At 37.9% G+C, this 72089-nt stretch overlaps 1 protein-coding gene across 1 annotated transcript; it reads right to left on the reverse strand.

Moving 5' to 3' along the window:
• Nucleotides 1-7014: 7014 nt before the first annotated feature.
• LOC149141304 (uncharacterized) lies at nt 7015-14938 on the reverse strand. The gene is made up of 2 exons (XM_089451209.1): nt 14456-14938; nt 7015-7125 (listed from the first exon to the last, which is right to left on the reverse strand). Exons 1-2 carry the CDS (start codon nt 14936-14938, stop codon nt 7015-7017), a joined length of 594 nt encoding a protein of 197 aa, XP_089307335.1.
• Between the last annotated feature and the right edge of the window lie 57151 nt (nt 14939-72089).

Below are 72089 nucleotides of genomic sequence, written 5' to 3' on the forward strand. Positions count from 1 at the left end.
TGATAATGCACAAAAGTGTGCATACTTGGTAATTCTGTCAACTACCACCATGATGACACTCTTTCCCTCAGACTTGGGTAAACCTGTGATAAAATCCATTGAAAGCTCCTCCCAACATTGGCTTGGAATGGATAAAGGTTGTAATAAACCTGGGGTCTTAATTGTTTCAACTTTATTTTGTTGGCAAACCAAACATTCTGCCACAAACTTTTGAATATCTGATTTAAGGCCATCCCAAAAAAATTCCTTCTTAACCCAGTGGTAAGTTTTTAAAAATCCTGAGTGCCCTCCTAAGGGAGAAGTGTGAAATTCCATAAGAATCTTTTGTTTGAGCTGCGAATTCTTACCGAGGTATAAGCGATCTTTGTACCATAACGAATCATTTTGCCAGCTAAATGTATCAGATGTATTGGAATCTTGTTGTAACTTTCGAATAAGTTCCCACACTTCTTCATAATTCTTTCATTCTTCCCTTGCTTCGTTTATCCAATCTGGTTGGATAATAGAAATGGCGCACAACAATGCTTCCACATCCTCGTCCTTTCTTGAGAGTGCATCTGCCACCACATTTTGCTTCTCTTTTTTGTAGATGATTTCAAAGTCATAACCCAACATCTTTGTGACCCACTTTTGTTGCTCTTCAAAGGATAATCTTTGTTCTAAAAAGTATTTAAGGCTATCATGATCCGTTTTTACCTTGAAGTGTCTTCCCATTAGGTAGGGTCGTCATTTCTTAAGTGCATGTGGTATTGCCAACATTTCCTTCTCATAAATAGCTTTGTGTAAAAACTTTCCCTTGATTGGATGACTTTCAAAAGCAATGGGTCTTTCATTTTGCATTAAAATAGCACCAATTCCATTTCCTGAAGCATCACATTCCACAATAAAGGTTTTTGTGAAGTCTAATGTAGCTAAGATCGGTGCTTGGCACATTGCCTCTTTAAGATGTTTGAAGGCCTTTGTTGCTTCTGGAGTCCATGAAAATGCATCTTTATTCAATAATGTTGTTAAAGGTGCTGCTATTCTCCCATAATTCTTAACAAACTTGCGATAATACCCTGTCAACCTAATAAATCCTCACAGATGCTTTATGGATGTGGGGATTTTCCATTCCTTAATGGCTTTAATTTTGCTAGGGTCTACCTTAACTCCTTCATGAGATACAATATGAACCAGATATTCCACCTCTTGTACTCCAAAGAAACATTTGGATCTTTTTGCATATAATTGTTTCTCCTCCAATAGTTGTAGCACCCTGTCAACATGTTCAACATGATCCTTCCAAGACTTGCTATAGATTAGTATATGATCAAAAAATACTCACACAAATTTTCTAAGGGTGGGTTTGAAAATGGAATTCATCAAACCTTGAAATGTAGAAGGTGCATTGGTAAGGCCAAAAGGCATGACCAAAAATTCATAATGACCCTCATGAGTTCTAAATGTTGTTTTCAGAATGTCTTCAATCTTCATTCTGATTTGATGATATCCTGAACGAAGATCCAACTTGGTGAAGTAAATTTATCCATGCAATTCATCCAGTAATTCATCAATGATAGGAATGGGAAACTTATCTTTAATAGTGAGCTTGTTGAGCTCCCTATAATCTGGACACATGCGCCATGATCCATCCTTCTTGTGCACCAGTACTACTGGAGCAGAGAAAGAACTTTGACTAGGTTTAATTATACCAGCCTCTAGCATTTCTGCAACCATACGCTCAATTTCACTCTTTTGGGCATAGGGATATCTGTACGGCCTGATGTTTGGAGGAACACTTCCTGGAATCAGATGAATAGCATGATCATGATCACGAATAGGTGGGAGACCTTTGGGAGTCTCAAATACCTTGGAATGATTGTCCAAGACTTTTTGGAGATCTGGAGAAATAGATGATTTCGATGTGGAAACATCTAGTGAACATAATTGTGCAATTACACCTCTTTGTTCCCTTTTTAGAAGCTTTGTCATACCTTTAGAGCTGATTATATTTCCCGGTTTAACTGCAATACCCCTTAATTCAACTTCCTTTCCTCTCGCAGAAAATTTCATGAAATGTTCTTGAAAATTAAAAGCTATTGTACCCAAGGATTGTAGCCATTGGACTCCTAGTACAACATCAGCACCTCCCATTGGAATGGAAAGCATTGGGCTAGTCAATACATATTCTCCCATGGATAGCTTGATATTATGGCACTTTCCAGAGCAATTTATCGTTCCTCCATTTGCAACCATCACTTGACACTCTGGTGCTACATATAGGAAGCAATTCAATTCTTTTGCTACCTTACAATGAATAAAATTGTGGGTACTTCCTGAATCAATCAACACTATTACCTTTTTCTTCATGATTTGTCCTTCTATCTTGATGGTTTGAGGAGTGGTAATTCCAGCCAATGCATTACAAGAAATGGTCGGACTCATTTCTTCTTTATCTAGGCTTTGTTCCTGGAGTATATCCTCTTCCTTTGACCTTTCTTGCTCATTTTCTTCTTCCTCTTCACAATCTATGTAGAATAATTTCTTCTCCGCACACTTATGACCTTTAGTGTATTTGCTATCACAACTGTAACAAAGCCCTTTTGCTCTTTTTTCTTCCAATTGTTGTGGTGTCAACCTTATAGGTTGTGGAAGGCTAGGGGTAACAACACTTCCATCTTTATAGTTGTGACTGGTATGCTTCCTAGTTGCCATAATTTTGCTTTCCATTTTTCTTGCTAACCTGAATGCCTTCTCTAATGAATCAGGTTCCCAAAGGCGAACATCATGTTGGATATTATCCTTTAAAGTCCCTATGAACACATCAATCCTATGCTCCTCTGGAATATTTTTTACGCTTATGTCCAATTTTTGGAACTCCTCAATGTGCTCCATTATTGAACCCTTTTGTTTGAGACTTATCAATTGGCTAAAAAAAGTGTTGTTTTTTGTATCCTCATAATGTGTTGTCAATTCTTCCGTAAAAATTGCCCAAGTGATAATTTGTTTACGAGAGAAAAGTCATTGATACCATACAAACTGATTTGGTTCCAAATATAAAGTTGCAATATGTACCTTTTGTGTGTTTTGCACATTATTGAGATCGAAAAATTGCTCCATCTGTAATATCCATGTTGCAGGAGCCTTGCCATCAAACTTCCTCATATCGATTTTTGGAATATGGTGGGTCTTCGATCCAACATTAGAGTCTATGGAATCATGATTAACATTTCTTTTGTCCTCATCATGAGTTTCCTTTACTACCCTTTCACCATTAATGACCATTTCTTGTAGCAACTTATTCATATTTATCTTCAATTCTTCCATCTTATCATCCATGCCATCCATTTTAGCTTCCATGCCTTCCATCTTAGCTTCTACGTCTTTCTTTAAACAATCCATCTTAGCTTCTACATCTTTCTTTAAACCATCCATCTTAGATTTTGTTTCTTTTTGTGCAAGTGACACTTGTTGCACTTGGTCTCGTAATTTTGATATATCATGTTGCATTTCTTCCTCTTCTTCATGAGTCATGCTAGAGCTTTCAAGTTGCTTACTAGGTGTTTGCATTTTCTTTCCTCGGGGCATCAATTACTGATAATAATTCTTTACTATTCCCTTTGAATTCCTTCAAACTAATTTTTCAAACCAAACTTATGCAAAAGTTTAAAAAAAAACTGCACACCTTTTTTCACTTTGTAGGAGCTTGACATTGAATTTGATGTATCTCTGTAATTTCAGACCATCCAGTTTTGAAATTGTGACCTGTAGTGGCCCTCTGTGTCCTCTTTCCAATGCCACCAGCCTGATCCAAATTGGATTCTCCAGGAAAGAGTTATGCACAATCTCCCAAGATGACCTGATTATAGACCTTTCCAAAAGAACGAACTTGTATGAAGTGCCACGTGTCACTGTTTCAACCTTTGCCACTGAAAAATATACACAAGAAACTACTGTCCGTCCTCTTTCTGTACCTTCTTACAAAATTTCAATTTGATGCTCAGAGAGAAAGTTATGACGATTTTACCCAAGTCACATGTTTGGAATGTAATTCAGGAGTCTACAAAAAGACCAACTTCCTCAGATCATATCTCCACAAATATGGCACAAAAAGATCTGAAATTTGGACCCAAGGTTCATTGCAATTTCGTCTCAAATGGGTTTTTTTTCGCTTCTGAAACGTCACAGAAAAAAGTTATAGCGAAAATGCCACGATAACCTATTTGGAGCAGCAAAACCATAGAATCCAAAGCTCTGATACCAAATGTTATGAAACAAACTCACAAAAAGATAGAAATGAGAGATCAACGCCTTAGAATTCAGCCTCTTCGAGGGGGCAACCTCCTTTACATTACACAAATGAACAATTCTTGGATTATTCAAATGAGAAAACCTCATTTCTATATATAGGAGTCACAATATAACCCAGCTGACCTAATAATAATAATATAAAGCCACAAAAATAACAATAGAGGGAATCTATGGGGCACAGTAATAAAAATATGGGGACAATAGGGGCACAACAATATTAATAAGGGATACAACTACAATAGTAATGGGGTAATCACTAGTATTATAGGGACCTAACACTTTTCTTCAAAAGTTTCTTGTATGTGGTCGTTCTCTTCCAACATCTAGAAACATTATGGTTATCCAAACCACAAAAGGAACATGCAATTCTTTTCCCATTCTTATATGGAAATTTATCATGCTTTGCATAATCAAAAGGAATATGGTTAGAACCAGATTTATAACTTTCTCTTTCACCTTTATTTCCTTCATGAGGAGGTGAATTGAATGAAGAAGTAGCTCCCTTTGGAACACCATCAACCTCTTCAATGGTTTCAAAGTTTCCACAACTTTTTGGTTCCAGTGTATGCTGATATACACTTTCTTTCTGCAAAGTATGCTTCACACTATTGCATTCCCCAAGAATACAATCTTTACGCTCTTGAGGTAGAAGACTTGCAATGAAACTCCTTCTTGGAGTTGTTTCAATGGTCTTCATGGAAGCTTTGGAACTTTCTCCATAAGCTTTTCCATAGCCAAGACCCAAATACTTAGGCCTTTCCTCAACTATTATTGGCTCAACAATACCCTATGCATGTTTTCCCAAGCCTCTTCCTTCATAGCCCATCTTGGACATTAACTTGGAACCCATGCCTCTAGTATGGTTTTCAAAAGAACTAATATAAACATTCTTAAAGGAAATTGAAGACAAACTGGAATTGTTTACCTCTTATTCAAGTTGATGCTTGACCAAGGCTTCTTTTGCAACAAAGAGTTGTGTCTCCAACTCATGCATCCTTTCCAGGTCCATATTTTCAATATGAAGTTGTGTCTCCATTTCCTGCAATTTTTCAGAAAGCAACTGCTTCTCTTCCTTCATGGAATTCAACTGCTCTCTAAGTATGATAATCTACCTTCCATCCTCATACATTTCTCTCACCATATCCATCATAGTGAACAAGCCTTGCTTCATGTCTTCATCAAAGACTCTTGTGAAGAAAGAAGAATTTGAGGACTCACTTGTAGAAGTTGTCATTATCAAAATGAACAAAAGAATTCAAACAAGATTAATAAAGATCTTATTCAAGCAACCTTTTGCAACAAACCTCTTGTGCTTCAAGGATTGCTTTGAGGTCCTTTGGGATAAGAAGAATGCATTCAACCCTTCTTCCTTCTTGTCCTCTCCTGGACTTAGCTAATAGTAGCTTTCCCTTCACTTCTACAAACTCAAGCAACAGTCAGTTTACAAACAGTCAAATAGTTAAATTCTTTCTACTATTTGAACACCTTTCAAGTCAAACAAGCATTCTGATCTGATACCACTTGCATCATGACCACCTGCTCTGGTATAACTTAAGCTCTAATATAACCTTCTTTGAAGGTGGGGTTAATCAACCTTTCGCTCTGATACCACGTGATCTGAAATGGGGCACTAAAGGCTTCTTGTCATCTTACAAGAACCTGCACCACTCCAAAGCTTATTACTTTCCAAGATCTAGCTTATGATTAACCAATTGCGGAATTAAAAGTGCTTGAAATAGGTGTATGCTTGTGTTTTCCTTTAAACTGTCTAATTCCTTAAGTTCTGTTGCTTATGATGATATTTAAATACATGTAATACTAAATAATGCAGCAAATAAACAAACACATAAGACAACAATATAATATGGAGTTCACCCTAATATCTTGGGCTACGTTTCCTTGAGCTCTAGTCAATTCAACTAGGCTCTTTGGGATTATGGCTAAATTCTTTTACAAGCTCCACGCTCAACTCCACTGGTTTACAATTGAACCTATGGGTTTAGAATGTCATCTTATCCCATTGGATGTCCATACTCAACAGATAGATCTAGGCTTCTCTGGACTAGATTCCTTCAATCAGCGCTCTGAGCTATCTTGAGCTCTAGCTTGCACCAACTCCCTCAGAATTCTCTTACTGTCTCTGGAACTCCTTCTTTTGTCTTCAGCATAGATCAGACACAAGCAACAATGGGATCATTTGATCTCTTTGCTGTTCTCTCGGCTCTAGCTCTCACTCTGGCTCTCAGCTCTGGCTCTAACTCTAGCTCTCAGCTCTGGCTCTGGCTCTTGGCTCTCACTCTGGCTCTGGCTTTTGGCTCTCACTCTAGCCCTGGCTCTAGTTCTGGCTCTCGCTCTGGCTCTGCGCAGCTATCTTGAGCTCTCTAGCTCTATGACCTTGTGGCTCTCAGCTCTACCAACTCTGCGAAGGGGGAGAGAGTACTATGTGATTCTGTCTCTGCCCCCAGCTGTGAGCTCCCTGAAGGGAGACTAGCTTCTCTGTTGCTACATTTGTGTGAGCCCCCACTGTCAATCGTGCTCTCTGGCTTTTGTGAGGCATCCTTCCAACTCTGCGGTTTCCATCCGTTCGTCTTTGTGCCATCATTCCTCTGCGGCTTCCTTTGCTCCCTGTGGCTCTGCATCTAGCCCTCTAGCTCTATGGATCTGTGACTCTGCATCTGGCCATCTGGCTCTGTGGCTCTGTGGCTCTCTGCGTATAATGCATTCCTACATCATTGTTACAAAATTCCCGCTTACAGCGTGGCATAATGATTTTATAACATGGACCAATACAAAGGAATCGGCAGGCACAGGCAACCCAGTCGTTTGGCCTTCCTCCTGCCATAATCTTGAAAACATCAGCATAACGGAAATATATAGGAAAACGCACGCAAAACACATTATTTTCCTTTTAGCCAAACTTCAAATAATATGCAATTGCATCTATAAACTCATCGGGTCTACCATTATATTGCAAATCACAATCGCATAGGCATATGGCCAAAAAACCCAATACATGGGAAATACACAGAAATCCCATAAATCCGGATTTCAAAAGTTATGAAATCGCACTTATAAACTCTATCGGGTTCGAGCTCTAATCGCATATCGCAATTTCTGCAGACATGTGTCAACGACCCTTTATGTGGTTGTGATCGTCGATCACTGATATCGGCGCATCGCATATCGCAATCGCAACAACCCAATGGACTGTGCCAGTCAATATATATATCGCCGATCCGATATATCGCCGATGCAGATTTCTAATCTCGCTTTATTGCAATCGCAAGTCACACTATCGGCATCACATGACCCCTTTGCATTGTGGTTCCCCGATCACCGATCTCCGATCAATCGGCACTTTCGCTTATCGGCGCCATCGCATGTCGGTGAGTCACATGGTCACGGTTCTTTTAAACACTCCACTTGACTTTCTCTAATGCGACAATAATTCTCCTTTATAACATATATGAGATATGATGAAGGAATGTGATGCGATGAACTTTAAGGGGATTTTATGTTTAAAAACACATTTTCCCTTAAGTCCCATTTATAAGAAATTGCCTCCTTTTCCAAGGATAATGGGCAAAATTCTTATTACAATAACTTCTTCATCCAAAGTCCATTTTAGCCCATTCAAATTGCATTAGATTCAGATTGAAGAGATCTATGCAATGGGACTATTTCCAAGAGCATCCTTTGACTTTAATTTTCCTCTATGAGGAACATTTTTAGACTTTTTCTTATACATGAATTTTCATCTTACAAATTGTCTTCCTTTAGGAAGAGGTACAATATCCCAAGTATCATTCACCATTAAGAAATGTTATTATTTATTCATTATTGTGTCATAATCTAGATGGAAAAAATCCTCTTCAAATTTTTTTGTATCACGAATCTCTGAAAGAGAGAAAGCCCATTAAAATAATGAATATCTATGATGTTGATATGTGGAATCACCAAAGATCATCGATCACTTCTCATGTTGTATGGAATAATCTAGGAAGTGGTTGTGTTGGTGCAAGTTCATGCTTAATGGACCCAACTAAACTTTAAATGAGTAGGTAGAGATGGATTTTTGTCCTCACTATCATCATATATAGAAGAAACAATAATAGAATCACTAAGTGTTAGGCCAAGGAGCGATGTTTGAATATTGATACACTTGCATTAATGGGAAAAAAAAATCTATAATATCAAACAATGAACTTTGGGATTGATATTCCAAAGTTGGTTCCTATTCTGACAGTTCAAATTTCCTTTTATTTACATATTTACAATTCATTCACCTAACCCCTTAATCTGAAGGGGTATTTTTGAGTCCAAGCATCATTCTAAATCTTCAAAATTTTATTTCCCAAGTTCCTTGCTGAAGATGTTTGTAATTTGCTCATTTATGGAATAATGTTGTAGATGAATAGTCTTGGCCTCTACATGATATTGAATCAAATAATACTTTGTGTTCATATGTTTGGTTTAATCATGGAATTTAGGATTCTTGTCCAACTTAATTTTAGAATTATTATCAATCAGAAGGGGAGTATAGTTCATTTGTTTCTCCTACAAATCTTCAAGAATTTTCCTGAGCCACACAAACTTCTTTGTTTCCCCTGCAACTGCCACATATTCTACCTCTATTATAGAATTCGTTGGAACTGACTGTTTGTGTGACCTCCAGGAGACAACTCTGGATCCAAGATTAATAATATAGCATAAGTAGACACTCCATTTCCCTTGTCTCCTTGAAAGCATGAATCAAAATATCTAATCAAACTAAAATAATCCACTTGTGAATATTTGATCGCAAATTATTGAGTTATTTTCATGTACTTTAGAACTCATTTTACAGTAGACCAATGTCCTTCACAAGGATTTCACATAAAATTGGAAAGGATTCCAACAAAAATCAAATACATGGTCTGGTAGTGGTAAGGTAGATATGACATCCCACAATATGTTTATACCTAGTTGCATCCTCAAATTCATTCCCTTCTTTAGATATGAGCTTCAGGTTTTGTTCTAATGGAATGGATAAAGGATTGCATTCAACCATGCCAAACTTGTTCAATAATTCTCCAATGTACTTGTTTTGAGAAAGGGATGTATACCTTGGATGTTTGGCAACTTCAATGCCTAAGTATCATTGAAGGTGTTCCAAATTTTTCACCTCAAATTTTCTCAACTCTTTCTTTATGGATGCAATATAGTTTTCATTGTTCCATGTTACCAAAATATCATATATAGATACCACAAGATAGACTATATTTTTTCCAATTTTCTTGACAAATAGAGTCACATCATCATACGTGTGCATTTCCTCTTTCCACTCGTCATGCGAAGTAGCTTCTTTAAAAGAAGTTGGTTCAAAAATACTAGAAAAATTCAATTCATAATCATATAAAACATCCATATCATCAAAAAAATAAAAATTATCTACATCACCTCCATCATGTCAAGTGGAAATTATGGTTCATGTCTTTCTGACCTCATCAAGATGATCTATTGAAAAGTGGGGAAGAAATGGGATGAATCTCCCATAAAAACCCTAAGTCCCCAAGAGCAACCCCTTGAGCCCTAAGAATATTTATATTGGTCATAAGGAAAATTCAATTGGACTAAAGTGAAATATTATTATTGTTAATTTGACAACAAATCATTTGGAAATTATATTTAATTATGAGCGACCTCACCTTTAAATTTCCCTCCAAAAGGTTTCAAGTCCACTTGAATTCTCTTGGCTACCATTCAAACTTGGAAAAGGCTATAAAAGAAGATCAATTCTTCTCTCCATTAGTTGTATGTATTCTATGTATCGAAGACTTATCTATGGCATTTGGTTCACATTATTTATGTATCATAACTCCTTTTTTTGGCTCAACAGATGACTCGTATTCAATCTCCAAGGATTTGCATCCTTTATGGCAGCTTGCATTATTAGTAATATGTTTCAATGGTTTTTTTTCTATGTGGAATCACTTTGACTCTTGGGATCGCACTTACAGTCTTCACTTATACTCTCATCCTTATTATACTCTCATATCAATTGTTGACTCATGTTCTTTTTAATGATTCATCACAGAGCAATGAAATCATTGAGACATATTATATCCACATGATGGGAAACAAAATATTTGAGGCTCGATCACATAAAGTTTGTGTCACGTATTTTTCTTATGGTTCAAATTACTAGTTCATTGACTATCTCCTAGCATTTGGATTGGTTCGTTGGAAATAGTTTGGAATTGGTCATAGTTAATCATCAAACTCTTGTATCCCACACTACAACCCTATGGCTCTATTTATGTGATCATCATGACTCTCGCTCACACTAATCATGTGGCTTTATTACTATGGTTTGGCTCATTACAGAGCTTTTGTGGTTAGATATAACTATATTATGGGTCATTTCTCTTCACTGTAAGTCATATCTCATTATTGTGGATTGTACCTCATTTCCATGGTTCATATTTCATTGCTATGGGTCATATCCTTTTACTGTGAGTCATATTTCTTCATTATAGGTTGTATCTCTTCACAACGAGTCTTATCTCCTCATTGTAGATTATATCTTATCGCTATGGTTTGTTCTCATCCCTATGGCATCGTGATGGCTTACATAACTTACAGAATATCATTATGATGAGACAACAATTTTATATATAATAGTAAAACAATTATTTATGCTACTATGAATAGAGCATATCTGGTGACTTAGAAATTATGTGTGGTCTTGGATATGGAACAAAACTTAATATATATGTGGCATTGTTTATATAACTTGGCATAAGGTTATTCGTCACAATATAGTGAAGGAAGCAACCCTAATACATATAACCAGTTAAGATTTTGCTAACATGCCAGTGTCTTTGCTCTAATATAAAGGTAGTGATATTTGTGATGATAGTATTTATTATGATATAGTGATGACAAATGTTGTTTATGATACAGTGATGAAAGTATTTTTTATATAGTGATGACAATATTACTTATGATACAATGATGACATTCTTGCTCATGATACAATAATAAATATGTACGGTAGTGCCTCTATGATAGTGGCTAGACTATAACAATTTTGTGTAAACAGTGAAAGAAACCCTTAATATGTTAGTAGCTTGGTGTATAACTATAATCTTCATTACAATTACCTTATTGACAATATGACAGTAATGATAGTCAAAGTATTGTCTAGACAGTGTACCCTAGATGATAGTATGTGACATAAATCTACATGGGAAAGGCCCCTAATGTATTAGTAACTTAGTATGAAAGATACAGTGATCTGATCTTGTAAGAAATAATGGTAGTGCTCTTACTCCATGAAGAATGATAACATTGAAAAATTTTGATGCTATTTATGATGCTACTCTTTATAGTGATGTGATATCAGTTCTCTCTCTCAGACTAATATCACTAAGTTGATAAGTGAAGTTATGAATTGTCTTGGGTTGGTCATGGGAAGCTTGATGTAATTGATGAAGATTTTTATGGATGTACTTTGTATCTCAGATGAACAATTGATGAATATGTAATAGAAAAAGAAGAATTGAATTTCAAGTTTTTTTTAGAATATTTTTCGGTGTAAATCACATTAGAATACATTTGTCGACGTGTATCGAACCAACGAGTGTGGTTCATCATCAGGACAAGTTGAAGAACTAGATCATGGTTGCTTGTTAAATAGTGACAGCAGGTGGTCCAATGGCTATATTTGACTAGGAAACGGCTATATTGGACTGAGCAACTAGACTGGACAAACAGCTATATTTGACTAAGAAACGGATAAATTTGACTGGCCAACCGGACTGGACCAAGGGATAGGGACAGGGACTAATATCATAATATTATTTAATTATAATAATATTATTATTAGATAAATAACTATTATATTTAGTTATTAATAATTTATTAATAGTGTTATTATTAATATTAATGTTAATATACATATTATCAATCATATTTTTATGTTCTTAATATTATTAATGTCTGAAATAATAATCTTATGAATGTTATGTATGAATATTTATTTTAATACTTTAATGTTAACCATGTTTATTGTTTATGTAAATTGTTAACTATATTTATGTTAATATGTTAATAGTAAAAATATTAATAAATCAAGGGATTATTAATAATTTAATCTTATAGACATAGATAGTATGGATTTATTATTACTATTAATATTCATATTAATAAATATAATTATAATAATATTATTATAAAAATAATAATTAATATTTTATAAATTATATTATTATTATTGTTGTTGTTGTTATTATTATTTAATAATAAAATTATTATTATTATTATTATTATTTAATTGTTTGTATAACCTAGTATTGGATCTTTCTTTTTTTTCTTTTTTCTTTTTTTGTCTTTTTTCTTCTTCTTTTTTCCCAGTGGTTCACGGGTACCCTTGGTCACGGGGTAGCCGCTACGTCCACGATAGAACTGGATAGATTTAATATCACACCCCTCGGCCTATTTACTGACCTGACCCCAAGAGCTTTCGAGAATTGACCCCGTGACCTGTCGATTGGCAAGGCACTGATTTGACCGATTGAGCTAACTCTTGGGGCTTACCTAGTATTGGATCTTATTAATAAAACTATTAAATTAAATATAAACTTAAATCATTAAGCTATAAACCTAAAACTATCTAATTAAATATAAAATGTAAATCAATAAAATCTATAATAAACATTTTTTATTAAAAGGATAATTTATCAAGTTAGTTGAATAAGGTCCTTCTAATAAATTTAAGGAAAGGAAATAAGTGGTAAAATTTCCTAAAATAACTAAAACCAATGAGGAACTAATGAGAAAGAAAATAGTTTGTTTTAAAAAACAGTTCTCACCTTAAAAATTCCATCATCAATATTTAGGAATAGAAACTTTATAAAAGGAATTTTATTCCTTGTACAAACAATATGTTCTTACTATTAATCGAGAAGGGGTGAAAGAGACCAGGCAACCATAAATATTAAAAACATAAAAATCAAAGAGACAATAAAAAAGGAAACACCAATGATCCAGAAGACAAGGGGGAAAAACAACTAGGAAGAGAGGGCAGGGATCCAACAACTGCTAATTTTCCAGTTGTCATCTCTATTGAGATTGCTCGGCCTTTTTCAATCTCAATGGCTTCCCTAAATTTCTGGTGATGAAACTTTGCAACCTTAGCAATAACATGGGCCTCCTCAATACATACATGATGTTTAGTCTTCTTAGCATGCTCTGCTAGGGCAGAAGATCGGGTCCTCCCATGTTTTAAGTCAGCTGAGTGCTCATTAATCCTCTAATTAATAGAACGACCAGTGTCACCAATGTAGGGGGTCCCACAGGAACATGGAATAACATAGACACCTTTCATGTCCTTGGGGTCGACCAGATCCTTTACCAATTGAAGGGTGCTACAGATGGTGTTAAGGGGTCTAAAGGTCGAAGGAACATTATGCTTCCTAAGAATCCTTGCAATCTTATTAGTGGTCCCTTGGATGAAAGGGAGATGGACCCCTGAGACTCGATCTTTAGGGTTTTTCTTGACCAGTGAATTCTTGTTGGCTTTAAGGAAATATTTCTAACCGAGGTGCCTACTGTAACTGTTATTAACAAAGACATTAAAGAGATGGACCTTCTCATTATCAAGGTTCTTTTCAACAGATATTCTCAGCACATAAGTAGCAAGCGTGTTGAGAATGCCCAACTTTTGAGCAGGGAAATGATGGGAGCTGGCATGAAGATGCTGCTCAGTATGTGTTTTCTTCCGAAACACTTGGTGGGAGAAGGAACCGTCATTATTCTTAGAAATAAGAACATCGAGGAAAGGAAGGAATCCATTAACTTCCTATTCCATAGTGAACTTAATGGCAGGGGATTGATTATTGAGATGCTTGAAGAAAAGATCCAACTCATCTTGGCCATGAGACCAGATGACACCCGTGCCATCAATAAATCTCTTCCAAAGCATGGGAAAGAGACGAGTTGAGGCTAAAGCCTTGGATTCAAAAAATTCCATAAAAAGATTAGCAACAACTGGGGACAGGGGGGAGCCCATGGCAACACCACAGGTATGTTCATAGAACTTGTCTTCAAAGCTGAAAAATGTAGAAGTGAGACAGATCTCAACTAGCCGAGCAGTATTAAGGTCCATGAGTCGGTTGATAACCTCAATGGCCTCCTTTATAGGAATGCAAGTGTAAAGGGAGACCACATTGAAACTCACAAGAATGTCCCCAGACTCAAGCTTTATGCCCTTAAGCTCTTCAACAAAGCATACAGAATCTTTGACAAAAGACTCTGTGAGGCCAACCAAGGGTCTAAGCTTCAAGGCAAGGTATTTAGCAAGAAGGTAAGTAGGACCATCGATGGTATTGACAATGGGCCTCAGGGGAGCCCCCTCCTTGTGTATCTTTGGAAGCCCGTAGATCCTTGGAGTAATGGGGATACTCTCAATTAGTTTATGGCAAAAGGAACCCACAAAGTTACTAGACTTGATAGCAAGAGCCATTATTCTTGAGATCGTTTTCAGGGGATTCTTGGAAAGCTTTTTATAGCTTCCACTATTACAAAGACGATCCAACATCTTCTGGCAATAATCCTCTTTGTTGAGGATGAAGGCAGCCCCTCCTTTGTCAGCTTTTATAACCATGATATCCTTATTCTGGTTTAAGGATTTGAGGGCATCAAATTCATCCTTGCTAATGTTGTTGTTGGGGGGCTTTGCCTTCCTGAGGACAACGGCGCAATCTTGTCTTATAGTGTCCTTAATATTATCAGGTAAGCCCCTAATGCCAAACTCTACTTCACAAATAATGTCTTCTACTGGGATCTTCTTAGGGGCTAGGGAAAAATTTAAACCTTTACCTAGAAGATTAAAGACGGAAGGGGGAAAGGAGAAACTAGAAAGATTGACAACGTTATTATTACGCAAGGGAGGGGGAGTATTATTGTTATTATTATTACCATTATATTTCTTATAAATAATACGATTATTATTTGTTGAATCACATTCATAATTAATTATATAACCATTATTCTTATTCTTATTCCTATAATCATTAGTATGTTTCAAACTACTAATGCTAATAATATTTGATAAACCATAATCATAATCATTTTTAATACCCATATTATTATTATTATTATGATTATTATTATTATTATTACATAAAACTATTTCAATGTTAATAGGATCACCTACATATAGCTTTTCAATACAAGAATTATTACTTTTCTTATTATTATATTTATTAAGGCCCTCATAGTCATTAAAACCCTCATAGTCTTTGTTGAGGATAGAGCTCAACATACCTGCGCAAATATCATTATCAGGACCACGTAATAGGCTGCAAGAGTTCGGACCCGATTTAGGCGAGGACAGCTTATCATGAAGATTGACCGAGGACGAGATGACCCGGTTGCTGGACTCAGCGATGAGGACAAGCGGACCAGAAGAGAGGGGTCCACGATGAGGCGACGGCGACAGGACTGAGGAGGAACTCAGCGGGACAGAAACCACGAAATCTTCTGAGCGATAATAACTGGGCTCGTTAAAAGAATGCACGTCCGAAGGGAGGAGAGAGGACTGCAACACGACGACGGTTGAGTTGGACTGTGTATGAGGGACAGGGCCACCGACTGAAGGAAAGTCAAGGCCGTCGGAAGGGTGGCTAGACCCCAAAATGATGTGGATCGGATGGAGGCCACCTTAGGGGCAGGCCTCTTCATCAGACTTTGAAGACTCGATTGGATTCGCATGCAGGTGGGTTGAGCCGAAAAGACTAAAAACCCAGGTCTGGAGGGCAGACCGTTGATTAGTCGAAAGCTGACTATGGGAGACTTTATCCACAGATGCGAAAGGGTCGTTAAACGTAGAAGATTTTTGGGCCAATTTCTAAAACTTTGAAACCTGTTTTTTCCTCTAGAGATCTTCCATACGTAGGCATTTCAGTGTTGAACACGCATCAATTTTGGCCCAAAGGGAGGTAGAAATCAAGCCCAAAAGTTCCAAATGCAAAGCCAGAAGATTTCGAGAGAGAAAATATAGGGTTCTTCTAACTCTGCTAATCTCAGATCTCAGCAATGCTAAACTGGCCTTCAGAAAGACCCCGTGGTTCTGAGGAGTGTGGAGGCAATTATTAATCTGGGCAAAATATGGGATGATGGAGGAATCTCTACATCTTTTAAGAAATGCTAGATCTGACTTCAACTTTGAAACCTGCAAGTATGCCCGTTCAAAATGATGAACCTTAGTTGCAGTGGCTCTTCCATGCACAGATTCAATTGTTGAATTTAGGCTTTTGTGATCCATATCAAGTTTTTTGAGAATATTTTTCGGCGTAAATCACATTAGAATACATTTGTTGACATGTTTCGAACCAACGAGTGCGGTTCATCATCAGGATAAGTTGAAGAACCAGATCATGCCTGCTTGTTAAATAGTGAGAGTAGGTCTTCCAACGACTATATTTGACTAGGAAATGGCTATATTGGACTAGGCAACTAGACTAGACAAACGGCTATATTTGACTAAGAAACGGCTAAATTTGACTAGCCAACTAGACTGGACCAAGGATAGGGACAGGGACTAATATCATAATATTATTCAATTATAATAATAATATTATTAGATAAATAATTATTATATTTAGTTATTAATAATGTTATTATTAATATTAATGTTAATATACATATTATAAATCATATTTTTATGTTCTGAATATTATTAATGTTTGAAATAATAATCTTATGAATGCTATTTATGAATATTTATTTTAATACAGTTTTTATGTTAACCATGTTTATTATTTATGTAAAATGTTAACTATATTTATGTTAATATGTTAATAGTAAAAATATTAATAAAACAAGGGATTATTTATATTAATAATCTTATAGACTGTAACAACATTTTAGGTAAAAAACACATAAAATAAAATCTCGTCGACGCGTTTTGAACCAACAAGTGTGGTTCATCTTCAAGACAAGATGAGGAATCAGATCTAGGCAATGGAATAAATAGATAATGAGAGCAGCTAACTAGCCCTTAGAAAATAGCATCTAGCTTGACTAAAAAATAGACGTAGATAGTATGGATTTATTATTACTATTAATATTCATATTAATAAATATAATTATAATAATATTATAAAAATAATAATTAATATTTTATAAATTATATTATTATTATTATTATTATTATTATTATTATTATTATTATTATTATTTAATTGTTGGATAACCTAGTAATGGATCTTATTAATAAAGCTATTAAATTAAATATAAACTTAAATCATTAAGCTATAAACCTAAAACTATCTAATTAAATATAAAATGTAAATCAATAATAATCTATAATAAACATTTTTTATTAAAAGGATAATTTATTAAGTTAGTTGAATAAGCTACTTATAATAAATTTAAGGAAAGGAATAAGCGGTAAATTTCCTAGAATAACTAAAACCAATGAGGAACTAATGAGAAAGAAAATAGTTTGTTTTAAAAAACAATTCTCATCTTAAAAATTCCATCATCAATATTTAGGAATAGAAACTTTATAAAAGGAATTGTATTCCTTGTACAAACAATTTGTTCTTATTATTAATCAAGAAGGGGTGAAGAGACCAGGCGACCATAACTATTAAAAACATAAAAATCAAAGAGACGATAAAAAAGGAAACACCAACAATCCAGAAGACAAGGGGGAAAAACGACTAGGAAGAGAGGGTAGGGATCTAGCAACTGCTAATTTTCTAGTTATCATCTCTATTGAGATTGCTTGGCTCTTTTTCAATCTCAATGGCTTCCCTAAATTTCCAGCGATGAAACTACTACGCAATCTTAGCAATAACATGGGCCTCCTCAATACATACATGATGTTTAGTCTTCTCAGCATGCTCTGCTAGGGTGGAAGATCATGTCCTTCCATGTTTTAAGTCAGCTGAGTGCTCATTAATCCTCTAATTAATATAACGACCAGTCTCACCAATGTAGATGGTCCCACAGGAACAAGGAATAAAATAGACACCTTTCATGTCCTTGGGTTCGACCGGATCCTTTACCAATTGGAGGGAGCTACGGATGGTGTTAAGGGTCTAAAGGTCGAAGGAAAATTATGCTTCCTAAGAATCCTTGCAATCTTATCAGTGGTCCCTTGGATGAAAGGGAGATGAACCCATGAGACTCAATCTTTAGGGTTTTTCTTGACGAATGAATTCATGTTGTCTTTAAGGAAAGATTTCTTACCGAGGTGCCTACTATAACCGTTATTTATAAAGACATTAAGGAGATGGGCCTTCTCCTTAATTTCTTTATTAATAATGACTATAGTAGGCACCTTGGTCAGAAAGCTTTCCTTAAATCCAACAAGAATTCACTGGTCAAGAAAAAACCTAAAGATCGAGTCTCAGGGGTTCATCTCCCTTTCATCCAAGGGACCACTGATAAGATTGCAAGGATTCTTAGGAAGCATAATGTTCCTTCTACATTTAGACCCCTTAACACCATTCGTAGCTCCCTCCATTCGGTAAAGGATTCGGTCGACCCCAAGGACATGAAAGGTGTCTATGTTATTCCCTGTTCCTGTGGGACCCCCTACATTGGTGAGATTGGTCGTTCTATTAATTAGAGGATTAATGAGCACTCAAATGACTTAAAACATGGGAGGACCCGATCTTCTGCCATATCAGAGCATGTTGAGAAGACTAAACATCATGTATGTATTGAGGAGGCCCGTGTTATTGCTAAGGTTGCGTAGTTTCATCACCGGAAATTTAGGGAAGCCATTGAGATTGAAAAAAGGCCGAGCAATCTCAATAGAGATGACGGCTGGAAAATTAGCAGTTGTTGGATCCCTGCCCTCTCTTCCTAGTCATTTTCCCCCTCGTCTTCTAGATCATTGGTGTTTCCTTTTTTATCGTCTCTTTGATTTTTATGTTTTTAATATTTATGGTCGCCTGGTCTCTTTCACCCCTTCTCGATTAATAATAAGAACAAATTGTTTGTACAAGGAATAAAAATCCTTTTATAAATTTTCTATTCCTAAATATTGATGATGGAATTTTTAAGATGAGAACTATTTTTTAAAACAAACTATTTTCTTTCTCATTAGTTCCTCATTGGTTTTAGTTATTCTAGGAAATTTACCGCTTATTCCATTCCTTAAATTTATTAGAAGGACCTTATTCAACTAACTTAATAAGTTATCCTTTTAATAAAAAATGTTTTATTATAGATTATTATTGATTTAAATTTTATATTTAATTAGATAGTTTTAAGTTTATAGCTTAATGATTTAAGTTTATATTTAATTTAATAGTTTTATTAATAGGTTATACAAACAATTAAATAATAATAATAATAATAATTTTATTATTAAATAATAACAATAACAATAATAATAATAATAATAATATAAATTATAAAATAGTAATTACTATTTTTATAATAATAATGATATTATTATTATTATTATTATTAGTATTAGTATTAGCAATAATAAATCCATACTATCTATGTCTATAATATTATTAATATTTATAATCCCTTGATTTATTAATATTTTTACTATTAACATAAATATAGTTAACATTTTACATAAATAATAAACATGGTTAACATAAATGTATTAAAATAAATATTCATAAATAGCATTCATAAGATTATTATTTCAGAGACTAATAATATTTAGAACATAAAAATATGATTGATAATATGTATATTAACATTAATATTAATAATAACACTATTAATACATTATTAATAGCTAAATATAATAATTATTTATCTAATAATAATATTATTATAATTAAATAATATTATGATATTAGTCCCTGTCCCTATCCCTTGGTCCAGTCCAATTGGCCAGTCAAATTTAGTTGTTTCTTAGTCAAATATAGTCGTTTGTCCAGTCTAGTTGCCTAGTCCAATATAGTTGTTTCCTGGTCAAATATAGCTGTTGGAAGACCTGCTCTCATTATTTAACAAGCAACCATGACTTGGTTCTTCAACTTGTCCTGATCATGAACCACACTCATTGGTTCGAAACGTGTCGACAAATGTATTCTAACGTGATTTACGCCGAAAAACTTCTCAAAAAAACTTGATATGGGTCACAGAAGCCTAAATTCAACAATTGAATTTTAGCTTTTCCCCCTTTTGGTGTTTTTCCCTTGTCTCTGGCCAAATCCTAGTGCCTCTATTGTCCATGTCTTTCTTCTGTTGTACCTTACTATTCCGCTACATTGATGAGGTTATTGTTATTTCTACAAAATTGATAATCATGTTATGATGTTATGGGGTGAATGTAATATGTACATGATGAAAATTTTGTAAATGCAATTATCTAAAGAAAATAACAATCAAGCCCTAATAAAATTAACATGGTATTAAAGTTGGGCTAAAGAAAAGTCATTAAAGATCACCCCCATGAAGACACCTATGATGGATCAAGAAAAGTGAAAGGGATGAAGATGGAAGAGACCTAAAAGAAGCTAGGGTTTGTAGGAAACCCAAGGAATTCATTTTGTTCTTACAATCTATGGTTTGGGAGAATCCCTAGGAGTGGCCTTCATATGAACCAGGCATGATTTAGAGAAACCCTAGGTGAAGGGTATGTTGCAGATCCTATGGTCGTCATATGCATTGATGATTAGTCTTGGATTTTGATGAAAGAAGATAAAGGATATAGGTCGTATTCATACGGATGCATCTCTTTTAAGGATGATATTGATATATAGGGATGCCTCCTGGATAAGAGGGAGACAGGATCAAGAGGGAGCAAATAGCTTCCTATAATCCCCATTAAAGATAAGTATATTCAAGGTTTATGATACTTTATTTATGACATTTCTCTCGACTACATTTGTCATTTTATACTATTGATTCTTCGTGCATGAGTATTTTATTGTTTCACTAACTTCTTGAATGAGGATGTGATCCATCTTGAGGATTATCAAGATGTAGAGTAGCACAAGAAGAGCAAGCTCCTAGAAGGAGTTGGTGCAGGAAAATTTAGAGGGAACTAGAGTAGGATAATGCAGGAACCACTCCTACATCTAGAAAAGAAAGACATTCCTACCTCATCACCAAGTACACTTTCATTATGATTATTTACCTTAACATTATTACTCTTACTCTTGTTCTAGCATCTACAAGCACTTCAAAAGGATGTGAGGACCAAGCCCTCTATGTAGAGATTGAGAACGAAGCAAATCCATTCCATGATTAGAGTGGAACTTGAAAATGGGAAAGAGCTCAAGACCTTAAAGGAAGGGTTGTAGTCTCCTTGGTTGATAACTATGATTGAAGAAGCTTCCTATTTAAAGGGAGTATATTGAATTGCATCAGTTTGATATGACACTAAGAGCTATATGTACTTCATGTAAGGACCATTCTTCATGACTACGATGTAGTAGTGTTTGATGCTTTTGTGATATGGTTCAAACTATTATGAGAAGTGTGCTCTCAAATAATGAAAGTTATGGTGAGATCTCGACTTTCGTTTCTTGATGTGATATTGTCGAATGTATGTAAAGTAAGCTTCCTCCATGATGTATATAATAAAGAAGCATACTTGGAGTGATCTTAAGGCTTTCAGGCACATGATATTAGATTCAAGAGTGTAGATGGAATAAATTCCCATATGGACTCAAGAAGCCCTCTAGTCTTGGAATACTCAAACTAATGGTCATTTGATGCATACACCAACCTCTATTTAGGTTGCAAACATGATAGGACCATACCATCTAAGTATTCATTGCTAGAGGGAGTTTACCACAGAGCCCTGGTGATCAACTACTTGATATTAGAAGTGTAACAGAGATTTGACATGGATTTCCTTGAAAAGGGGGGTATGCTTGGCATGATGGATTACATTGAAGTAGTTGAGAGAACCTCCTCTTCAGATACAAATTTGATGGATTTCCATGATGAGTTGATAGTTATATGAATTCTTGATTTGCATTATGTACTTTGATCCATATAGAGTTGGATATGTATGCTAGTATGTTGCATATGTTGATAATTTGTGATCTAAAACCCACTGTTAAATACTTGAGTCTATATGAATATGTTGAGCACATATGAGTGTTTTCTACCATGATTTCCTAGATAAGACATGTACTGAAATTTGTTTCTTTCAGTGGCAATATGCATTAATGCTAGCATGATTGGCTCCAAGTCAGTATGATTGAGAAATCTCTTTGAAATTGTTTGAACATATGTTGGGAACAACTATGATATTGTATGACATATTGCAGGATGTGATATACATAGAATCATGTGTTCCATGACAGGTCCAAGCACATTGAGATCAAATATCACAATATTTGGGATATTGTGCATAGAGGAGATATGAGACTCCAGTAATTTTTTATTGATTAACAAGAAGACAGTTGGATTCTTGGGTTGCAAAGCTTATGGTTGACCTGATTCCAGGTTGATCAAGAACATTGAGTGTGTTCTTCCCCCATATTAATCTCCCAAGGTGAGGAATAGAGTAGTAAGGGATCCTAGGGTTGATGGAACTCTGGACAATAGGATAGTTGTGATCCTTACCTCATAGTAAGTAGTATATTGCCTATTGTCTAGCAATATGATAGTTGAGATCCTTACCAAATCGTAAGTAGCATCCTACCTATTGTAATCTTTGGGATTTCATAGAGTAAACCTCAGTTGTTATCCTGCCCACAAGTTGGGCTTATTGGGATCGGTCCTCCCCATCTAACCAGTGGGTTGAGGTGACTTGAGATAGGGTGTGATCCTTACCTGGCCAGGTAAGTTGATCTCACTCAAGCCTTGGGATGTAAGTGTTGTACCACTTGACTCTTGAGGGTCTCAATGAAGGATCAACAAAAAATAGGATAGAGTGTGATCCTTGCCCTTGTAATAAGTAGATCTCGCCTATTATCCTTAGATATAGGGTGGTAGTCTAAGCTCTCCTATGGTGATTCTTCTTCTTTAGATAGAGACATCATTGTTCAACTGATGATAAAAGGAAAAAAGTTGAGTCAAGATTTTATGAGATGGATATCTTGTTAATGTAGCTAAGATGAAAGTCATGAGATTTGACTTGAAGACTAGTAGGGTTTCAGGATTGATCTCCCCTACGTTTGGTTGTGCATTATTATTCTTCTATGAGAGAAGACAAGATGTTATGATGATGCAACTTCTTGCTTTATTATATTGAGATATTTCATCCAAGAAGAGACTTATGATGTAAATTGAAATTGATCCCTAGCTAAGAGGGAGTGTTGAAAAGTGGGGCAACTATGGGGTGAATTTCCCACAAGAACCATAAGTCCCCAAGAGAAATCCCTTGAGCCCAGAGAAGATTTATATTGGTCATAAGGAAAATTCAATTGGACTATAGTGAAATAATATTATTGTTAATTTGATGACACAAAAATCATTTGGAACTTATATTTAATTATGAGCATTCTCACATTTAAATTTCCCTCCAAAATGCTTTAAGTCAGATTGAAGTCCCTTGGCTACCATTCGAACTTGGAAAAGGATATAACAAAAGATCAATTCTTCTTTCTGTTGGGTGTATGTATTCTATGTATCGAAGAATTCTCTGTGGCATTTAGTTCACATTATTTCTACAACCTACGCTACACAGGTTGTTGCCGAAAGGGCTAGCAGTTAGGGCTTTGTTGGTTGGTGTGAATAACTTTGAACCTAGTTCAGGCCCCCTTAAGCCAACAAATGGTTCTGTTTTCAGGACCAAGATATATCTAAGAGATGTGTGATAAATGGTTTCCTACAAAGAAAGAGATTGAGAAGTGGATTGACCGAAAAGTGCACACATTTGCGGCTCAAGAGAATAGGAGCCCTAAATTATCCAAGGAGCAGTGGTTGCAGAGATATTTATACACAGACAAGACCAAAGCGTTCTTTTGTTTCTTCCCCAACAAACTACACGAGTGGTTGTCTAGATTGGCCGATAGTCAAGGGACATGGAGGCTTGACGACCCTATAGTGTGCACCCCAGAACTGGTGCGACGTCTGGAAGCATTATAAAGAAATATCATGCGAGTTGTGGATCATTGGATTGATCGCACACTTGGAAGTTTTGTGACTAAATTCGCGGTTGATCGAACTATCATCTATAGAGAAGTAGAACGTAGGCTCTTCAAGGAACCGCGAGGTAAGTATCTGAAATCATTGAAAATATGGACTAAAATGTTGTCATGTGAAAAGAGGGTTAGCAATTACCTTGATGTTTGTAGCTATGCAAAGTAGTAAATTCTTTAGAAGAAATGAAGGAACGAACTCTAAATACAGTCCGATGATAGAATCCCCATCGAGTGATGTTGAAGGGACAGTGTTGACCACACTGTGAAGTGCAATATAGTTGATTAAGAAGGGTATCCCAAGGATACCTCATCCATCCACTCCGCCTCCACCTCCACCTCCACCTCATACGCCGACACCTTCACCTCCACCTCCACCTCCACTTCCACCATTCAACATGGTGAACGCGATGAAGATGTTGGTTTTTAAAGGGATAGGGAGCGAAGACCCCGACCAATTTTGGTTTGTTGCAATAGTTGTATGGACAGCACAATAGATTATAGATGATAACATCAAGAAAGCGTAGCTGGTCACACCCTTACAAGATTGAGCATTAACAGGGTTCATCAAGTACTGCAGTGACAACCCCACCACGACGTTGGAAGAAACCCAGCAAACTCTAAACAAGGAGTTTAGGAAGCCTAAGTCAGAGGTGCAGTCGGTGACTGAGTTTAAAGAAATTCGACAAAAGATAGATGAGTCACCCTAGGATTTCGATCAAAGGTTGAAACGCCTGATCAAGCATACCAATATGGTGATTACAGATTTTCAGCATCGAGACTGGTATATCGCAATGCTCTTACCACACTTAAGATTGTCATTGTCACAACAAAAGATAGCAATGCAAGTAAAAACCTTAGAAATCGCAATGAGGTTGGAATCCTCGACCATACAGGATACAAACCTTAGAGTGCAATAGATTCACTCACAGTTGGAAAGCCTGCACTTGGAGTTGCAGAGCCTGAAGAAAGGAAAGGAAGCCCAGCCTGAGGTGCGCACTGAAGTCTGGTGCTTGAAATGCAAGGGCCATGGGCATGATAAGGACCATTGTCTGGTTTATCAGGACTATCTTATTGGTGGAGGGCATGTTCCCCTAAAACTAGAGAATACTGTTGGGCCAAGCATAGGAATTGCGCCATGGTGCGTTGTCTGTCAGGTTACAGGACAACATACGACTGATAATTGCCATTTACTACAAAAGTTTGTACACACCCCCTAGTAGTTGTTTTGCAATTTCTATAAAATTGTAGGATATGACGAACGCCATTGTAGGAGTTATGAGCTAATGATGGATAGAACCCCTACCTACCAAATGCAGGCAGAAAATCGCCCTCAGGATCAGGGCAAAACGACAATGCACGGAGGATTCCAGGGCCGAGGATGAGGGAGAGGGGGTAGAGCTGGTAGAGGATGAGGACAAATAATTTTCTATAATTGTGGCAAAGTAGGACACATCGCACGAGATTTCCCAAAGCCCACGCATCCATCATGTTAGTATTGCAGACATTTTAACCATGTGATAGAGGAATGTCTGATCCTTATAGCAAAAATGAAATAAAAGAAGACGCGGTCCTAGAAACCTACGCATAAACATCCAGATGATGAGAGTGGAGCCCCGTGAAGAAGATCATAGCATAAATATAGTAATAAGAAGTGGTATGGCCACTGGTGCAGATAAGGGCAAGCAGCCTGAGACTGATGGGTGGGTGTGCAAGGCTGCCGAGAAAGAAATAGACTTTGATCTTAATCGAGCTAAAGAGACCTTCATGGAAGCAAAGAAAAACTTCATTAAGGCCTCCACCTCAGGAAGCCAAGAGAAAATGCCGGAAAATAGTATGACATGAGAGGTAGATCCTTTGGTATTAGCTACTTTTCTAAAGACTTGTATGAAGTTGTTGCACGATAAGAAAGTAGTAGAAGGGTTGCAAGAGCTAATCGACAAGTGCGCAAATAAAGAAAAGGCCCATGTTGAACAACGCACTGTGAGGAAAATTGGTAAGCATAAGAAGCGAACGAGGCGCGAGATGAGGCTGACTGCATAGATAGGCGAATATGAAATGGACCAAGTCATCCTGGATTTAGGTTTTGATGTGAATGTATTGCCCAAGCAGACGTGGGAAATGATTGGGAGACCTACATTGTAGTGGTCTCCTATTTAGCTACGCATGGAAAGCCAGCAGAAGATTCTTCCAATGTGGTGCTTATATGGTGTAATGGTAGACATTGAGGGCGTAAGCAAGTTGGCTGACTTTGAGGTCATTGAAATAGTGGATGATAGTAAACCGTACCCTGTGCTACTAGGGATTGATTGGGCTTTTGATATGGACGCGGTAATCAACTTGATGAAGCAGAAAATTACACTTGAAAGGAAGATGCTCAGGGTTGTAGTGCCACTAGACCCTACACTGGGAGCACATTATACTGAACCTGTTCGTGACTTTGTGGAAGATGATGATGATCTGGATTAAATATACAAGATCACAGCGCAAAACGAAGATTGGATCAATCCTATGGATGATGGACGAATTGCGTGGGACAGGGATAGTTCCTACAGCTTAGACTTAGATGAAGAGATTGAACACTGGCAGAATTGGTTGCATGAAATATCTACGTTGCCTTGCAATATGATGACCAAGCCACTGTGGTGTGTCTCAATTGAGGTAAGGAAGCTTCCACACTATGATGGTTTGGCTAATGTGGATCTTTTTTTAGATGAAATTGAAAGGGAAGTACTGAAAGAACATCGCTTCCGAGCATTGGAGATGGAACTGTGCACTACGCATGCCTGTTGGTGGGGTACGCACAAGGAGAGCTTCGTTGGATGGAAGGAATATAGAAGAATGATGAGATTAAGGTTTGGGTATGCTAATACCGGATGACAGAAAAGCACAGTGGGAAGGATGATCCATGCGATCAATTGGAACAATGGATTAAGGCCTGGGGAACGTAACCACAACCAGAATGGTTGTACATTTTTTGTCATACCTTAGATACAATCCCAATGAAATGGTATTTGGAAACGGAGATTCACCATGGGACAATAGAATGGGATATCTTAAGAGAGAGTCTCTTATTGACTTTCAACTTTGAGGATGTGTTTGAATGCATTGATGAAGTGCTCTAAGAGATAAAAGCAGCTATATTCAGAACGCCTAAAGAACCAGTCGAATGGGCTTATCCGAATAGGAGTACACAGTTGCATCATGCGCTAGAATATTATAATGTGACCACTGAAGAGGAAGAAGATGATTCACAGAATATTAACATTCCAGAGAAAAAATGACATCGCAAATATAGGAGATTATTGGGATGAAGATATAGTTGATAAGGTGGCCGAACTACTGCATGAATACTAGGATCTATTCCCAACAAAGTTCTTAGATCTAAAGGGGATCGTAAGAGATTTGGGTGTATTGAAAATCACTTTGAAACCTGACGCGAGGCCTGTCAAGCAGAGATGGCTTAATCCGAAGTATAAATAAAAGGTGCACTAAGATCTTGATAAGATGCTCGATGCCAGAATTATTGAAGCAATCGAGGAATCTGATTGGGTGAGTCCAATGGTTGTCCAAGAGAAGAAATAGAAAGGCGAAATTAGGATATGCGTATATCTAAGAAAGTTGAATGATGCATGCGTGCACGAGACGTTTCCAACACCATTTACAGATGAAGTATTAGAGAATGTTGGCAGACAAGAGGCTTATTCATTTCTGATGGATTTTCGGGATACCATCAAATAAATATCACGCCGGAGGATCGCAGCAAGACAAATTTCGCAATAGGGTGGGGTTGTTTTCAATATACAGTAATGCCATTCAAATTGAAGAATGTGCCTACAATCTTCTCCCAAGTAGTAATCGTGACATTCAAGGAGCTTATTCATAAATGTTTGGAGGTTTATTCTGATGATTTAACTGTGTTTGGGTTGGTGAGGCGCCATTATGCAAGTCTACGCCTTATGCTGGATACATGTTGACGTTATCAGATCGCGGTGAATTTGAAGAAGTGCATATTTTTTGTGCCCTGTTTAGTCAATTTAGTATCCTAAATTGCTTGCATAAATTATCAATCGAGGTTCGTAAGCTGATGAAGTGTAGTGCATTGTAGTGCTTAGTTAACTCTTCTTACTTCATTGTTTTGTATTTTATATTGTTTTTGGGGGTTTCCATTCTTTTATTCCTAATGATGTACAATCTGAACTATAAGAAACTGAATCTAAACTTCCTAAAGGTGAACCAAGAGCTTAAAACTAGTCAAAATATAAGTTAAAAGAAGGAAAAATAGAGCATCTGTCCTATCTTGTCATTAATCCCAAGTCATGAATCTAATTCTTAAAATCAAAAGGTAAAGTTGTAAGTCATGTTGAAATAAATACAGGGAATGAAATTAACTAAAGTACTTCTAGTTACTCTAACCTTCAATTTTGAAAGATAACCTTCTTGAGATGGAATACAAGCAACTTTTGTACTTCATGATCTAGAAAAAGCTAAATAAAAACATGCAGAAGGTAACTGATTGGTTTCAACCCTTATGTAAAGTGAATGTTTAACCATTTAGTTTAGGATAGATATCAGCTTGAAATGGTGATCAAAAACATTCATTAATACAGTGCATTGACAACCTGAACTAGGAAATAAATAACAAAAACAGTGAGTAAACTAATCAACAATGCATCCTCATTACTTCCAATCTTACTCTGTTTAGAAACAAAGTCATTTCCTTTATGAAATGGATTGGAGAAAAAAGACTACACAATTAAATTCTAACATTATGCTACTGACCAGAACTAAAAGAAATCAAACTACAAGAAATCAACCGAAGTTACAAACACTGCTAAAAGCAAATGATGAAATTAAAACTGAACAGAAAAACAAATGAAAAGAAAACCTCCTTCAGTGCAAGGGCCCTCTGCAACTGACTGGGTTGAGCTTCTAACTTAATTCAAAATGTGACTTCAAATGATCATCAGTCAACACATGGCTTTATATTATAAACAAGAACAAAAAGTCCAAAATTACATAGCTGCAAGTCTGAGCTTAATACATCAAAAACTTTGAACCCCATCCGGTTCTATACAACTGGTATTTAAAAGAAAATATTCATAACAGTCTTTTGAGGAAAATTAGCTACAGGTGGTCTACACGTATCACAATAGGACTGTGTAAATGTTTGATCATCTATAGGTGACTTGAATTTGAGCAAGATGGTTGCACAGAACCGTTAACACAGGTGGTTGATCCGAGTTAATGCTTCAACAAAACTTTTGGATTTATTAATTAACCACGAAAGGGTAGACAAAGAGTCCTATTGCTTCCGAGTTTCATATGTTTGACTCCACCTTTGACTGTGATCTTGAGTTGGCTTTTTTATCGATCTGGGCTAGGTGACTAGGATAGAATCCATGTCGAGATGATTCCAAAGATGCCCATGTGGCCGGTTTCTTTTTTTGACCCCTGTAACCTGCCAAACCACACAAGTAGATACAGAACACACAGTTGGCTGTAGAATATGCTGTGTTCCGTAGTTAACTTGCAAAAACTTATTCAAATAGAAAAAACATAAAAGTATAACATGTCAATCATTTAATTTCCTCCTTAAGACAAAATCTATCATTTATCAGTGATGGGGATCTGTATTCTTATGGAAAATAAAGGGAAAGAAGTGAGAAAAGTTGTCAAGGAGAGGGTAATTCTAAGGTTCAACATACCCCCACTACAAAATCATTGCACGTCCCCATGCAATTTTTCCAAAAATGTGAACTCTTCTTTCCTATTGCATCTGTTTAGACACCTCTGTTAGTACATCTAATTTTCTTCTCTTGCTCCTCTTTGAAGTGACTGCCATCCTGGGTTTCTTCATGAGAAGTCTGTATTTAAGGTTGATGACTATTCTGTTCAAATTTCTATTCTTCCTCTTCAACTTCCTATTCTTCTTGTACCATAGCCCTAGGTGCAATGTTGTATTATCATGAATGGCTTTATCCAATTTGCATTGTTCCTTCAAGGTTTCATTTTCTTTCTTGATATGCTTGTTCAATATCTCTAACTCATAGATTTCTTGTTTGAGAGAGTCAGTTAGAGGTTCTTGTGGATTGAAAGGTTGTTCTAGATTCGCTGAGGATTCTGGATACATTGAGGCACTTTTCTTCTCCAGTGATTCTATGTAATCATAAATTTGTTGCTACACTGGGTCTATGCCTGGAGATCCTCTATTGGGGCTGCCTTCGAAATACCGTTTAGGAGAGTTTTGAGGACTGTGTGTAAATGGAACATTATCAGGAGATGGTACTGGGGATTCTTCTTCTAAATTTATGAACTCTGTTCCCTTTGATGATACCTTCTTTACCATACCTCGGAGTCTAGAGCTCCTTCTAAGTTGTAGGGGGCTTATGTTCTCCTCCTTTGTACCCTTTTTCTCCTTTCCTATCTTTTTCTTTCTCTTGATTTGTTTCCTAATCTCTATCAATTTTTCAGAGATTAATTGTTCATCATCTTGTTGTAATGAAGATTCAGGTTTGTTTCCAATAATTCCACCAGCTTTCTTTTTTATCTTCCCTTTTTGCTTGATCTGCTCCCTGATCTCTGTCAATTTTTCAGAGACTAGCTCTTCATCATTTTTCTGTGTGCAGGACTCAGGTTTGCTTTGAATGGTCATACTGCTCTTTTTCCTCCTACTCCTTTTGACATTACCCTCTTCAAGTGATTTTGGTGCCTCTTGGAAATAGTTTATTATCAAGAATTTTTCCCAAGTATCTCTTATTCTTTTCAAATGAAACTCAACCAGTATTTTTACCAACCCATGATGGTACATAGTTGTGTCTATGAATTCTATTTTCTTCTGTGCATTTGAATCCATCCTCCTTAAACTGTTTAGAAGGAAGAAAGGGAGGTTGATATCTCCATTTTCTAGAAATTTCATAAATAAATGTATATGATAGACATACATGCATCCGAATCTCCCCTCACAGGTAATAAATTTTTGTAATATCAAAAGCATGCTTCTCCATTTATTTTTAAGTGCTGAAATAGGAATTCCTTTTCTAAACATAGTGACATCCATACCTAGGTTCCTAAGGATTACCTTCCATGATTCACTATGAAATTCCTTATTTTTGAACCATCTCTCACCAAATCTTGGCAGTTTTGTAGCCTCTGTTATGTAAGATTCTGTTACTGCAAACTTAATGTCTCCAATTTCTACTTTTGTACCATCGAATGATCTAGCAAAATATTTTGTGATCTCTTTGTGATAGCCATCAAATTTTTCAATGAAATTGAGCCATCCAGCCTTCTACAGCATCTCCTTGAGTTGTGGGTATCCTTACATATATTTTTCCCCTACAAGCTCTGTCATGACAATCAGTCCCACAGCTTCAGTTTCGTAGAATTTTCTAACCTTCATAATTACTCTCCTGGTCTATGAAATGGACTGACTACGGGTATGGTGAAAAAGAACTATGGGTTTGCGTGAAATAAGTAGATGGTGAGGGTTTGGATAGACGTGAATACGTTGATCACATCATAGTTTTGACTATTCACAGATGGAGTTATTAGTGACCGTTTAAGGACAGAGTATGGAGAATGTAGCGGAGATGTGTATTATGAAATTATTATAGACCGTTTGGTACCGAATGTGGAAGATGTGGCATTGATGTGGTATCATGAAGTGGCATTCAAATCAAATGATGACTTGTTAAGGAGACATACGATCATTCATATTATACATTACTTATGTTTGTAACTTTCTGTTTGAAATAAATTTTGCATTTTACCTTTAGAACTTAACCTTTTTCTTGATAATTCTTTTGGTGTTGATTCGTAGTTACTTTGAGCATGGTTGATCTCCAGCACATGATTCTTCAATTTCCCTGCATTCATGTTTTATTTGTGAGTTGTACAATTGTGTCAGAGTTGATAAGTAAGTTGTAGTTGCAGAATCAGATTAGTTGTGGAATTGGAATCGGCTGCAGAATGTGAAAAGAAGGAAAAGTGAAATATGGCTATGGAATATGAGTGTAAAAATAAAATGGAAATGATTTATGACAGTGAGATGGAATGAGGTGTAAGATAAAATAAGAAATAGGGTGAAATGGAGTAAAACTGTAAAATGGATAAAATGTAAATGAAATATGATAGTGAGATGAAGTGGAACTAAAAAAAAAAAAAGATGAAAACAAAATGAGATGGAATGAGATTATTAATTTGCAGACTCTAAACTACAAATGAACGAAGCTTTTTTTCACTTTTTATTACAGAAAGGAAATGGAAAATATAGGATGTCAGAAATCTCTAATTTTCACCCTGTATTTTCCGTATAAGTATGCCAATCAATGATCGGTTTTCAACCTCATACAATTTATTTAGTTATTTTTATTTATTTTTTATTTTTTATTCATCATTACTTTAAGGAAAAATAAAGACTAAGTTAGTGGAGAAGAAGAATTCTTCTTCACTAGCTTCATTTCAGCATTATTCTAGAAAATCTTAATTAACTCCTCTCTTGAAATTGGTTTCTGATATATCTTCGACTGATGACCATTCACAAGAAGAGGTATTTTTCTTCCATCTATTGTCCTTATCTTTACTGCTCTGTTATTAAATAATTCTTCAACCTCATATGGCCCAAGCCAATGAGTTTGAAACTTCCCTTGAAAATCTTTGAACTTTGAATCGAACAATAATGCCCAATCTCATGCTTGAAACTTCTTCTCCTTAATATATTTATCATGTCATTTAGCCCTCTATTGTTAGACTATACTGGTTCTTTGAACTACATCTTGCCTAATTTCATCAAGTTCATTGAGTTGCTCCAATCTATGTTTTTGTGCCTCTAATAAATCCAATCCCAATTGGACTGCCATCTTGAAGGTTTTGATTTGAAACTTTATAGGGAACAAGACTTGTTTCCCATAAACAAGTTTATAGGGTGTATGTCCCATTGTGTTCCTCCATGTGGTTCTATAGGCCCATAAGGCTTCAGGAAGCCTTTCTACCCAATCTTTTCTATGTAGATGCATAGTCTTAGTGAGAATTCTTTCAATCACCTTATTTGTAGATTCAACTTGACCATTTGCTTGTGGATGATAGGGAGTAGATTTCCTATGTTTGATCTTGTAATCTTCCACAACACCCTTCACCATTTTATATGTAAATTGAGATGCTTGATCTGTCACAATTTCTCTTGGAACACCAAAACGCGTGAAGATGTCCTCAAAAAGAAAATTCACTACAGAATTTTCATTAGCAAAAGGTAATGCTTTGGCCTCTACCCATTTAGTGACATAATCAGTGCATACCAATATATACTTCTTTTGCTTAGATGGATAATTAATTGGTCCAACAAAATCCAAGGCCCATTTTTCAAAAGGTTCAATGAGTACCTGAATTTGTAGTGACATTTCATTTGAAGGAGCAGGTTTCCCTACCCTCTACCAGTTGTCACACCTCCTGACATATTCTTTGGCATCTTTGAAGATTGATGGCCAATAATACCCTAAAGAAAGGATTTTATAGGCTATCCTCTTGTCAGCAAAGTGTCCACCACACGGCTCATCATGACATGCCTTAAGAATCTCAGTCATTTCATCTTCCCTAACACATCTTCTGATCATAAGATTTGGGCCTGTTTTATAAAATTCATTAGTGATCCATGAGTATCTTGCACTTATATGAATGATCTTTTTCTCTCTAGGAAACAAATGTGAAGGCAATTTCCCTGTGACTAAGTAATTGGAAATACTTGCAAACCAAGGAGTTTGAGTAGTCACTGCAAAAAGATATTCATCCTGAAACTTATCTTCAACTGGATTGTCAGCCTTGATATTTTGAATTATGGACAAGAAATAAGCAATTTTGTTTTGTTTTCCAAGTCTATCCAGCACAGTAATATTGAATTCTTGCAAGAGTAAAAGCCATCTTGTAACTCTGCCATTAGTAATAGGTTTATTCATTAAGTATCTAATTGCAGAGTGATTTGTATGAACAAAGGTTTCATAGCCTGTTATATAATGTCTGAACTCGCTGATTGCATGAACAAAAGCTAAAAATTCCTTTTCAGTTACAGTATAATTCAACTCAGTGGAAGTCAAATTCTTACTTTTATAGTAGATGGCATAGGGAATCAAATCTTTTTGTCCTAATACAGCTCCCAAAGCTGTATCTGAAGCATCTGTTGAAATTTGAAAAGGTAGTTTCCAATTTGGACCTCCCAAGATGGGTGCTTCAGAAATTTTTGTTTATAAAGTCTCAAATGCTAAATGGCAGTCAGGATTCCAATTGAATTCACAATCCTTGGTGAGTTATTTGAAGAGTGGGGATACTATTTTAGTGAAATTTTCTATAAATCGTCTACAATATCCTATAAATCCTAGAAAACTTCTAACATCCTTTTGACAATTTGGAAGTGATAATTTAGAGATGACTTCAACTTTAGATTTATCAACTTTAGTCCCATCTCCTGAAATGTGATGCCCTAAAACAATCCCTTCTGTAAACATCATAAAACATTTTTCATGGCTTAGTGAAAGGTTTGCTTCCTTACATCTTTAATAACTTTTTCCAAATTTTCCAAAGCTTCTTCAAATGTATTGCCATAAACTGTAAGTCATCCATATATACCTCTACAAAATCATGTATTAGATCAGAAAAAATTTCTAGTACTTCTCTTTGGAATGTTGCAGGTGAATTACATAACCCAAAAGGAAGTACTCAGTAGGCATAAGTTCCCCATGGACAAGTAAATGTGGTTTTATCTTGATCTTCAGGTGCCCCCCTGAATCTGATTATAACCACTAAAACCATCCAAGAATGATAAATACTTCTTACCTGCTAATGTATCTAACACTTGATCTATAAAGGGCAAAGGAAAATGATCTTTAAGGGTAGCTTATTCAAGTTCGGTAATCAATGCACACCCTCCATTTACCATTATTTTTAGGCACAATCACTAAATGGAAAACCCATTGGCTATCTGAAATTGGGTGAATGAAGTTTACATTCAGCAATTTTCGCAGCTCTTCTTTCACAATTTCCCTAATATTTGGATTCATCCTTCTTTGAGGTTGTCTGATAGGTCTACAATTTTCCTCAATGTAGATGTGATGTATACAAGTCTTAGGACTAATTCCTTTCATGTTTGTATATTCCCATGCATATGCAGCAGAATGTTGTTGTAATGTCTTGATTAGCTTCTCCTGTTGTAATTTCTCCAAGTTATTATTTATGTTCAATGTTCTCCCTAGAAATATTTCAATTATAGAGCTACCAAATTCTTCTATAGAATAAAGAGACATCTGCCTATATGACAAATATTCAATATTGGATTTTTCTTGAAATTGATCATGTTCATATTCTGGAGATGATTCAAGATTTTCCATTGTATTTAAGATTTGACTATCTTCACTAATGTCTGAAATAGTAAAGAGAGGCTGAATGTCATTTTCATCATCAATCCATCTTTGTCATCTATTTCTGTGATTGTCCTTGCTAGAGGATATAGAGTGAATTTCTTTGTTGAATTCCCATCAGAAATATACATGTCACCAGATCTATAGCTAATGATAACATCAGCTATGGCCAGCCAAGGTCTTCCTAATATGAGTGGATGTCCTCCTAGATTGTTCTTGGGGGTTAAGATCATAAAATCAATAGGATATTCCCAAGAATCTAAGGATACTAAAATATCTTCTAACAATCCATCTGGTTTGATTACAGATTTGTCTGCTAATTGCAGTAATGTAGGTGTGCAAAGAAGATTAGGAAGCTTGATTTGTTCCATGGATTGTTTGCTAATGATGTTTATTGTTGCTCCTAAATCAATCAATGTATTTAGAATTTCAACTCATTGATATGTGTTTTCACAATTGGACTTCTTAGATCTACATATTTTTGTATGGCAATTTTTCCCATCATTATATCTGCTATTTTTCCTACCAGGTGAATTCTTTTTGTTTCTTTTTCTTTTCTTCCTGGTTTCTTTATGCTCAACTCCTTTATTGTTTTAGATAGGATTGGAATCTTCTTAATGGCTTGTAACAAAGGGATTTTGATAAAGACATTTTTCAATTCATCTAGAAAATCATAATTAGGCAACATAATCTACTTTTCTACTCCTCTATCACCTTGTAACCTTTCAGGGAAAGGAGGTGCAGAGGTAGATACGGGTTGCTCAATGATGGGAGTTGAGTTCACTGGTTCTTTCTGTTTTTCATTTTCAGTATTTTGGTTTTGGAGAGATGTTCCTTCAAAACTTTTATTGGGCTCTAGAGAATCTTCCCCAGAATTGTCTTGTTCTTGAATAACTACATAAGGCCTTTCCTTTTCTAATATCCTACCAGATCTTAGTTGAACATCATTGAGATCTAAAGGAGTGATCATATAAGTTGGAAATTATTGTCCTTCCACCATGTAAGTATTTTGAGGATTTTTATTGTTGGGGTTTGGTAATGGTTGGACAGGTAGCTGATTTGGTCTCTGCTGAAATGGTAGTAAGAGTTGAGGATTTTGGTTTTGTTGTGGAATTTGTTGTGGAAATGGTAGTGAAAGTTGAGGGTTATGATTTTGAAGTTGTGGCTACTGATTTTGTTGTGGAATGTGTGGCGAAGGATAATTCTAATATGATGGAGGATATTGATAATATTGATAAAATCTCCCATAAGGATTTTGTACTCATTGAGCCCAAGGTTGAGATTGAGATTGAGGTTGAGGCCAAAGTTGCTGCCAAGAATTCCAATTTGGTGGGGGTTGAAGATACATTTGATTGTTAAATCCCTGATTTTGTGGCCCCTGCCAAGGTCTTCTAGAGACAAAGCAAAGAGGTTCTACTGAATTTGGAACTGTTTATTCTTGAAAAATAGCCTTAAGACCTGGAATTGAAGGACAACCCTTGGTCTCATGATTTTCTGAGAAAATCATACAGGTCTCTATAATTTTTGCATCCAAAGGACATGTTATCACCCCAAGAAACTCTCCTAGGTTGTATCTCAGAGATGCTCGGGAACATTACAAACTCAACAAAAATGTTGGAAATAGGTGGATGAATGGAAGGAATGATGCATATTCAAGCCAGATAACCACTTCTACTATGCTTAACCCCAGACATGGGTGAACACGACCAGACTACAAGGCTTTAGACCACCAATTGCTCACAGTTTGAGGATTAGGTGAACATGGAGAATACTGACCACACCAGTAGATGCACAAGACCATGTGATGGCCGGCTGCAACTAGTAAAGAGGTCTGCAAAACTATTTCCTAATGCACAGATTGGATGACAACTCTCTGGCACTAAGTAAACAGAAACCTGCATAACACATTCAATGATACATACTAGATTCTAGAGGTGGGATGACAGCCCCTCTAATGCTAAACATCAAGAGCACATGAAAAATGCATAACAGGCACAGCCTAGAACAGAGTAGAAATGGAAAGTGAGCAATTAACAGCAAAAGAAGCTTGTATTAGCTAAAAATCAAGATCAGATGCTGCAGGTATCATAGTAGTTACAGTCTCCAAAAGTTGAACCTTACATCAAAACTACAACCATCAACCTTCATTACATCTGCGTTCTGGGTATATATAGAGTTTGTTTATGAAGATATTATGTTTTTCTATGCATGGAGGGGTCATAATGGACCACCAACCACTTTAACTCTCTGATATAGTCTTTGCTACATTTTGCTTGCTTCAATAAATCAATTTGACATTCTCTATTGCTCGGCGGTCCTTCCGGCATAGGTGGAGTATAATATGAAACGGACTCCATTACTAATAAGTACGTTTAACCGCTCGAGGCATGTCCTTCTTGCTCTTCGACCATAATGCTCTTGAATACAGTTGTTGAAGAATAACTGCACTGGGTACAGGTAGTTGCTCACCATTGTCCTTCAAAAGCACAACTCAGTCAAAGGTGGCGTAGACTTCATGGCAGGTGGACAGAGTAAATGGAGGAAAGAGGCGGACCGTCGGATTGCATAGATCAACAGCGAAGACAGCGCGACATGGGGTTATCGGGAGGTATGTGAGCAGGATAAACGAGGGTTGTCGGATCTTATACGGGCAGATCTAACGGTCATCGAGGGCGGAAGATACGCAAACAATAACGAGTGGGGGAAGGTACGATGGGCAGTAAGCGGTATTCCCCGCACCGCTTATGGGGGAGGGTGAAATTCGTATAATGGGTGCGATGCAATAGAACTGTGACACGTGGTAGATGTGATGGGCAGCAAACAACTTTCCTCGCTGGTTATTGTGTGTGCAGCTTGCGAGATCGGGAGCAGCGAACGCTGTCAGATCACATGGCAGGAACGATCGGACGGCGGGGTCTAACACATATGTTTTGTTCGACTGATGTGACAGGGAAAAACTATGTGGAAGCGCGCAGTTATATGAGTTAAAACCTTAGCGCCGAGGGGGTTAACTAAAAAGGGGCTCATGCCAGGACTTAAAAAAAACGGAGATGACGAGGGCTATGAGAGTATAAATAGAGTGAAGGAGAATAAGAATGATGGCTGGTGCAAATCTTCTATGAGCATAAACAACCCGATCAGGCCTGCATTTTTCCTCGAATTGTTGGATTATAGTAGAGCTAACACTGGCTCCTTTTGGGGATGAGATCCTCCCTGTGAGGTCTCAAGAAGCTGCAGATCAATGCCTTCCTGATTAAAAACAAATTAACAAAATTCCTAGTTTCCATTTGGCATGGAGTCTAACTGAACCTACACTAAGACTAATAAAATCAAAATATTTACAACTTTAAGGCCCAAAAGACCTTAAATCACATAAATTTTGAGAAAACGCCTATTAACTAGGCCATCAAAAATTGTTTCCCCCCCCATACTTTTTAGTATGAAGGTGTTGTTCCCTTGAATCTGAGAAATGATAAAAGGCCCTGTCCAGAAAGCATCAAACTTCCCATGATTGTCTTTCTTTTCCTTTAGTGCATCCCACTTCAGAACCAAGTCTCCAACCTGAAAATTATCTGATTTTGTCCCTTTGTCAAAAGCATCCTTGATCTTTTTCTGATGTGTTGCAGCCCTTTCCACCAGCTGTTCTCTAATCTGATGTAACTCTGCCAAATCAGTGATCCTTTTTGCCATGTCTTCTTCTTCATTCTGCTGTTCTTGAAGGAATTTTGCCACAGGGAGAGTTAACTGAATTGGGAATACAACTTCAGTACCATATACCAGCTTCAAAGGAGAATTCCCTGTGGATCTTTTAATAGTCACTTTGTCATCCCACAGTGCATACTTGAGCTTAGAATCCCAATTCTTTTTGTTGTCCTCTAACAGCTTCTTAATTATCCTTATCAGGCTTTTATTAGAGGATTCTGCTAGACCATTTCCTTGAGGATAATATGAGGTGGAATGAACCAATTTAATACCCATTGAATCACACATATCCACCAATTCTTTTGCCCTAAAGGCTGTTGCATTATCTATGACTAATTTATGTGGACAACCAAACCTGGTAAAGATATTTTCTGTTAAAAACTTGATGACCACATTATGATCAGCCTTCCTGTTAAGAATTGCTTCAATCCACTTTGTAAAATAATCAGTGGCTACTTATCCATCTGTGATGGCCACTGGAATGTGGATTGATTTCTCCAATGAAATCCAAGCCCCACTGCTGAAAAGGTCCTTTTGCATGTATTGGTTTTAAGGGTAGGGACTTCAACTGCTGCTTTCCTTCAAATCTTTGGCACTTGTCACAAGATTTAACAAATGAAAATACATCAGAAAATAAAGTGGGCCAATAGTATCCAGCTCTGAGGATTTTATGGGCTGTAGTTTTCCAATAATGGTGCCCTCCACACATGCTGGAATGAAACTGTTGCATAACCTCCATTGATTGTTCTTTGTCCAAACACCTCAAACGCATTCCAGATGGATCCCTCCAATAGAGCATATTTTTATTAATGCAATATTTAGCTGCCCTAAGCTTTATCGTTTTGGCCTGACTTGTGCTTAAGCCTGGAGGGATTTCTAGCTTCAGCAAGAATTTAACTATTGCAGAATACCAATCACAAGAAGCTAGATTTTCGGCCACTGACTGCTTTCCCTCTGGTTCAGCTGCTTCCTCTTTTTCATTTGTCTGACCAATTTATGCAATTGTACACAAGAAATCATTATCCAATGTTTTGCAATTTAGCAACCTGGCAAGACACTGACCTCTGACAAGTTTGGTGGGCTTCAGCTCTATATTAAATTCAATCAACTTTGCAATCCATTTAGCCCTTCTTCCATTAGAATTAGGTTGTGTTAAGACATCTTTTATTGCAACAGAAGGTACATATGCAATTATCTTGGAATGCAGAATGTAAACTCTGAAAGCTTTCAAAGATTTGATAAGAGCATATGCTTGTTTTTCAATAATGTCATACCTCGTTTCAGCATCCCTTAAATTTTTGCTGAAAAAATGCCACTGGATGCTCTGAACCTTCTTCATCTACTTGCAATAAAACTGTTGCAATGGTGTCTTCAGAGGAAATAAAAATATATGGAACTCCTTGCTATAATTTGGACTTATTAAAGTGGAAGCCTCCATAATAGCTTTTTTAATAGACTCAAATGATTTTCTTGCTGCATCAGTCCATCTGACCTCTGACCCTTTCTTCAACATGGAGGTAATATTCTTCATCAGTTCTGCAAAATTTGGGATAAACCTCCTCACAAAATTTATTTTGCCCAGAAAGGACTGGATATCTTTCTTTGATCTCGGGACAAAGAGGGGCTGTATTGCTTTTACCCTTTTTGGGTCTATTCGGACACTTGCAGAAGAAACAATGTGTCCTAACAACTTACCTTCTTCTAAAGCAAAATGTGATTTTTTAGGATTGACTGAAATCCCAAACCTTCTACATTTGAGAAACACCTTTTTCAAATGTTGCAAATGATCTTGATGGTTGCTGGAGTATACTATTATATCATCAAGGTAGATGAGGACAAATTTATCCTTCTCTCCTACAAATTCTATGTCCATAGCTCTCTGAAAGGTGGCTCCAGCATTCATCAACCCAAATGGCATCTTGGCATACATAAAAGTGCCCCAAGGAGTGGTGAATGCAGTTTTCTCCTGATCATCTGGATGCACAGCAATCTGATTAAATCCTGAAAACCTGTCCAAGAAACACATTACTTTGGCTCCTGAGATCTTCTACAGAAAATGCTCCATTTTGGGTAAGGGATAATTGTCTTTCTTAGAGCATTTATTTAAGTTTCTAAAATCAACACAGTCTGATTTCTCCACTTTTCTTCCTCACTACCACCAAATTGGCTACCCATTTTGAATATCTAAGAGGAACTACGATCTTGGTAGCCAACAACTTTTTAATTTCTTTTTCAATCAGAGGAAGGAGTAAAGGATTTATTGGTCTCAGCTTCTGCTTGAAAGATATGGTGTCTTTCTCCAGAGGGATTTTATGTTGAATAATCTTTTTATCATAGGTTTTCAGGTCACTATACTCCCAGGCAAAGAAATCAGCAAATTGCTTCATTAAATTGCAATATTCAGAACTTTGGTTAGTAGACAGATTTATGTATCTAGGTTGACCTAGACTCCCTATGTCATGCTTACAGACTGCAAATTGGTCTTCTTTCTGGGTAGCCTTGTAAGGCACATCATTTTGGTCAAACAGTCTTTCTAGAGGAATTAAACCTTTAGGAATATGATTGATGGGAAGCTGGAAAATGCTATCTTTACCAATTTTATTTCTAAGCTGGGATTGGGGTTTTTCTTCCAAGGCTTCATTCTCTTGGTCAATTTTCATTTCAAAGAATTCATCAATGACTTGAAGGAACCTATTTAATTCATCATCATCTTCAAAAACTTTCCAATGGTGGACATTATCAGGCAAGGATGGTCTGTACTTCATTTGGACTTCATAAACTAGTATGGGAGGCATGGGAGGGATAAACAGACTAGCAGACACAACAAGGGAATCACCAAGCTGATTTTGGCTCTAGGAATATGTGAAATACAGAAATAATCAAAGGAATATTTGAGTCTCCATACCTCATCTCTGTATGCTTTCAGCGTTGGGTGCTTTGCCTAAATTTTTTTATTTACTTACTGAATGATCAAATTAGAATCTCCAAACACCTTTATGTTCCTGACTCCTCTATCTTTTGTTGTGTTTAGGCCCAATAGCAGAGCCTCATGCTCTGCTATGTTGTTAGTGACCTGAAAAGCCAGCTTGAAAAACAGATGTGTGCTTTCTTTCTCTGGAGATACCAGCACCACCCCTGCTCCTGCAGTCTCCCTGGAACATGCTCCATCAAAGAACATCTCCCAAACTTGACTTCCTTGCTCTTTCTCAGCCTGGTTTACTGATTTCCTCATCTGCATTGAGGCCTTCTGAGATTCTTCTATTTGGAGAATACATGCTCCAAAATCAGTGTCCACAACATATATAGGATGATTAGTAGAATTCTTCTCATCACTGATTATGCATGCCAACTATGCTTCCCTGTACAACCTCCTGCTTTCTCCTCCAAAAACTGGGACAGTGGCATAAGATAGATCATTCTGTAATGTCCCACCTAGTCTCTTAATCCATCCTCTAGACAGCAGCATGCCAAACTTAGGAGGGACATCTGCTACCACAATATCCATCATCATACTCTTCATGGGCAGCTGAGTTAGGGTAATGGCTAAGTCTTTAATCAACCCCAAACATTTTACTTTCCTTGAATCAAATGCGAATAAATCATGATATGGTCTAGTGATGTCAAGGCCTAACTCTTTCATGACAACTTTAGGCATCAGATTGTGGCTAGCCCCTGTATCTAGCAGGCAGTTGCGAAGGATTTTGTCATGAATGGTCAAGGAGACATAAAAAGATGGAGAATTATTATCAGCAGGTTCAATCATGGGGCTAAGCACAATGGTAGGTTTGTCATCTTGCAAATTGACAGAGTCAGTGGAGGTCTGTGTGGTTTCTAGCTCAAGGGCTTCAAGGATAGGCTTTCTAAACACTTCACTCTTTACCAACTCTACCAGAGGCACAGATATTTTCAACTTCTGAACTTCTGACACTAAGCTGAAAGAAGAAGGAAACTTATCAGAACCTCTTACCTCTTGGAATGGAGGTTTGAGAATGACCAGATCAGCTGCTAGTCTTCTCTGCCTAATATTCTGTGACTCTGTTTGGACCACAGCTCTTTGGGCAGGATTCTCCTTGACAATTTTTGCATTTGACCTCAGATTGTATCTCCGCTGCTCCTCAGTTTGTAGAATATCTTCTTGTCCCATTCTTGACTTATTTGGTCCTGAAGCAGTGATTCTTCATACACAACCAATGTCAAAAAAGAAGCACTACCTTTATCTTCCATGCAATGAATTTCATCCTCATCTTCAAACTGTTCCTCCTCTATGACTACATTTTGAAAAGGAGCTTTAACTTTCTATTCTTCATTTGTTTCTTTACCCCTCTGAATGATTTGTAGCTATCCATTTGCTCTTCTGAATGGATTTGGATTTCTTGGAGCAAATGTGTTCTGTTGCTTGTTTTTCCTAAATTCTGCTCAACCTTCAACTTAGATATTTCAGCAGCCAATGACTCTATCATCTTAGTCATTTTGTCTAATTTGGGTTCTAAAGATGAGGTAGAGGAAGAATAAGCCTCCCCTTTCTACCTTCTTCTATCAGCATGACATTTTAGCTTTTCTGTAGCCATGATATTAGATTCCACCTCTAGTGCTGCATCCTGCATGTCAACTAGAGTGGCACATCTTCTTTCTCTCAATAACAGGCAGAAATCAGAGTCAAAAGCATTGGCATAGGTGAGTTTGGCAGAGGTGGGGGTAGGCTTTACCTCAACTGGTATTTTACTATACATACGATTGAATCTTTTATTAAAATCAGGCAATGATTCCCCATTTTCCCTCTTCAAGTTACCAAACTCAATATGGTAATATAGCAAGTCCTTTTTATCTCCCCAGTGCTTCAAAAATGCATCATCTAGGGCTTCAATATCAGCAATAGATCTAGGGGCTAGTTCTCTGAACCACTTTCTGGCCTCTCCATCAAGGCTCTGGACAAAAACTCTCATCCACGCATCATTTTCACTTATGTCTAAGTTATCAGCATAACTATAGAAAGCCTTAATGTGTTCTTTTGTTGTTACTCCCTCTGTACCAGTGAACTTAGGCATGTATTTCTGATGTTCTCCAATAGGCATGGGATTCAAAGGAGCAGGCAGGACCAAGGGTCCATACCTGGAAGCTACAATTCTTTCTATCTTCGTAGGTGCTTGCTAACCTGCCATGACTGGGGTATGTGGAAGGACACTGGCAGATTGAGCAGTATGAAACAATGAAATGGATGACAGAGACAAAAGGATGTTATGGACTATATGGGAAGCTTTCTTTGGACTGAGATTCAAAGGGGAACTAGATGGACAAGGGGTTATATTAATCTCTAAAGGAATTTCCTTATTAACAGTGTTGGGCTCTAAATCTTCAAATTGTATATCTTCAGCTATAACTTTATCTTTCAAAGATGCATGAGTTTTCTTAGGCTTACTTGATCTTGATGCCCATTTATGTGATGTTTTCTTCTGTTTAACAATCTTCTCAGGGTCAAGCACTGATTCAGCTAGTGATTTCTGAGGATTTCTTCAAGTATGTCTCACAAACTGAGCCAAAACTGCAATGTGGAGTCGCCAAAGGTTGGTCTTCCTCCAGTGGAGTCGCCAAATAGATGATTACAACCAAAATATGTGTCCAAACCTTGTCTATCATCAAAGCTTGGAACTGTGTCATCTCCCAGGAAAGCTGAGCTTCAGTCTCCTCTCCCCGGCAACGGCGCCAATTAATGTTATCACCCCAAGAAACTCTCCTAGGTTGTATCTCAGAGATGCTCGGGAACATTACAAACTCAACAAAAATGTTGGAAATAGGTGGATGAATGGAAGGAATGATGCATATTCAAGCCAGATAACCACTTCTACTATGCTTAACCCCAGACATGGGTGAACACCACCAGACTACAAGGCTTTAGACCACCAATTGCTCACAGTTTGAGGATTAGGTGAACATGGAGAATACTGACCACACCAGCAGATGCACAAGACCATGTGATGGCTAGCTGCAATCAGTAAAGAGGTCTGCAAATCTATTTCCTAATGCACAGACAGGATGACAGCTCTCTGGCACTAAGTAAATAGAAACCTGCATAACACATTCAATGATACATACTAGATTCTAACACAGAGGTGGGATTACAACCCCTCTAATGCTAAACATAAAGAGAACATGAAAAATTCATAACAGGCATAGCCTAGAACATAGTAGAAATGGAAAGTGAGCAATTAACAGCAAAAGAAGCTTGTATTAGCTGAAAATGAAGACCAGACACTGCAGGTATCATAGTAGTTACAGTCTCCAGAAGTTGAACCTTACATCAAAACTACAACCATCAACCTTCATTACATCTGCGTTTTGGGTATATATAGAGTTTGTTTACGAAGATATTATGTTATTCTATGCGTGGAGGGGTCATAATGGACCACCAACCACTTTAACTCTCTGATAGAGTCTCTACTACATTTTGCTTGCTTCAATAAATCAATTTGACATTCTCTGTTGCTCGGTCGTCCTTCCTGCACAGGTGGAGTATAATATGAAACAGGCTCCATTACTGATAAGTACATTTAACCACTTGAGGCACGTCCTTCTTACTCTTCGGCCATAATGCTCTTGAATACAGTTGTTGAAGAATAATTTCGCCGAGTACAGGTAGTTGCTCGCCATTTTCCTTCGGAAGCACAGCTCAGTCAAAGGTGGCATAGATTTCATGGCGGGTGGACAGAGTAAACAGAGGAAAGAGGCGGACCGTCAGATTGCATAGATCAACGGCGAAGACAGCGTGACATGGGGTTATCGGGAGGTATGTGAGCAGGATAAACAAGGGCTGTCGGATCTTATACGAGCAGATCTAACGGTCGTCGGGGGTGGAAGATGCATGGACAATAACAAGCGGGGGAAGGTACGATGGGCGGTAAGCGGTATTCCCCACACCGCTTATGGGGGAGGGCGAAATTCGTACAATGGGTGCGCGATGCAATAGAACTGCGACACATGGCGGATGTGACGACAGCAAACCGCTTTCCCCGCTGGTTATTGTGTGCGTAGCTTGCAGGATCAGGAGCAGCGAACGTCGTCGGATCACATGGCAGGAATGATCGGACGGCAGGGTCTAACACATATGTTTTGTTCAACTAACGTGACATGGAAAAACTATGTGGAAGCACACGGTTATATGAGTTAAAACCTTAGCGCCGAGGGGGTTAACTAAAAAGGGGCTCATGCCAGGACTTAAAAAGAAATGAAGATGACGAGGGCTATGAGAGTATAAATAGAGTGAAGGAGAATAAGAATGATGGTTGGTGCAAATTTTCTATAAGCATAAACAACCCGATCAGGCTTGCATTTTTCCTCAAATTGTTGGATTATAGCAGAGCTAACAGGACATTCTCTTAAAGCATGTTTTTTTCTGCATTGGGACAGAAAATAGCTAAAGCATCAGCCTCGATTTTCTGCATGTTTTGCAACTTAAGGGTGTCTATTTGCTCACTAAGGCTCCCTAGAATATCTATTTTGAATTCATCAAGCATATTCCCAATTTCTACCCTACTCACTGATCCAGGTGCAGACTTATTCACTCTAACAAGAGAAGGATCTCTTGGACCTTTCCCAGTTTTAGATTTCCCTCTTGAGAGATGAACACATAATTCTCCTATGTCACTTAATGGGAGTTGAAAGATATCTCCCATCCCCATCATGTTAAGGATATCTATTCACTCATCTCTAATGGCTTTTAATAAAAGAGATTTTAAGGTATCTTCATCTAAATTGTCCATCTTTGCTCTTTTCAAGTTATAGTTGAATCTTTCAACTAAATCCTCCAAATTTTCATCCTCTCTTTGTATCATTTTGAACACTTCATCCTTGTGATTGGTAGGCATGCAATAATCCAAATACCTATCCAAAAACGCTTTTTTCATGCCATTCCATGTTCTAATGGATTAAGTGACTAACCCCATGAACCAATTCAAAGCAGTTCCTTTCAATGTTGAAGGAAACAACTTAATTTTTTGAGAGTCTTCTAAGTAATCATAGGTTTTGCACAAGACTTCAAACTCAAATAAAAATGTTTCAGGATCCTCACTTTTTAACCCATGGAAATTTGGGAGGACAGAAGGTGAGATATTTTTCATTGTGGAATTTGTTTCTTCATCCACTATAGGCAATCCAAAAGAATTATATATTTCCCTATTTCCTCTTCCTCCTCCATTCTTTCCTCTACCTCCTTCATTATTTCCTCTACCTCTTCCTCTACCCCCTCCTCCAAATAGTGTGAATTCTCCATCCTCTCCTTCTTCTGCCATTATAGTTTCTTCAGAGTCAATATAGGGTTCAACCTGCAAGTTTACTTTCTCTTCCTCTGGTTCTTCTATTAATGGAATATGGGAGAGAGGTTCTACTTCTTCTTCCTCACCAAGTATTTCCAATTCTTCAACTAAAATGTGCTCCCCTGTGGACGTGAAAAAGGCTACTCCTGTTGTTGGAGACCCAACATTTTTCTCCTGTAGGACTGCCTCGGTAGATGAAGTAGGAGATTCTTTTGATGAGATATCTGACCTTAAAATTTCAGGAGTTCTATGGCTGAGAGTATGAACTTGATATGGAGGTGTGTTTCTTCTTTTTCTTGGTGGAACAGGTGGTGTTGTAGGAATTGAACTCCTGCCTCTAGCTATAAATCTACCCCTAGAGTCTCTTTCTCTATGCATACCATTTTTTTTTAATGTAAGAGATAAGGTTACCTAATTCCACTTCCCCAACAACGGCACCAAAATGTTTAGTCAATTTAGTGTCCTAAATTGCTTGCATAAATTAACAACTGAGGTTCGTAAGCTGATGAAGTGTAGTGCACCATATGTGTTTAATTAACCCTTCTTACTTCGGTGTTTTGTATTTTATATCGTTTTTGGGGATTTCTGTTCTTTGATTCCTAATGATGTACAATCTGAACTATGAAGAACTGAATCTAAACTTCCTAAAGGTGAACCAAGAGCTTAAAATTAGTCAAAATCTAAGTTAAAAGAAGGAAAAACAGGGCATCTGTCCTATCTTCTCATTAATCCTAAGTCATGAATCTATTTCTTAATATCAAAAGGTAAATTTTTAAGTCATGTTGAAATAAATATAGGGAATGAAATTAACTGAAGTACATCTAGTTACTCTAACCTTCAATTTTGAAATATAACCTTCTTGAGATGGAATACAAGCAACTTGTGTACTTCATGATCTAGAAAAAACTAAATAAAAACGTGCAGAAGGTAACTGATTGGTTTCAACCCGTATGTAAAGTGAATGTTTAACCATTTAGTTTAGGATGGATATCAGCTTGAAATGGTGATCAAAAACATTCATTAATACAGTGCATTGACAACCTAAACTAGGAAATAAATAATAAAAACAATGAGTAAACTAATCAACAATGCATCCTCATTACTTTCAATCTTACTCTGTTTAGAAACAAAGTTCTTTCCTTTATGAAATGGATTGGAGAAATAAGACTGCACAATTAAATTCTAACATTATACTACTGATCAGAACTAAAAGAAATCCAACTACAAGAAATCAACCTAAGTTACAAACACTGCTAAAAGCAAATGATGAAATTAAAACTGAACAGAAAAACAAATGAAAAGAAAACCTCCTTCAGTGTAGGGGCCCTCTGCAACTGACTGGGTTGAGCTGCTAACTTAATTCAAAATTCTCCTTCAAATGATCATCGGTCAACACACGGCTTTATATTATAAAGAGGAACAAAAAGTCCAGAATTACAAAGCTGCAAGTCTGAGCTTAATACATCAAAAACATCGAACCCCCTTCAGTTCTGTACGAATGGTACTTAAAAGAAAATATTCATAATTGTCTTTTCAGGAAAATTAGCTACACATGATCTACATGTATCACAACAGGGCTGTGTAAATGTTTGATCAGCTACAGGTGACTTGAATTCGAGCAAGATGGTTGCACAGAACCGTTAACATAGGTGGTTGATCTGAGGTAATGCTTCAACAGAAATGTTGGATTTATTAATTAACCACGAAAGGGTAGACAAAGATTCGTATTGCTTCTGGTTTTCATATGTTTGACTCCACCTTTAACTATGGTATTGAGCTGGCTTTTTTATCGATCTGAGCTGGGTGACTAGGATAGGATCCATGTCGAGACGATTCCAAAGATGCCCATGTGGCCGTTTCTTCGTTTGACACCTTTAACTTGCCAAACCACGGAAGTAGCTACGGAACACACAGTTAGCTGCAGAATAGACTGCGTTCTGTAGCTAATTTGCAAAAAATTATTCAAATATCAAAAACATAAAAGTATAATATGTCAATCATTTAATGTCCTCCTTAAGACAAAATCTATCATTTATCAGTGATGGGGATCTGTGTTCTTATGGAAAAGCAAGGGAAAGAAGTGAGAAAAGTTGTCAAGGAGAAGGTAATTCTGAGGTTCAACACGCCCTTTGGAATTTTGCTTGGTCATGAGTATTTAAGCGGGAAGTGATGGTGGAGCCTGTGAAGATTGTTGTGATTGTGAATTTGGAAGCTCTTAGGAATGTAAAACAGTTGCGCGTGACCTTGGGGCACACTAGGTATTATAGAAAGTTTATCAAGGCGTATGCTCAGATAACTGCGCCAATGGAAAAATTATTGAAGAAAGATGCAATGTTTTGTTGGGATGAAGAATGTCAGCGTAGTTTGGATGTGCTAAAGGAAAAAATGGTGATTGTGCTTATTTTGGTGTTTCCAGACTAGAGGAAATAATTCCATGTGCATGTATATGCCTCTTGCATTGCGCTCGGTGTGGTATTAACCCAGGCAGGAGAAGGTGAGATTGATCATCTGATCGCCTTCGCGAGTAGAAAGTTATTAAAGGCTAAGAAGAATTATTCCACAATAGAGCGTGAGGGGTTGGTGATGGTCTACGCACTACAAGATTTTCGACATTATTTGTTGGGAAGACATTTTAAAATGTATACAAATCACTTGGTCCTGAAGTACCTAATCAATAAGCTTGTGTTGGGGGGCAAGATCTGTTGATGGTTATTTTTGTTTCAAGAATATGACTTTGAAGTGATTGTGAAGCCTGGAAGCTGAATGCAGGATCCGACCACCTATCAAGAATTGAAACGAGCAAAGAACCAAATAGTTTGGAGGAAGGATTGTCAAACGTGCAACTCTTTGCGGTGTGTGTTGCAGATGACCATTTTGTTGATATCATTTAGTTCTTAACCACAGGTACAGCTTCGGAAGGATATTCCACTTAGAATATCAACCCTTGTCATGTCATTATTGCAGACAGTTCAACCATGTGATAGAGGAATGTCTGATCCTTATAGAAAAAATTCAAGAAAAGAAGACGCAGCCCCAGCAATCTACGCAGAACATCCAGATGATGATAGCGGAGCCCCGCGAAGAAGATAAGAGCCACTGGTGCAGATAAGGGAAAGAAGCTTGAGACTGATCGGTGGGTGTGCAAGGCTACCGAGAAAGAAATAGACTTTGATCTTAATCAAGCTAAAGAGACTCTCATGGAAGCAAAGAAGAACTTCGTTGAGGCCTTCACCTCAGGAAGCCAGGAGAAAATGCCGGCAAATAGTACGACACAAGAGGTAGATCCTTCGGTATTAGCCACTTTTCTAAAGACCTGTATGAAGTTTCTAAACGATAAGAAAGTAGTAGAAGGGCTACAAGATCTAATCGACAACTACGCGAATAAAGAAAAGGCCCCTATTGAACAGCACACTGTTGGAAATACTGGGGGGGGAGGTGAATCAGTATTTCTTTTTTCGACTATTGTTTTGCAAGTTAAAACATTTATATTCAGAACACAATATGAACAACAAGAATAAATGGTTTTATTAATATAACCTTTGTGGTAAAATAGATACAATATATAAGTGGTTGCAATCCGTTTCCAAGCACCAACTTGGACTTTTGTGAGGCTCCAACCTCTAGAGCACCAACTCTATTTTGCCAATGCACCAATCTTGGACTTAGGAGCACCAACTCTCAAGGACTTCAATCCTTCCAGTTCCTGAGACACCAGTCCTAAGGACACCTATCCTTCCTACTTCTGAGGCACCAATCCCAAGGACTCCAATCCTTCTTACTTCTGAGGCATCAGCCCCAAGGACTCCAATCCTTCTCACTTTTGAGGCACCAACTCCAAGGGTTCCAACCCAATATTGTCAAGTCATGTTTGATAGTAATGTTCTACTCTCAGAACTCTTCTTTACTGAGTTCTATCTGTTTACAGCTTCACTGTAATCTCCATGCTACAGCATCAACGACAACCAGTCTTCTTATGAAGAAGTCTTTACAACTCTTCATACTGTCCACATAGAGTTACTCCAATAGCCTTCATGGCCTCTGATAATGTCTCCACACAGCTTTAGTGAGTCTACTATAGCTGCACTAAGCTCTGCATAAGAACCAGCATTCTGTTCAAGCATATGTTCTTATTGTCACAGTGAATACTTCAACATGATTGCTTCTCTGCTAACTACTTCTCCCCTTCAACTGTCTCCTGTCATGTTGGTCCTTCGGCCCTTTTTCTATTCTGTTGGACCCTCTAGCTGCCTTTGTTTCCTCCAGCTTAGTTCAACAACATTCAACTTGTCTTGTTCTCTATTTTTCCTGTTTTATAAATTCCTAATGCCTTTGACTGTCGGTTTCCTGTTTTTGCTGGCTCTTTCGCTTCCTCCTCGGTCTCTATAGTTTCCTCTGCCTCGCTTGATCCTTCGGCTTCCCTCCCTGGTCATTGCGGCTTCCTCTATCTCTTCGTGCTCACCAACACTCCTGGGACACGTTGATTCAACGGTGAGGACCAGATACACAGAGAAAAACTACTGCATATTAAAACCGTAACAGAACCCCTTTTTCAATGGCATACAGACTGTACCAATCAGGAGAGCCCTTGCCTACCACGTCACCATCGCAATCGCAATTGGCATCGTTCAGGCCTCCTAAACTATTGGAACCGTTATCATAAGCCTTTTGGCCTAAAAACCTCGGGCAACACAAATACTGAAATACATAGGAAAATTATGAAAATCCGACCAAAACTCTAAAGGGTGGACTTCAAATTTATTATGCCCACATTTATAACTTTATCGGGTCCGCTACATATATCGCAATCCGCAGTTGCACTATGGATGTGATATTATATTAAGCCAAATAGTAATGTTGCATCAGGTCCGCAACATTCATCACAATCGGTGCTTGCAGTAGGACAACCCTTTGGGTATTGCGATATGCAATTACCAATACGGCAGATGTGATATGATATTAAATCATATTTCAATGTTTCAGTGGGTCCCCATGTATTGCAGTTATATGACATTTATATATATATTGCAAATTTACATGTTTTAATGCGCCAAGGCTTAGAACCCGAAAATCTGAAATACACTAAAAACATGCTTCGGAACACTTTTTGCGGACTTCACTGTTTATGCACCTGAACTTATATGTTCCGTCAGGTCCACACATATATGTTGTTGTCGAGGGTTTCAAGTAATGGCACATAGCCGAACCACCGATTATCATATCGCCGATATATATATATATATATATATATATATATATATATATATATATATATATATATATATATATATATATATACCTCTAATAGTGTGTATCGATATAATTGTGCTTTTCGCCTCCGATAGTGTATATTGTGCACATATATATATAAACTCTGCCTCCGATAGTGTATATTGTGCACATATATATATATAAACTCTGCCTCCGATAGTGTATATTGCACACATATATATAAACTCTGCTTTTCTGCTCTTCTCTATGCTCTACTCCTTTTAACTCTTCCGCTCTTCTTTGGTTGGCATACTTACTCCTGATAGGGCTCTGATAGCTCCCGACAGTGTATTCTTTGGCATCCATTGCTCTGATAGCTCTCATATAGCTCTGTTTTGCTCTCTGCTTCTTCCGATAGCTCTGTTTACTCTGTTTTCTCCTCTATTTGCTCTATTTGCTCCTCTGTTTGCTCCTCTTGCTCCAATGTGGCTCCTATCGCTTAGCAATGTCTTTCAAATACCTCCTCTAATACCTTCATACCTTGATGGCTTCTGCCTTTTCCGATATGCCTGTCTTGCTCTGATATTCTGCAATAGCTTTCATATGCCTCCTTTGTTAACTCCTCTATTAACAGACTCTTGCTTATGGCTTGGTTATCCTGATGGCCTTGCTCCTGTCTCTTCATGGATCTGCTCTGCTTCCCCTTGGCTTCATATCATCATCTAGTATCTAGAATATTTCTATATTGACATCAATGACAACCTAGGTCAACAATCTCCCCCTTTGTTATTGATGGCAATATTTGTTAGAAAATTATATATTACAGAGCAATGGAACACATAAAATATTGCAAAAATATAAACACAGAAAATGCATAAAACAAGAGAGACACAGATATACGTGGTTCACCCAATTTGGGCTATGTCCATGGAAAACAACCAGTCCTTCCTTTTATATTATCCAGCAAACTTTAAAGAGATACAACCTACAGCAGATCCGTTGTAACACCCTCTTCGCTCTCAATCTCCTCTCTCTTCCTCACTCAAAATACAGATATATATAGATGCAATACAATACCCTCATATATAGTGAGGGGTTGCCTTCTAGGGTAAAAACCCTAAACTAAACATAACTTCTACCGTCAGATCATCCGCCTAATGAACGGCCCAGATTGACTAGAAATTACTAGACTTTTACAAGGCAATTTTATATCTATTTTTAGCTTCATGGGCGATGCCCTCAAACCACCACCGAGGGACCGCTGGCCCCCGGACCCCCCAGCTGGGGGGGATCGGCCCCCACGAACCCCCTGGGGGGGGAACAAGTCCCTCCCCGTACCCCCCCCCGCATGGAGGGGTGTAAAATCTTCCTGGGGTATACATCCGGTTGAAACCTTTGAATACAAAAGATAATCAGGCTCCACACCCAACAATCTCCCACTTGGAGACTGATTATAGAAACTCCACCGCTACTTCATTTGCTAGACAATGACTCCACTTTGGACCTAGTTGTTTCTCATCTTCTTCATCATACTTGAAGACCAATTAAAACTAATCAGATTCTCAGTTTTTCCTTGGTTACAACTTTTGTTAACATATTTGCAGGATTATGGCTAGTGTATATCTTTTCCAACTTCAACTGTCCATCTTCCAATGCTGACCGTATGAAATGGTACTTGAGTTGTATATGTTTAGTCTTGAATGAAATGCAGAGTTCTTTGCAATATGTATGGCACTCTGGGTGTCACTATATAACCTGCCCAACTCCAACTTTTTACCCAATTCATCCAGAGACCTTTGTAACCAAATCATTTCTTTACTAGCCTCTATAGCAGCAACATACTCTGCTTCTGTTGTTGAAAGTGCAACAACATTTTGGATTTTTGAAACCCAACTGACATGTGTTCCACCTACAGTAAATACATATCCTGTAGTGCTCCTTCTATTATCTCTGTCACCTGCCATATCTGCATCAACATATCCCTGTATAGCAGTGTTTGAACCACCAAAGCATAATGCTTGATTTGTAGTACCTCTCAAATACCTGAGAATCCACTTCACCACCATCCAATGTTCTTTTCCTGTGTTGTTCATATACCTGCTTACAACTCCCACTGCATGTGCAATATCAGGCCTTGTGCAGACCATTGCATACATTAAGCTTCCAACTGCTGATGCATATGGAACTTTAGACATATGAGCCATTTCTTCCTGAGTCTTGGGACACGCCTCCTTAATTAATTTGAAATGGCTAGCCAAAGGTATACCAACTGGTTTTGCATTCTGAATATTAAACCTTTTCAACACCTTTTCTATGTACTCACTTTGAGACAATGTTAATTTGCAATTCTTCATGTCTCTAGTTATTCTCATACCAAGGATTTGTTTTGCAACACCCAAATCCTTCATTGCAAATGAGTTTTCCAATTTCCTTTTGAGCACATTTATTTCCTGCATGTTAGAGCCTGTAACAAGCATGTAATCTACATACAATAACAATATAATATAGCTACCATCATTTTTCCTTTTGAGATAAACACAATGGTCAGAGTGACATCTAGTATAACCTTGTTTAGACATAAACCTGTCAAATTTTAGATACCACTGCCTTGGAGCCTGTTTTAAGCCATACAAGCTCTTCTTCAACCTACACACTATTTTCTCCATCCCTTTTACCTCATATCCTTGTGGCTGCTGCATATATATCTCTTCCTCCAAATCCCCATGGAAAAAGGCTGTCTTTACATCTAACTGCTCAAGATGTAAATCTTCAGCAGCTACTAGACTTAGAATAGTTCTGGTTGAAGTCAATTTCACAACAGGAGAAAATATCTCGTCAAAGTCTATACCCTTTTTCTGTGTAAACCCTTTCACCGCAAGTCTAGCTTTATACCTTTTTCCACTTCCATCTTCTTCCTTCAACTTGTAAACCCATTTATTCTGCAATGTTGTTTTACCTGCAGGAAACCTGACCAAGTCCCAAGTCTGGTAATGTGCTAAGGCGTCCATCTCTTCTTTCATGTCTTGCTCCCACTTCTTCCTGGTTTCTACCTGCACTGCTTCTTCATAACATTCTAGTTCACCAGAATCAGTCAACAATACATAATATAATGGAGAGTATTGTTCAGGGGATCTACTCATCCTAGTAGATCTTCTAACACCACTTTCAGGTGTTTGAAGTGCTTGTTGTTGTTGTGGTTGTTGTTCTGGCTGTTGATCATTATGATTTTTAGGCACCATCACCTTTTCTGTGATCTCATCAAGCACTGTGTATTCTCTGTTTTCGTTTTCCTGTTTCTTTTCCTGCAGCTGATCCTTATACAAACCTTTTCATTGAATATGAAATCTCTGCTCCTAATAATTTTATGTTTTTCATAATCATAAAAGCGATAACCAAAATCATTAACACCATATCCAATAAAGGTACATTTCTTTGATTTTGCCTCAAGCTTTGTTCTATTTTCTTTGTTAATGTGGACAAAGGCTTCACAACCAAAAGTCTTTAAAAAAGAGTAGTTTACCTTTTTACCTGTCCATGCCTCCTCTAGAATACCACCATCCAAGGAACTTGAAGGCCCTTTGTTTATTAGATAAATAGCAATATCTACAGCATCTGCCCAAAATTGTAAAGGCAATCCCGCATGCAATATCATACACCTTGCACACTCCATGATTGTCTTGTTCATCCTTTCTGACACGCCATTTTCTTGTGGTGTTCCTAGAACTGTCTTCTCTCTACGAATTCCATTCTCTGAACAGTACCTATCAAACTCTTTGCTACAATATTCACATCCATTTTCTAATCTGAGACACTTCAACCTTTTTCCTGTCTCATTTTCAACCAAAGCTTTCCATTTCTTGAAAGTATCAAATACATCAAATTTATTTCAAATAAAAAAATTTGTGTTTTTCTGGTTACATCATCGATAAAAGTAACATAATAACAAGAGCCACCAAGAGATGATACCTGAGCAGGTCCCTATACATTTGTATGCACAAGCTCTAATTTTTCGCTTTTCTTTTCTTTCCCAACTCTAAGGAATCTGACTCTCTTCTATTTTCCATAAACACAATTCTCACAGAATTTTAAATCAACATGCTTCAAACCTGGCAACAAATTTCTTGAGTGAAAAATCTGCATCCCCTTCTCACTCATGTGCCCGAGCCTATGATGCCACAATGTCATATCTTCTCCTGTAGAGGTTAAAGCATTACCAGAATTAGAAATACCATTACATAAATACAATGTACCAACCTTTCCTCCTTTCGCTATTACCATGGATCCTTTAGTGACCTTCCAAGTTTTATCTGTGAAAGTAGTTACACAACCTTCACCTCCCAACTGCCCTGTTGAAATCAAATTTTTCTTCAGTTCTAGAACATGCCTTACCTCCTTCAATAGCCATTGATTTCCATTCTGTTATTTTATGAAAATTGTACTCATTCCAACGATTTTACAGGGTTTATCATCACCTAATCGAACCTGTCCAAAATCTCCTTGAACATAATCATGAAAATGTTTCTTATCAGGGATGGCATGGAATGAGGCCCCTGAATCTACCACCCAGGCATCAATAATATTTTCTAAAGAAAGAATCAAAGCATCTTGCAACACATCACCTGTTACATTCGCTTCATGATTAGTTTCTTGCTACTCGTCTCCTTCTTTTCCCTTCCGATACTTGCAATCTTTCTTCAGGTGTCCTTTCTTCCCGCATTTCTAGCACACTATCCCCGATCTAGACTTGGATCTACCTTTTCTTCACTTACTATGATATCCTAGGCTCTTTCATATTTCCATTTTTCTTCCCCTAGTCTCTGTAGTTAAAGCATGACCTGATGTCTCACAGGAGCTTTACCGTCGCATTTCCTTGCTAAGGATTGCACTGACAACATCATCAAACTTTAAAGTATTAGATCCAGAGACAGAGTTACTAATGGCCATAACTAAACCATTCCAACCTTTTTGCAATGAGTACAGAATAACAGAGCCCTAACTTCATCATCAAAATTTACCCCTACAGAACTTAACTGACTTGTAACTGTATTAAAATCATTTAAATGATCAGCAACAGATCCACCTTCTAACATCTTCATATTAAATAAACGCTTCATAAGAAATACCTTATTTGAGGCCGAGGGTTTTTCATATAGTTTGGCCAATGTCGACATTAAACCCTCTGTTGTCATTTCCTTTGAAATATTAAACGCTACTGACGTCACTAGGCACAGCCGTATTGTTCCAAGTGCCTTTCTATCGAGAATATCCCATTCTGTGTCTATCATACTCATCGACTTCTTTGTCTTTCCACTCATTGGTAGGTAAAGATCTCTCTGATACATACAATCTTCCATCTGCATCTTCCACAGCTGGTAGTTTTGGCCGTTGAATTTTTCGACCCTAAACCTACCATCTTCCGCCATTGCTCCCACTCGAACCAGGAATCCTTCTCTTCTGCGAGTTTATCAGCCAAATAGACCTTCGGCTCTGATACCAGTTGTTAGAAAATTACATATTACAAAGCAATGGAACACATAAAATATTGCATAAATATAAACACAGAAAATGCATAAAACAAGAGAGACACAGATATATGTGGTTCACCCAATTTGGGTGGCATCCACAGAAAACAACCAGTCCTTCATTTTATATTATCCAGAAAACCTTAAAGAGATACAACCTACAGCAGATCCGCTGTAACACCCTCTTCGCTTTCAATCTCCTCTCTCTTCTCCACTCAGAATACAGATATATATAGACGTAATACAATACCCTCATATATAGTGAGGGGTTGCCTTCTAGGGAAAAAAACCCTAAACTAAACATAAATTCTACCGTCAGATCATCCACCTAATGAAGGGCCCAGATTGACTAGAAATTACTAGACTTTTACAAGGAAATTTTAAATCTACTTTTAGCTTCGTGGGCACTGCCCCCGAACCCCCGCTGGGGGACCATTGACCCCCGGACCCCCCCCACCCCGGAACCCCCCAGGGGGGGACAAATCCCCCCCCCCCCCCCCCCCCCCCCGCATGGAGGGGTGTACTATCTTCCTGGGGTATACATCCGGCTGAAACCTTTGAATACAGAAGATATTTAGGCTCCACACCCAACAATATTCTTCTTCTCTCCCCCTTTGACATCAATGGAAAAGGAGTGCTCTGAGACTCCCCCTATCAAACTGAATTTGTTCTTCATAAATGGTAGGTATTCATGGGTCTAGGACTCCCCCTGTCATAGTTCTCTTCCTTTTACTCAAGATAGAAGGATTGATGCTTTATCATCAATTAGCACATTATTCCCTCTTCATGTCTCAGAACTACTTTAGCATGGCTTCAACAATGCTTAAAGATGCTCTACTTCAATGCTTTCAATCAATTTTCAATAGCCATACACCAAGTGTCCAAGTCCAAGTTTTTTTTTTAATCCATATTGTTGTTTCCACAGTCAGAATTGAGAGGCCTTCATAGTTCGAATCAAGAGTAAATGCCCCTAAAATTTCCTTTCTTGCCATCTTTCTTCAAATCCGAGTTCCTTTGTGTTTTTGTGCTTCTCCTTAAGTCACTGCCATCTTTTCCTTGTGTTCTTGTGCATATCTCAGCAAGTTATTTCCCCAGCAGATTTAGATATCCAATCTGTGACTGTCTTTTAAATTCATTCTGTTGATTTGCATCGTCTTGCAATGCTTCAATTTTATTATATGTTTCCAACTGCTCTTACTTCAAACTCCATTCCTGATGTATCTGTTTGTTTGAAGATTGCCTCTATTAGTGTCCATAATTTATCTGTTCTCACATTAAATCCCCGAGTCAAGACATTTAACATATGTAATATCAGCACCATAGTTATTTTCCCTATTTCTCTAGCATTAGATAACTTTCTTGTTGCTCCAAACACTACTTAGTGATTAAGTGGAAAGCATCTTTAACAACAGTCCAAAGAATGGTTACAATATCATGTTCTTCAATGGAGTACCCCTGAGAAATGATCTTTATCAAGGAATGACTATTAATATAGCTCAACAAGGATTTCATAAGGACCCTTTCACTAACAGCTTCTACAATAATGATCAAGAATCACATGCTCCCCCTAACTATATGCATCATCTCTTTTGGTAGAGTCTTCCCATCAAATGCTTAGATTGTCAAATTCAGGCCAATGACATATGTTGTTGACTGGAAAGTTCAAGGGACTTTCGGATTGTATTTGCTTCCTTCTCCATACTTGTGTAACTTTCTTCTTTTGCATGGTTCTAACTTGTGTAAGAGCCCAAGTTAAGTTACAATCAAATGCCATATGACCAATGTTATGACACTTGAAGCATTCTACATTGTTCATGAATAAGAATTCATGATTTCTTCCTACAAAATTGTTTCTTGGAGATTATTGGGGACCATAATATCTATCTCTATGGGATGGTTTGGGACCATAACATCTATCTTTATGATATGCTTTACAATCTATTGCCATGTGACCAAAGTTTGTACAAGAATAACAATAACCAAGAAATGAACTTTGGTACCTGGGAGATGGAGATTTCCTTGATGTACTTCTAAAGCCTTTCTGCCTTGAGATCCTTTGATGATAACCATTGCCTCTCGCATCTTTGACATCATCTACATTTCTTCTTGGAGCAGGATTTCTTCTATTGTAGCCTTGACTTTTCTCCTTGCCTTTGTTGGAACTGGGAGTATCACCATTTATTTCTGGCTTCTTCACATTCCTTTTGTTTGAAGCATTTTCGTTCTTGTTTGAGGATTCACCTGCATAACCGAGACCTGATTTATCAAATGGACATTTGTGATAGCTGAGCATGTCATCCAAGACCTGAGAGATTTTCAAGATTTTGTTCATCCCTTCAATCTTTTTTCTGAGGAAGACAATCTCTTCTTCCAATCTTTCACACTCATTATTCTCCTTAGCAAGTTGTTTCTCAGTTTCTTCCTTGATACGAGTAGCTTCATCTACTTCTATTTTAAGGGAGATGATATCTGACTTCATTTTGAAGATTTCTTCATTCTTTGCTTGACTACTCTCCATTTCTTCCTTGATCCTTGTAGCTTTACATGTTTCAGCCTTGAGAAGCTTGATGTTAGATTTTAATTTGAAGATTCCTTCATCCTTTGATTTTAGTTGACAGATCATGGTGTTTCTTTCCTTTCCTGCTTCATCAACCTATCCTTCTATGACTTCCAATGCTTCCATGGTTTTTTCTGCTCCTTGTGCTTGTTTCCTTGCTTCTTGTAGTTGAGATTTGAGAGAGGAGACCTCTACCTTGTACTGACCAATCTCTTCTTCAAGTTTGTTCAAGCTCTTGCTCCTTTGTTCAAGTTGACTTAACAAGGTATCTTCCCACTTCTTTGATTTATCCAATTGATTTGTCATGGATATGACTTCTTCATGATGCTTTCTTCTACTTTGATGAAATTCCTTCTTAAGCTTAGCAAGCTCTTCTTCCCTTTCTTGTACTTGAAGCTTGACAAGGTCAACAGTATCTCTTGTTTGATCTTGGTCACCAGCTAGTGCTATCTTCTTAAGTTACTCATTTTCTTTTTTCAAATTGTTAATCTCTTCCATGGAAGCCATAAGTTGAGCGAGGAGATCTTCTACAAAATCTTTTTCATTCTCTTCATCTTCTAGGTTTGTTTTGGCCTTGATGTCATCATTCTCATTTTCAGCTTCTATGATGGGTTCTAGATTTACTTCTTGATTTCCATCATCTTCTTGAATGATGGTCATGGTCAATGCTCCTTTTGAGTGAATATCATGAAGTTTGTCCCATATACCCTTTGCGGAGGAATATTTTCCTAGATTGTTCTTTATAGAATCAGGTAGCCCATTCAAGATTGCCTTCATTGCTTTTGCATTGCACTCCTCGGATTCTTCATCCATCCTGCCATCAATAATCACTGATTTCCAGATTTCAATGCCTTGAGTCTGTAAGAATTCCTCATTCTTGCTTCCTATATATTAAAGTTCCCATTGAACCTTGGAGCCTCCTCAAATTGATTGTCTTCTATTTTAGTGGTAGAGGGAGGCACATCCTTAGGAGGATTGGAGACTTCTTCCTTGACTTCGCCATTTGTGTTCTAAGCATCAACCTTCAAGCTATTAGGCTTTGAATGAAGGTACTGGCTCTATACCAATTGTTGGAAATACTAAGATGGGGGGTGAATCAGTATTTCTTTTTCTGACTATTGTTTTGCCAGTTAAAACATTTATATTCAGAACACAAGATGAACAACAAGAATAAATGGTTTTATTAATATAATCTTTGCAATAAAATAGATACAATATATAAGTGGTTGCAATCAGTTTCCAAGCACCAACTTGGAATTTTGTGAGGCTCCAACCTCTAGAGCACCAACTCTATTTCGCCAAGGCAACAATCTTGGACTTAAGAGCACCAACTCCCAAGGACTTCAATCCTTCCAGTTCCTGAGACACCAGTCCCAAGGACACCTATCCTTCCTACTTCTGAGGCACCAATCCGAAGGACTCCAATCCTTCTTACTTCTGAGGCATTAGCCCCAAGGACTCCAATCCTTACCACTTCTAAGGCACTAAGCCCAAGGGTTCCAACCCAATCTTGTCAAGTCATGTTTGATAGTAATGTTCTGCTCTCAAAACTCTTCTTTACTGAGTTCTATCTGTTTACAGCTTCACTGTAGTCTCCATGCTATAGCATCAGTGACAACCAGTCTTCTTATGAAGAAGCCTTTACACTCTTCAAACTGTCCACACATAGTCTCCAATAGCCTTCATGGCCTCTGATAATGTCTCCACACATCTTTAGTGAGTCTACTATGGCTGCACTAAGCTCTGCATGAGAACCAGCTTTCTGTTCAAGCATATGTTCTTACTGTCACAGTGAATACTTCAGCATGAATGCTTCTTTGCTGACTACTTCTCCCCTTCAATTGTCTCCTCTCCTGTTGGTCCTTCGACCCTCTTTCTGTTCTGCTGGACCCTCTAGCTGCCTTTGTTTCCTCCAGCTTAGTTCAACAACGTACAAACCACCTTGTTCTCTATTTTCCTTGTTTTATGCATCATGATGCCTCTGATTGTCGGTTTCCTCTTTTCGTTGGCTCTTTGGCTTCCTCATCGGTCTCTGTAGTTTCCTCTGCCTCGCTTGATCCTTCGGCTTCCCTCCCTGGTTGCTACGGCTTCCTCTATCTCTTCATGCTCCCCAACACTCCTAGGACACATTGGTTCAACAGCGAGGACCAGATACACAGAGAAAATATGTTGCATCTTAAAACCATAACAAAGCCCCTTTTTCAATGATAATAGGCATATAGACTGTACCAATCAGGACGGACCCTGCCGGCCACGTCACCATCACAATTGCAATCGGCATCGTTCAAGCCTTCTAAACTATCGGAACCGTTATCATAAGCCTTTTGGCCTAAAAACCCCGGGCAACGCAAATATTGAAATAAACAGGAAAATTATGAAAATCCGACCGAAAATCTAAAGGGTGGACTTCAAATTTATTACACCCTCATTTATAACTTTATCGGGTCCACTACATATATCGCAATCAACAGTCCCAGATTCCTGATGGCTGATGGACAATTCACCTGTGGATGTGATATTATATTAATCCAACTAGTAATGTTGCGTCGGGTTTGCAACATTCATCACAATCAGTGCTTGCAGGAGGACAGCCCTTTGGGTATTGCGATATGTGATTACCGATACAGTGGATGCGATATGATATTAAATCATATTTCAATGTTCCAGTGAGTCTGCATGTATCGCAGTTATACGACATTTATATATATATTGAAAATTTGCATGTTTTAATGCGCCAAGGCTTAGAGCCTGAAAATCTGAAATAAATTAAAAACATGCTTCAGAACACTTTTGGCGGACTTCACTGTTTATGCACCCAAACTTATATGTTTCGTCGGGTCTGCACATATATGTCGTTGTCAGGGGTTTGGTGTGATGGAACATAACCGAACCGCCGATTATCATATCGCCGACATACACACACACAAACACACACACACACACACACACACATATATATACATACACGCCTCCGATAGTGTATATCGATATAACTGTGTTTTTCGCCTCCAATAGTGTAAATTTCCTTTATGTATAGGTTTTCGATATATATGTGAATTCCGCCTCCGATAGTGTATATTATGCACATATATATAAACTCTGCCTCCGATAGTTTATATTGTGCATATATACATAAACTCTACTTTTCTGCTCTTCTCTATGCTCCACTCCTTTTAACTCTTCTACTCTTCTTTGGCTGGCATACTTACTCCTGATATGGCTTTGATAGCTCCCGATAGTGTATTCTTTGGCATTCATTGCTCCGATAGCTCTATTTTGCTCTATGCTTCCTCCGATAGCTCTATTTGCTCCGTTCGCTCCTCTATTTGCTCTGTTTGCTCCTCTTGCTTCAATGTGGGTCCTCTGGCTTGGCAATGTCATTCAAAGGCCTCCTCTAATACCTTCATACCTTGATGGCCTCTGCCTTTTCCGATATGCCTCTCTTGCTCTGATATTCTGCAATATGCCTCTCTTTCTTTGATATTCTGCAATAGCTTTGATATGCCTCCTTTGTTAACTCCTCCATTAATAGACTCTTGCTTATGGCTTGGCTATCCTGATGGCCTTGCTCCTGTCTCTTCATGGATCTGCTCTGCTTCCCCTTGGTTTCATATCATCATCTAGTATCTAGAATATTTCCATATTGACATCAATGACAACCTAGGTCAACAGTCTCCTCCTTTGTTATTGATGTCAATATTCTTCTTCTCTCCCCCTTTGATATCAATGGCAAAGGAGTGCTCTGGTACTCCCCCTATCAAAATGATTCTATTCTTCATAAATGGTAGGTCTTCATGGGTTTAGGACTCCCCCTGTCATAGTGCTCTTGTTTTTACTCAAGATAGAAGGATTGATGCTTTACCATCAATTAACACATTATTCCCTCTTCATGTCTCAGAACTACCTTAGCATGGCTTCAACAATGCTTAAAGATGCTCTACTTCAATACTTCAATACTTTCAATCCCCAAGTCAAGACATTTAGCATCTGTAATCTTGGCACCATAATTATTTGCCCTATTTCTCTAGCATTAGATGACTTTCTCTATTGCTCCAAATACTACTTAGTGATTAAGTGGAAAGCATCTTTAACAACAGTCCAAAGAATGGTTACAGGATCATGTTCTTCAATGAAGTACCCCTGAGAAATGATCTTTATCAAGGAATGACTATTAATATATCTCAACAAGGATTTCATAAGGACCCTTTCACTAATAGCTTCTGAAATAATGATCAAGAATCACAGGCTCCCCCTAACTGTATGCATCATCTCTTTTGGCAGAGTCTTCCCATCAAATTCTTAGATTGTCAAAATTCAGGCCAATGACATATGTTGTTGGCTAGAGAGTTCAAGGGACTTTCGGATTGTATTTGCTTCCTTCTCCATACTTTTGTAACTTTCTTCTTTTGCATGGTTCTAGCTTGTGTAAGTGCCCAAGTTAAGTTACAATCATGTGCCATATGACCAATGTTATGACACTTGAAGGATTCTACATTGTTCATGAATAAGAATTCATGATTTCTTCCTACAAAATTGTTTCTTGGAGATTGTTGGGGACCATAATATCTATCTCTATGAGATGGTTGAGGACCATAACATCTATCTTTATGATATGCTTTATAGTCTATTTCCATGTGACCAAAGTTTGTACAAGAATAACAATAAACAAGAAATGAACTTCGGTACCTGGGAGATGGAGATTTCCTTGATGTACTTCTGAATCCTTTCTTCCTTGAGATCCTTGGATGATAACCATTGCCTCTCGCATCTTTGACATCATCTACATTTCTTCTTGGAGCAGGATTTATTCTATTGCAGCCTTGAATTTTCACCTTGCCTTTGCTGGAACTGGGAGTATCACCATTTCTTTCTGGCTTCTTCACATCCCTCTAGTTTGAAGCATTTTTATTCTTGTTTGAGGATTCACTTGCATACCCGAGACCTGATTTATCAAATGGACATCTGTGATAGCTGAGCATGTCATCCAAGGCCTGAGAGCTCTTCAAGATTTTGTTCATCCCCTCAATATTTTTTCTGAGGAAGGCAATCTCTTCTTTCAATCTTTCACACTCATTATTCTTATTAGCAAGTTGTTTCTCAGTTTCTTCCTTGATACGAGTAGCTTCATCAGCTTCTATTTTAAGGGAGATGATATCTAACTTCATTTTGAAGATTTCTTCATTCTTTTCTTGACTTCTCTCCATTTCTTCCTTGATCCTTGTACCTTTACATGTTTCAGCCTTGAGAAGCTTGATGTTAGATTTTAATTTGAAGATTCCTTCATCCTTTTCTTTTAGTTGATAGATCATGGCGTTTCTTTCCTTTCCTGCTTCATCAACCTGTCCTTATATGACTTCCAATGCTTCCATGGTTTTTTCCGCTCCTTGTGCTTGTTTCCTTGCTTTTGTAGTTGAGATTTGAGAGAGGAGACCTCTACCTTGTACTGACCAATATCTTCTTCAAGTTTGTTCAAGCTCTTGTGCCTTTGTTCAAGTTGACTTGACAAGGTATCTTCCCATTTCTTTGCTTTATCCAATTGATTTGTCATGGATATGACTTCTTCATGATGTTGTCTTTTTCTTTGATAAAATTATTTCTTAAGCTTAGCAAGCTCTTCATCCCTTTTTGTACTTGAAGCTTGACAAGGTCAACTGTATCTCTTGTTTGATCTTGGTCACCAGCTAGTGCTATCTTCTTATGTTAAAATTGGAAACCAAGGCAAAACTTCATGTGGGTCATCTTATTCATGGCTAATAATATTTTTATTAGATTCCTCTCGTCGAGAGGTGTAGGATTGATATAAACATCATCCAATTCCGATAAGCATTCTTGGAGATATGAATTTATTTTGATTATGGAATTATTATCAAGCCGACCTACAACTCATGTAGGCTCAGAAGCCCAACAGTCGCATCTATTCACCCACCAATGTTGTGTACAAATATAAGACGAATTTTCCTCATTTAGACTCACTCATCTCATCACATCTCTCTCTCTCTACTGTGCAGATATGAGTCTCTTCTCTATTGCGCTAAAATGGGTCTCTCTCTCTCACACATGTGAAGCCAGAAGCTGTTGAATTTGAAGCTGCAACTGCAGAAGTAAAGATTGACTTGCGTGCCTAGAAGATCTCCTCTTTGGAACTGCGTTGTAGGTTCATCTGAACCTCCTTTGAAAGCCGCAACTTTTGGTGGTGGAATGAAGTCAATCCGACGAACGGTTTGCAAGATATCGACTGCCCTAGTTTCAAGCCAGAAACTGCTGAAACTGAAGCTGCAAATGCAGAAGTAAAGATTGACTTGCGTGGCCTAGAAGATCTCCTCTTTGGAACTATGTTGTAGGTTCATCTGAACCTCCTTTGAAAGCCGAAACTTTTGGTGGTGGAATGAAGTCAATCCGACTATCGGTTTGTGAGATATGGTCTGCCCTAGTTTGATAATGAAGCCGCTAATGCTGATGCTACTGATCTAGGGTTTGCTACTGCTGATATGAATCAGATTTATTGTACTATTTCTCTCTGCTGAATTATTGAAGATAAAAGAAGATTTGATCAAAGGGTTTCCCCAAACATTGTGGGGTTTGTCCCTGGCTAGCCGCCACATCTTGTGTCTCTTGTCTTGGCTTGTTTTCTGTCGATCGTTTAATGTTCTATCTGCACTTTACTTTATGTACATGTGATTGCTAATCGGTGGAATATAATAAGAAAAAGAAGTAAAGTGTTATAAGCATAGAACATACCATAACTTAACATGGTATCGGAGCTGAGGTGAAGACAAAACCCGAGCAAGAGCAAGAGCAAGAGCAATCATTGAAGAGAAGATTGGCAAGGCTATCCTAAAAGAACTATGGGGTCCTCAACACTCTTTCCTACCGAAGACAAGCTCCGTGAGAAAGCTGACTATCACGGATGGAAGATGTCTATCGATCTAACCCTTGAAGATCAAGGAGTGCTGGACCATGTAAGAGGCAATATTGTTGAGCCTTCATCAAATGCATCTGCTGCTGCCTGGAACAAATGGAAAAATGGAGAAGTCAAAACAAAGAAGATCATCCGGGACTCTATCAACAAGCGCTTGGTGGCCTACATCTCTGATCTAGACACCTCCAAGGAAATCTACGACAGACTGGTGAGTTTATTTAAAGTTAATGATGCAAATCAAGTTTTGTTTCTTAGAAATAAGTTGAGGGAAATCAAGAAGGGTAAAGATGAAAGTATGCAAGCATACTTCTTAAGAATCACCGAGATCAAGAATGATCTCCTATCTATTGGGGAAACCATTACTAACAGAGAAATGGCACTCACAACTCTCGGAGGATTACCATCTGAATGGTATGTGTTCAGGACTACTCTTCTGAACAATAATGTAATTCCTAGTTTCGAGGAATTAATGGCTAGATGCATTCAAGAACAAACAAGGGTAGAAGAGCAGGAAATGCCCTTGCCTAAAGGTCCTCCTGCTGCTTTTTCTTCTCATGCTAAGAAAAGAAATAATTCTAGGTCTAAATCGAAAAGAAAGGCTGGATTTAAGGGTGGAAGAAAAGGACGATGTTTCATTTGCAATAAAGCAAGTCACTATGCAAGGGAATGCCCTGATAGAAAGGACTCTCACCGTGACGATGATCAAAATCCCTCTCATGGTAATCGAAGGAATGGAAAATTCAACAACAAAGGAAAAAGGAATGCGGGAAATCAAAGAAGAGGACAGATGACCATTCTCGAAAGACCTGGATATACTTCTTGAAAAAGAAGGATGAAGTGTTCCCTTGGTTCCGACACTTCAAAGCCCTAATCGAGAATCAAACCGAAAAGAAGATCAAGATCTTAAGAACTGACAATGGGACTGAATATGAATCTAATGAGTTCCATGACTTTTGTAAAGAGGCTGGCATCAAGAGGGAGACTACTACACCATATACTCCTGAACAAAATGGTGTGGCAGAAAGGAATAACCGCACAATTATGGAAGCTTTCCAGGCCATGCTACATGATCAAAGTCTTCCTAAGTTTCTATGGGCTAAAGCTGCAAACACTGCCGTATATGTACAAAATCGATGCCCTCATCAAGCATTGGGTTCCAAGACTCCTAAAGAAAAATTCACCGGTAAGAAACCTGATGTTTCTCATTTTAAAATTTTTGGAAGCCCTGTATACTTTCATGTGCCGAAAGAGAAAAGAAATAAATTGGGAGCATCTGGAAAGAAGGGAATTTTCGTGGGCTATGGTGAAAATACTAAAGGCTATAGAATCTATGTAGCCGGTCAAAGGGAAGTCATAATTAGTCATGATGTCACCTTTGATGAAGATATGGCTCTCAGCAAAGTGATCAATCTTCCGACTTTGAGGAGCTCTCAAGAAGCCGACACCAGGGAACCGAAAGAAAAGGATGATGAATCAATGCCTGATGTAGAAGAACCCATGGATCCGATTGATCCTCCTCCATATGAGCCTTCCTCTTCTAGGAAGAGGCCTTCATGGCTTAAGGGGTTACTTGATGATGCTGAAGGACATGCTGCACCCCGAGGAACCTTTCGTGAAAATAAGAAACCCATAGGTATCAAGGATACCTGACCATCATGAGCACGATCATACAAAATGAGCCTTCGTCATTCTCAGATGCCGTCAAGCATCAATTATGGAAGGATGCTATGACTGAAGAATATGAGTCTATCATAAAGAATGATGTTTGGGAAGTAGTTCCCAGACCCCAGGACAAGACTATTGTTACTTCCAAATGGCTTTACAAGATAAAGCATGCAGCAGATGGAAGCACGGAAAAGTATAAGGCTTGTTTTGTTGCTCAAGGTTTCTCCCAAAAGGAAGGTATGGACTATGATGAGATATTTGCACCTGTTGCCAGATATACGACCATCCGCTTGATCATAGCCCTTGCCGCTTCACAAGGATGGAACCTACATCAGATGGATGTCAAGACTGCGTTCTTGCATGGCTCGATCAAGGAAGAGGTCTACGTGGAGCAACCCGAAGGATTTGAGATTTATGATCGAAAATCTCATGTATGTAGGTTGAAGAAAGCTCTCTATGGGCTGAAGCAAGCACCCCAAGCATGGTATGAGAGGATCGATAGCTACTTGATGAAGCTGGGATTCACTAGGAGTGAAGCCGATCCTAACCTTTACTTTAAGGTTGAAGATGACAAGCCTCTCATACTGGTATTGTATGTGGATGACCTCTTTCTAACAGGTGCAGACCCTCTCATTCACAAATGTAAGAGGGAGCTGGCCTCTGAATTTGAAATGAAGGACCAAGGACTTGAAGTGTGGCAGAAGCCAAGGGAAATTTTCCTATCTCAAGGAAAATATGTGGTAAATATATTGGAAAGATTCGGTATGATGGACTGCAAGCTTGTGACTACCTCGAGGATCTTAAATTTTAGAAGTTATATGGTAGTGATGTCGGACCAGACTTGGGAAATGCCTCTGAGTTTCAAAAAAAAAAACTCATTCTCATTGATGTTCTTGGTGAACCTCCGTCCGAACATATGTTTTGCAGTTAGCATTGTGAGCTCATATTTGGTTGAGCCTCACTGGATTGATACCAGGAATCTTCTGAGATGTCTTTAGGACACAATCTCTCATGGATTAAGATACACTGCCAGAGATGTGAGACTACTTGGATAGACTGATGTTGATTGGGCAAGCAGTGTGGTGGACCGTAAGAGCACTTCCGGGTACTGTTTCATCTTGGGATCTGCTTCGATATCCTGGATGAGCAGGAAGCAGAAGTCGGTGGCTTTGAGCACTGCTGAAGCAGGATATATTGTTGCTAGCATAACCTCGTGTGAGGCAGTCTGGTTGCGAAAGCTCTTTAGTGAGCTGTTTGGATTTACATTGGATACCACTGTGATTCTCTGTAACAACCAGAGGTGGGATTCGATTATTGAGGAATCTCGTATTCGTCAATTGCTCCAGCAGATAGACATCATCTGGGATATGGTAAGTCGATGAGCAAGGAAGCTCCATCACATTAAGATGATGTACAGGTTGATACACCTTGTCAAAGCCCCGAGGAAAGATCTAATATGTGATTTTCCCAAACGACTTGGAGTCGGCAAGAAACCCTTGTACAAGGGTCCTGCATGTTGCATACATTGAGCTCTGGAGCTCTGATGGCTTGCGGCTCCTACTGGAGCAACATATGACCACAGGGTGACTCACCCTCCCCTAGTGGTGCACACTGGAACAAGATGATTCGCTCTCTTGTGGGACAAGATGATTCGCTCTCTTGTGGAACAGGATGATTCACTCTCCTGTGTAGCAGGATGATTAGTTCTCCTGTGAGGCCTGGATTAATGTGTTCTCCATGGCAGCCTAGATTGATGTGTTCTCCATGGAAATTGTAGCAGGATTGATGTGTTCTCCTGTGAGGACAGGATTGATTAGTTCTCCTGTCGAGGCATCCTACCCATGCAGTCTGGGTCTCATGGGAAGTACCTCTCATCTGATCAATGAGCAGGGAAATGAAGTTAGGGACCATAGTAGTACCGATGGACGCATCGTTGTAACTACCGTACTCCCTACGCTAGGATGACCTCCATTGATCTGGGATCAATGATACTGGTCTGGGACCAGTGGTAGGAGTTGTACCATACTATGACGCTGACTTCGGGTCAGTTGAGACTGGTCTGGGATCAGTGGTACATACTCTGAGACTCACTTTGAGTCAGTGGAGGATGATATTGGTCTGGGACCATTGGAGTTGTACTCACTATGACACTGACTTTCGGTTGGTTGAGACTGGTCTGGGACCAGTGGTACATACTCTGAGACTGACTTTGAGTCAGTATGATACATCCTCGATCATTTCTTCTTCTTCATAATTCGGACAAAAGCAGAGTAGAACAGAACAATGCAAGAGCAGAGTAGAACAGAACAAAACAGTACAGATTAGTGCAGGGCAGAACAAGACAAAGCAGAATAGGAAAAATAGAGCAGAGCAGGGCAAAGGTCAGGCTGTACAAGGCAGTGCATTTGATGGATGAATAGTAACGACCGATAGACAGATT

Source organism: Pinus tabuliformis, chromosome X, assembly GCF_031772625.1.
Source record: "Pinus tabuliformis cultivar Carrire ecotype Pingquan chromosome X, CPIR1, whole genome shotgun sequence".
NCBI classification, from domain to species: domain Eukaryota; kingdom Viridiplantae; phylum Streptophyta; class Pinopsida; order Pinales; family Pinaceae; genus Pinus; species Pinus tabuliformis.

What these genes read in the sequence shown, in the direction of transcription:
- LOC149141304 (XM_089451209.1), bottom strand. Translation starts at nt 14,938, where the DNA reads ATGGTTATAAAAGCTGACAAAGGAGGGGCTGCCTTCATCCTCAACAAA. An exon ending in CTATAAAGGAGGCCATTGAG is followed by an intron (nt 7,126 to 14,455) that starts GTTATCAACCGA and finishes AGATTATGGCAG; the next exon opens with GAGGAAGGCCAAACGACTGG.